This window comes from Lygodium microphyllum, chromosome 25 (assembly GCF_053477565.2).
Source record: "Lygodium microphyllum isolate KBCC chromosome 25, Lygodium_microphyllum_v1.1.10, whole genome shotgun sequence".
Classification (NCBI taxonomy): domain Eukaryota; kingdom Viridiplantae; phylum Streptophyta; class Polypodiopsida; order Schizaeales; family Lygodiaceae; genus Lygodium; species Lygodium microphyllum.
Window position 1 is genome coordinate 119,884,825 of NC_141159.1, and position 72,089 is coordinate 119,956,913.

The 72,089-nt window shown below is 41.8% G+C and overlaps 1 pseudogene; it reads right to left on the bottom strand.

Moving 5' to 3' along the window:
- Window positions 1-9,215: 9,215 nt before the first annotated feature.
- LOC148014674 (uncharacterized) lies at window positions 9,216-44,088 on the bottom strand (annotated as a pseudogene).
- Between the last annotated feature and the right edge of the window lie 28,001 nt (window positions 44,089-72,089).

Below are 72,089 nucleotides of genomic sequence, written 5' to 3' on the forward strand. Positions count from 1 at the left end.
AACACCATTCTGTGTGTTGTATATGGAAGATTAAACTTGCTTTCCTTAACTTCTGCAACTCTTCAAACAACCCATCCCTCAATTCAAAAGGCATATGCCTTACTTTCTGATGCACAGGACGACTGCCTTCTTTTACAGGAATGGTATGAATAGCCAGGCTGGGAGGGATGCCTCTCAGCTCATCATAACTCCAAGCAAAGATATCGCAGAATTCTTGAATCAAGGACACATAGTCCTCCCTTTCTGCTGAACTGAGCATAGAACCTAATTTGATTGGCCGCGAATCATTCAGCGTACCAAGGTCTAACTCAATCACATCCGCATCTCTTATCCTATCTTGCGGCTCTATCGGCTCATTTAGAGTTATCTGATATATATCCTCTGTAGTGGACCCCTCTTTAGATTCATCACTAGATGATGTCTCACTACCAGATGGATCATCTGCTGTCTCTAATTCAGTACAAGATAAATGTGCTCTCTCACTTTGAGGAGACTCAGGATAAGCATGGCGCATCATTCTGCTGCAAGTTATTTCCTTGCGCTCTATGATTCACTGGGCCTAGTTGTTTACTCCCTTGTTGGAGAGAACTAATCTTACTCCAATAAGTAGCAACTAGATGACCAGACTTCCCACAAATGTCACATTTCACATTTGGACAATTCCTAGTGCTGTCCACCACACCATTTACAACTAAATCTAGAGGGTCCACCCTCTTCAGGGCGCCGACTCCCTATCAAATTTTGTTGCTTCTTCAAGAAATTAACGTCGACGGCTATTTGTCGATACTGTTCGAAGATCATGTCAGTATAATGCTTCATCATGTCCCTGACTTCGCCAAGGACATTAGATGCACTCGACTCGTAGCCTCGATCGTCAAGCTGTCATTCCATTGGCCTAACAATCTGATTTGGCATTGGCTGTTGACCCACAGGAACAACATTTGAATTTGAAACTTGGCCTCCAACATTTGATGGGGCCAATTGACTTGCCATGGGCATAGTCACACTGGGAGGAGCCAGTAATAAAGGTACATTCGAAACCACACTCGCTCTCCCAACAGGGTTAGTCATAGGTATCCCTTGACTTCCATTCATCAATGATGGATTGCCACTAGGTACTAAACCCCCATTAACATTCATTCGAGAGGAGTAGGCCGTTTGTAATCGTGCTTCTGCCCCCTCTGCTCGCGTAATAGCGGTATCTATATCTACTAAGCCACACTGCTCAATTGTACTTGGATATTAAAGTCCAACCCATGCAAAAAATATTGCAGTTGGGCAGCTGGTGGAATGGGAATGTAAGTTTGCAACTTACGGAATACTTCCTTCAACGTTTTACATTCTCGTGAGGATCTTGACGTGTTACATTCAATACCCGCAACCAATATTGGCCACCTCTTTCAGGGGCATATTCCACTCGGAAAGTTGCATAGAATTGATCAGTGGTGGTTATGGTTCCAGACTCAATGATATGATACCAAACCGCAGCCCTTCCTTTTAACGTCATATTGAAGAACATCATGAGATGTCCCTCGTCCTGGATGCGATAATTGAACATCAATCTCTGAAATTCACAAATGTGAAATTCAGCATCCTCTTCCGCTAACCCATTAAAAATGGGCAAGGGAACTCCTAAGGCTGGTAAATCCAGCATTCCTGCAGGAATCGCAATAGGCTGTGCCATGGTGACAATCGGATTAGTAATAGGAGCTTGAAGCGGCGGATTCACATCCCCACTTGAAGTGGGTAGACTTGGTGGAGAAGATGAAGAACTTATGCTTCCTCTTGCCCCTAATAGACTATGTAGAGCGGTTGGATTACTGAGACCACTGCTTCGTATATGTACTGGACTACTCCTTTGAGGAGAATAACTGCTTACGATCTCTAACTGCCATCTAGCCCTCTCAGCACGTTCGGCTTTCTAGATTTCGGCTTGACGGTCCTTGTCAGAGGACATAAACCAACTTCCTTTTGGTCCCTAGAAACCCTAAATCCGAAAACCACCACTTTTAAGTGGCTCCCGGCAGACGCACCACTGATGGGACCTAAAACGGGCTGGCACTAGCTCATACACTAGCCGGACCTCTATCATGCGCTCAACAACCCCACAGCCTCGCGGCCAGGAGCGTGGATGATACATACATCATACACTGCCTAAACATCTTGCGTTTGTATCACGTCTCGTAGTCCAACTCTAACCCAATTAACACTCCTCAGAGGGAGTCCCAACACATTGCCAAATAGCACGAAGTCCAAACATATGAGGTCCTCCCACGGCTGACTGCCGCTACCTCACTGCGACTCTCCTACATCCTGGGGATTGGCCCCTCGATGCGTCGCAAACATATATAACACAATATCGCACATATTTCCACTCAAGGTACCAATTATTTCGTATCCAGGAATGTACCATACCTCACTTTCTTTCCCCTAGGACCCAACGCCTAGCCTATAGCTTGGATAACCTTACTCACTCAACGTTGGTCATGTTCCTCTAGAAAGCAATTGCCATGCATCCAGGAGGTATTGTCTGATACCTTTAAATTTCTTTATGATTTATGTAAGTTGTGAATGTCCACGTGCTCATCAATTAAGAAAAATCAGCATTTGTGCTAGTGCAAAACATTTCTTTCAATGAATTTGACTATCGCTCGTATGCGGCGTTGCATGAACCTAGCACCGAGAAACCCTCGTGCTACTAGGTTCTTAATTTTTAATTATCGACCAACCTAAATGGTATGCATGAAAACCAGCAAGCTTTTCATCATTTCGTTCAGCATTTAAACACCTCTTACACACTCTACCCCCTCATCCGTTTAGGTTGTGCATTATTGATCGGTTTAGGGTAATATTTTCCATGTTTTTTGTGTATAAAAAGCAATAAAAACTCACTAAAAAATAAAGGTAGGGATGAATTGAGGCTAAACCTCATACTTCAGACCCCCCATACATACACGAACACGGTTCTTATTTTTCCTTAATTTTCGACACAAAATCCATTTTCCCCCTATTTTTTCCCATTTTTCCTATTTTTCTTGTATTTTTCACAATATGAAATGACTAAAAATAAAAAATGAGTTGTGGGCTGTGGCTCTTAGGTTCATTTGTAGCAAAAACACAAATTTAGTTGGTGTGTCTTATTATATTTTCCATTTATACCTCAAAAACACCCAATTTTCCCTTATTTCACGTGTTTTACGCGTTTTACACTATTAATTTCAGTCACAACACTTATGATTTTCTGATTTTCTGAGCATAAACTGATCAAACTCATAGCAAACAACAACATAATGAATAATCATCCCATGGGAACAAATATTCATGAAGCAAATTGCATAAAACATCAATTTTCTTTGTAAAACTAAAATTACCGTTCTTTGCGGGTTGCAGGTTTTTATTTGCCATGTCTCGGGATTGATTTCCAGCAACCATTAATACTCATGACAGTCCACACTCAGTAATCTTCATTCCTCTTGAACCACGGAGCAATCCGGTCTTCATTGGACAAGCATCCGTCATTCATTCATCTTCTTCTTCTTCACCACATGAATCTGCTCTTAGAAGAGAGAGAGGGAGGAGAGAGAAAGAATGAAATCAGAGTTCTTCATAGAGACCGCCATTGGAGAAGCGAAGCACGGTGATATGATCAGCATCCAGGGGGGATTGAAGGGCAATGATCACTTGGGGTGGTTGTTTGCAGGCAGGAGATGGCCTCTCCATCCTCCAAACGCAGTTTTCGGCGTGATGCAGATGGCGCCATCTTCTCCTCTCTCTCTCCACGATTTGCTCCCAAGAGTCACTTACTCATTTTGGCCAAATTTTGTCCACCCCTTCGTATCTTCCCCAGTTTCTTGGCCATTTCCACGTCCGGACTCCGAATTGAGCTTTGAAAAATCTTGGGCGTCCGGCTCGGCATCCCACATTGGCTGATAACTCTTGACAACCCGCACGATAGTCTGAAAAATTATGAAAAATCAACAAATGTCTCTCGAGCGCCTTTAAAGCACTTTGCCGCTTAAAATCATCCTAGGTCGAGCCGCCGCCTTCAACGTTGAATATTTTTCCCTTGATATTCGTAATTTTTAGCTATTTTTAAGCACTTCTCGGCATTAAAATTCCGCTCTCACCAACTGTAGACCAAAAGTAGAAGAATGTACCGCTACATAAGTATTTCGAACAACCAAGTATTCCAACAACTTTTGCATACATCCCTTTCCAAAATTCAAAGCAAGAGGCAATCTCATTTCTTGTGCATGGATCTTGCCATCTTTCCAAAAGATGAGTTGTCGTGCCAAGGCCTCCTGATAGACAACACAATCCTTTCTCTCATGCTGCAAATTATCACACCACATACATCTTTTTCTTGGCTTAGGGGCTGTTGTCCGGGTCCCCTTTCCTCTTGTCTTTTTTCATCCAATTTTGCAACCTTCAATTGAAGATCCCGCATGGCTTTGACAATTTCATCTAAGACATCTTCTCTAACAGAGGAAACAATAGTAGGTACAGCCATAGGGTTAGCCAACAGAAGTGGGTGGCTTACTGGATACTTCAACTGTTTTGCCCGTAACAATGGGCAAGCTAGAGACATGCGATCTTTCTCTTCTTCTATGCTTTTTCACAAGTGCAGTAACAGCTTCCTTGACATGTTTCCATTCTGTTTTCATACCTGTCTCTGTAGTCTGATCCTCTATCAAATCATCAAGCTTCTCTTGAACCTTAGGATCTGTTGCTTGTAGAAACAATTCAATTTTCTGACTTGCAAGAGCTTATTGTTCTACAAGATCCAATTGCTCAAATCAACTTTCAAATTCTCTTAATAATTATGTAGCCACAAGACCCTTATTAGGTTGTAAAACCCACTCTTGAAAAGTCTTACACGTAATCAAACTGGTATCTTCAATGTAAAATTCTTCATTGAGTGTCTTCTCGAAAGCTACCCAGTCAGCATCGTGCATGTATAATTTAGTAATTTGTGCTTTCTGTTCATGTACAGTGATCTGTACAAAATACGGTCTCCATGCAAGTTGAGCCACTCTAAAGAATTTCATCTTTTGAGCATAGGTATGTACGTATACAAATAGATTCCTACCATTGAATAACTTCATCTCATGCTCAACTGATTGTAGAGCATTCATCACAACACTTTTTGTTTGAGTAGAAGCATGCATCACCTGTTGTAGTTGTTGTATCTGCATAAGCATATTCATATTTTGCACCAACTGTTGCAAAACATCATTGGAGATTGTATTCGAAGGTTCTCACATCTTGTCTTTCCTTCTTCTGACGAAATTTCAAGTCAAGTTCACCAATGCCGGAGGGGTTTTTGTTGAAAGATCGTATCCACTGGGAATCAGAGATAGAAGGAAGTAGAGATAGGAGGTGGAAAAGAAGAAAAAGAATAGACAAGAGGTAAACACAACAAAGACAAAGCACAATGAATTGAATCAATATGTATTGATAGAACTTGAAATCCTTTGTTTGGCACTAGTCAGAAGCAATCTCCAGGCATTAGATCTCATGGAGCTCCTTCGTAGAACAAAAACATGCATCAAAATAACAGCTCCTATGCTGCTCAGAACCCAAATCTAATGGCTCTGTTGGCTTTGAAAGGGGGGTAAAACTCCAAGATGGTTGGTCATGAATCTCCTAGTTCACTCCTTCTTCTTCCAATTCCAAGTGCAGTTTTCATCCTGTCAATAGCGATCCCGATGCACGCAATTTCGCCAATCTTTATTTTTTATGAAAAATCTCATAACTGGCTGAAAAAGCAACTTGCTTTTTGCATGCCATCCTAATCTAGAAGCTTTTCTAACTCTTTTGAATTTTTACAATAAATAATATAAAAAATAGGCTAAAATTATTTAAAAATCTAGTATTTTTGGACCATTCATACAACTCATACTAGTACTAATTACTTAGATCACATTGACTGTCAAGATCAATTAGTTAGTTGGATGATGATGTACTCCAGAGTTGTTGACACTATGCCCGCGTAGTAGTGGCATGACATCCACCTCCTCTGAATCTACACATCCTCTAGTAAGTGCCACCGATGCACCACTCGGGTCAAACACCCATAGTATCAAATTTTTGCTCACCATGCATATAAGAAGGCATCTCTGGATCATAGATCAAAATACTTGGCATTTGTACAACTCTTGAGCCATACCTACAACCCCCTCTAGGGTCATAAGGCCTTGGGTGCGCATCATACACTAGAGGCTGTTGAATCTCCATATACATGCTATCAATGATCCCATCAACAAATACATAGCAACATGTCTGCTCTTTCAAAGTCGAGCGCATGGAAATCTGCTTATACTGACAATTGAACATAAACTAAGCCTCACTTGCATCCAACATATTCTCACCATCACCAAAAATAGTAAAGCCATCCATATCTTGAAGCATCTCAGAATTGTCAATCAAGGCCTTTGACAAAGCATCCGAAACATTTTCCAACTGTAAAGCATTACATCTAACATCTTGTAAATGCATATCCTCGAGCTCATAAACTATTTCAGAAACAATAACTGTATCATCTTGCAAATCATGTGCATCCAACAAGTCACCAATCTTCATTTGAGTGCATCATGTAAAACATGTTCTTCATAAACCTCTTCAAATGCATTAAGAAAATCTATAGATGCACTGGCTGACTCTTCCACTATAGGATCTTCCAAGGCATCTGTGCATGTCTTAATATCAGATTGCAGCTTATATCCAAGCTGTTTGCCCTCTTGCTTGCTATCCTGTTTCTGCTCCTATCCAATCTCTTTCATAATATACTCGGGAGATGGCTGATTTACAGCTTTAGGAAAATCCACACTTCTTTTTGTCACTTCCTTAGATATCCCTGCATTATCTTCATCTCTCTTCTATTTCTCTTCCACAAGTGCATCTGTGTTTTGTCCTTTTTCTAAATATGCATCCACTGAATATGCATCTACCGATGATTCCCAACTAGTTATGTGATGAATGTCTTGCCCTGCATGAGACATTTCACTATCAGTAGCTTTTCTCTTTTCAATTGCATGCAAAGCATGTGTCCATATTTCAACATTTGGACCAACCATCACTTGGCTAGGCATTCTATCCAACTATAGACCAACAGTAGAAGCATGTACCGCCGCATAAGCATTTCAAACAGCTAAAGTCTTCCAACAACTTCTGCATACCTCCCTTCCCAAAATTCAAAGCAAGAGGCAATCCCGTTTCTTGTGCATGGATCTTGTCATCTTTTCAAAAGATGAGTTGTTGTGCCAAGGCCTCCTGATAGGCAGCACAATCCTTTCTCTCATGCTACAAATTATCATACCACATACATCTTTTTCCTGGCTTAGGGGTTGCTGCTTGGGTTCCCTTTCCTCTTGTCCTTTTTAATCCAATTTTGCAACCTTCAATTGAAGATCCCGCATGCCTTTGACAATTTCATTTAAGACATCTTCCCTAACAGAGGGAACAATAGCATGTACAACCATAGGGTTAGCCATAGAAGTGGGTGGCTTACTAGATATTTCAACTATTTTGCCTGTAACAGTGGGCAAGCTAGAGACATGCAATCTTTCTCTTCTTCTATGCTTTTTCACAAGTGCAGTAACAAGTTCCTTGACATGTTTCCACTCTATTTTCAGACATGTTTCTGTAGTCTGATCCTCTAGAAAATCCTCAAGCTTCTCTTGAAGATTAGGATCTCCTGCTTGTAGAAACAATTCAATTTTCTAACTTGCAAGAGCTTGCTGTTTCTGCAAGATCCAACTGCTCAAATTGACTTTCAAATTCTCTTAACAATTCTGTAGCCACAAGACCCTTATTGGGTTGTAAAACCCACTCCTCAAAAGTCTTGTGCATAATCAAACTGGTATCTTCAATGTAAACTTCTTTCCTGAGTGTCTTCTTGAAAGCTACCTTGTCAGTATCCTACATGTATAATTCAGTAATCCATGCTTTCAATTCATGTATAGTGATCCGTACAAAATACCAGCTCTGTGCAAGTTAAGCCACTCCAAATAATTTCATCTTTTGAGCATAGGTATGTATATATACAATTACATTCCTGCCATTGAATAACTTCATCTCATGCTCAACTGATTGCAGAGCATTCAACACTCCACTTTCTGTTTGAGCAGAAGCTTGCATCACCTGTTGTTGTTGTACCTTCATAAGCATATTCATATTCTGCACCAATTGTTGCAAAACATAATTGGAGATTGTGTTCAAAGGTTCTCCCATCTTGTCTTTCCTTCTTATGACGACCTTTCACGTCGGGTTCACCAATGTCGAAGGGGTTTTTGTCGAAAGTATCCAGCAGGGATCAAAGATAGAAGGAAGTAGAGATAGGAGATGGAAGATAAGAAAAAGAATAGACAAGAGGTAAACATGATAAAGACAAAGCACAATGAATTGAATCAATATGTATTGATATAACTTGAAATCCTTTGTCTGGCACTACTCATCAGAAGCAATCTCCTGGCATTAGATCTTTTGGAGCTCCTTCGTAGAACAAAAACGTGTATCAAAATAATAGCTCCTTTGCTGCTCGGAACCCAAATCTAATGGCTCTGTTGGCTTTGGAAAGGGGGTAAAACTTGAAGACACCTGGTCTTAAATCTCCTAGTTCACTCCTTCTTCTTCCAATTCCAAGTGTAGTTTTCATCTTGTTAACAGCGATCGTGACGCGCTCGATTTCGCCAATCTTTCTTTTTTATGAAAAATCCCATAACTGACTGAAAAAGCAACTTGTTTTTTACATGCCATCCTAATCTAGAAGCTTTTCAAACTTTTTTGAATTTTTACAATAAATAATATAAAAATAGGCTAAAAGTGTCCAAAAATCTAGTGTTTTTTGACCATTCACGCCACTCACACTAGTACTACTAATGACTTAGATCACATTGACTCTCTAGATCAATAAGAAAGTTAGATGATGATGCACTCTAGAGTTTTTCACACTATGCCCGCGTAGTGGCATAAGAGCGGGAAAGAAGATTCAGAAAGCACAATCCTTGCAGTAGTTCGAGGCAGTCAATTGAACGAGCGAACAAAACCGAGCGAGCCCAAAAAAGCGAGCAAGAAAAGTTAATGGTATAATAAAAGTAAAGTGTAGTTCAAAACAAAGATTCATAACTAGTTTCACCATAACTACACATAAGTTCTACTGATAAAAGTGACAATAATAAAAGTTGCTTCCAAAGTATCAGAAGTTTGAATGCTCACTAATCATCATAGGGATTGTCCACAACTTGCACTTTGTAGGCATCTAGTTGTAGCTCCTCATCATCAAGACCCAAGCGCTCTCTTTGCACCTACTTCTTCTACAAGAGGTCAAACCACAACATCGACTATATCTTCACATATATCAAATGAAAAACATGGACGAGAAGATGCTTGGCATGCACGCATCAGAGGTGCAGTGCCACACCCCATCTCCAAAATCAATCCCGATGGTGGACACAAAAGATCTAATACACAGAGCAAGAATACAGGTGATCTCTGAAGACCTCCACGCCAAAGAGTCGAAGAAGATGGTCGTGCCAATCTATTTCTCTCTGGAAGGTAATGGGGCCAGCAGTCACTCGATGGATCAATTTGCAACTTGCGGAATTGAGAGCTGCTCTCTCCAAGAAAGGTGGGTGGATGACATCCACTACGACGAGCAAATACCAAAAGAGAAGATCGGCTCTACATAAAGCATAAAGGTCATATATGTTCACTACAAGAATTACAAACCAAAAGTTTAAGATCACTTACTGACACCTCAAGATCTCATTGTTCCCCATAGCCATATGGAAGCTTGTCAAGCACAAAAACTCACCTGACAACTTCGAGACCAAGCACATGTATGTACTTCTCAAGCCAAGATAATGCATCACCTATTTTATCAAAGAAAAACTTTACTTTATTGTTTAGTTAAGTACTTATGCCAACACACATTGACCAGGACAATATACCTGTCAAAGTAATCCAAGTAACTAACCATCCACTATCTCCCAAAGAGGCAGCAACAACTGTAATTCCTAGGCGAATGTGTGCCTCCGTGAGCATATTCCAAGCAGGCAAGGTGGTTTCTTTATCAATCAAACATCCAGTAGGAAAGTCAATGAAGACAACATCACAAGCCCATTTCACATGCTTCCCATTCCGTACATATGTCATATCATGTTTTGCAAGCCTAGAAAAGAACTCATGTATTGTCTTGTAAGCATCATTTTTTTCTCCCTGCAATAAAATCTTGCCCCATAGAGATGTAGTCACCCATCATGCACCCATAACTTATCACGTCATCATCTTTATTGGAATGCATATCATTTAGTGGGCAAGGCAAAAATACAAATAGAATGATCTCCTTGATGGCAACCTTTTGCCCTACAATAAACAAGAATATATGAGTATACATTGGATGCAACATGTGTTACGATCTCTAATGATATAATCTATTCCACCTCCTTGGACGCTACTCCTTTGCTCCACTTCATGTTGTTTGGGACTATTGTCTTCTCTCTCTTGCATTGGTGCAGCACAAAGCATTTGCAATGATTCGCATTTTAACAAGGGAAAAAAACTTCACAACCATTGCACCCAAAATATAATCTTACCATCACTTTCTTTCTTTGTCTCCTTTTTAGACCGTGTATTGCATCGATCCCCAAGAGGTGTATCAACATATTTTTTGGAATGCACTTTGTGCAATTCCTTCTCTCTTGCCAAAACATATCCACTTCCAAGATCCACCCACCAAGGGCAATGGTCGATCTCCCAATCAGAGAGATTATGCATGCTCTTGGGATACATGCATACTTCCTCATTATCTCTGTCAATCCATCCTTTGCAATGATCTGGAACCCTGGCTATCTTCTTCTCTCCAATCAAATGAAGTAGATACCTTTTGCATGACATATTAGCACAAGCTATTAAAATAAACAAAGAGCAACTAAAGTTAAGCTCATTATGGCAACAAATCTACCTGTAGACAACTCGATATGCAGACATTATGATTTCATTTCTCTTTCGGCGCTGAGGACCTTCCACCTTCTTTGATCCTCGTGCATCTATAGCTTGCTCTCTTGCTCTTAGCAAACATATATTTTCTAACCTCTAATTTCACACCCTCCATGTAATCTTGTAATAAGTAATCCTGTGGAAGATCCAATGGTGTACCTAAAACACACATTTTTTTCAAGTCTTCCAATGCTTGAATAGCCTCGACCTCAACATTTTCCAAAAAGCACTCCCGTGTCAACCACCTTAACAAAAAAAATCAAATCTATTAGTATCACAAGATACACATGATACTAGCAATATCAAGACTACAAAAGCTTTCAAATTGACACTTACAATCTGTACTCATTATCTGACGATGGCATACCATACATATCTTTTAATCTCTTGTTTGCATCCAAGAGAGAGAGCATCACCAATCTTTTTTCTTCCCTCATATCAGCATTTGCCAGGAATTTCAACTTGGCAATAGTAATCACTGAGTCTGGGCTATCAAACTTCAGTGTAAATATTCTATCCAACCATTGATCCCCTAGCTTGGGATCAAGCACATTAAGAACATGCAAAGTGGATAAGAAACCTATATTTAGATATTTTACTGTAATGGGGAGTATACTAAGAAGCAAAGGGGCCATACCATGCCCATCTTGTCTGCCAATCTTTTATGTATCTTGGCACATTCCTTTTTCAATGTCTCCTCTCTGTTCTCAATAGAGACTGTGTTTAATACCAAATCCTCAACCTTTTTGAGTTCTGAAGTATACTCAACCTTCACAACAAAAGAGAAGCTTTTAAATTTTACCCTAAAAAGGAAACTTATCTATTATAATCCCTCTTAATAACAACCATGACATGTATTACTTGAAATACCAATCTTGCCAAGTACCCCCTTGTCAATGGATACCATTGTTGTTTTCCCTTGACACTGCTATCTTTTGCTCTCAATGACTCCAACAGTTTTAGTTGATCCTGGGGTAAGGCACTCAAGAATGCATTGATGTCACACTTGAAGATATTGTTGTAGTTCCAAAGTACATCCTGCAAGCTAGGCTTCACAATGGCATACTCGTTCATGCTAATGAAGGAAAATTTGTAAGATTGAGTTCTATAGATAAAAATATAGACGTGAGAGCGGAATTTAGGTGGCGGGAAGTGCTTAAAAATAGCAAAAATTATGAATATCAAGGGAAAAATATTCACCGTCAAAGGCGGCGGCTCGATCTAGGACGATTTTAAGCGCCAAAGTGCTTTAAAGGCGCCCGAGCGACACTTGTTGATTTTTCATAAATTTTCAGATAGTTGTGCGGGTTGACACGAGCTACTGGCCAATGCGGGATGCTAAGCCGGACGCCCAGGATTTTTCAGAGCTCAATTCCGAGTCCGGATGGGGAAATGGCCAAGAAACCGGTCAAGATACGAAGAGGTGGACAAAATTTGGCCAAAATGGGCAAGTGACCCTTGGGAGCCCAATTTTAAATGTAGCATGAAAGTTTGATGTAGGAGATGAGGAAAAAATGTGGAGAAGAGGAGGCGCCATACTGCGCCGAAAAATGCGCTCCATGCTCGATGGTGATCTCCAGCCTGCAAACAACCCATGCCAATCATCATTGCCCCTCATTCCCTCCTGGATGCCAATCATTTCGCCGCCCTTCGCCCGTCAAATGATGCTCTCTTTGAAGATCTCTGATTTCAGTCTTTCTCTCTCCTCCCTCTCTCTCTTCTAAAGGCAAGTTCATATGGGAAGAAGACGGAAGAAGAAAGAATGATGGAGGCTTGTCCGGCATGGATCGGATTGCTCCACGGGCTGGAAATGGTGATTGGTGATCGTGCTGAGCATGAAGTGCTTCTGATTTTCAGATTTGCAGCCATGGACATGAAACCCGAAACACGCAAATAAGCGGTAATTTAAAATTTTCAAAGGAAATGTGAGATTCTATGGCTTTTGATTGATGAAATGTTGTTCATGTGGGCTAAAAATTGTTCATGTCACTGTTTTCCATGAATTCTTGCTGGTCATAATCAGAGAATCAGAAAAATATGCATCTTGTGGTTCAAAATAATACATTAAAACACGTAAAATATGAAAAATCAAGGGGAAATGACGGTTTTTGGCATAAAAATGGGAAAGTAAATAGGAACACCAACTAAACTTTCATTTTTCTGCAAGAAGGAACTAAAGGCCACAGCCCCTAATCTGTTCTTAATTTTTAGTAATAAAAAAATGGGAGAAAATGGAAAAAATGGCAAGAAAAGGGTGGAAAAACCCTAAAAAATAGGGGGAAAATATATTTTGGGCTTCGAAAAATAAGGATAAATAAGAGCAATGTTTGTGAATGTTTGTGGGGACTGAAGCATGAGGATTTGCCTTAGTTCAACCGCACCTTCTTGTTCTAGTGTGTCTTTTTCCGTTTTTTTCACATAAAATGATAGTAAAATACCCTATAAATCTATCCAACGACGCAATATTTAAACGGGGAAGGATAGAGAAGTTGAAATATGTCTAAATGCCGTTTGAGATGATGGGAATGTCACGATTGTGGGAGAGAAGGAAGGAGTCTCGCTTGAAGCTTTCTTGCTTGCACAATGGGGGAAGACACACAAGGGTGGAGGCTGAAAACAGTTTTCCTCTTCTTAGTTGTGTAAGCCAAAAGAACTCAAAATACAAAGAAAATAGAAGAACCCTCTATATGGGTCTCAAACCAAACTCAACTAACTAAGGTGGCATACTAACTGAGCCACGAACTAGAGTAGATAAGGATAGCTATCATGTAGCTATTATTCATGGGCGGTGTACCAACCGCATCTGCAACTAACACGTCGGTGACATAAATGCACAACGGTCACCCTGGCGTATCACGAGTGGAGCTCGATATCTCAACACTCCCCCTCGAGCTCAATCCCAATTCCTGCACACCAAGCAGGTCTCTGAACTTGCGCAACTTCTCTGCGCCCAATGCCTTCGTGAATATGTCAGCTACCTGATCCTCTGTGCTGACATAAACTAGATCAATAAGACCTAGTAAAACCCTCTCTCGCACATAGTGATAATGCACCTCAATGTGCTTTGTTCTAGCATGATAGACTGGGTTATTTGCCAAGTGTATACTACTCATGTTGTCACAATAAATGACAACTGGCCCATCTGTAGACTGATGCATATCATAAAGTAGCTTATGCAACCAAGCTACCTCACATGCAGCCATTGCTGCACCCCTGTACTCAGCCTCTGTGCTCGACAAGGCAACTGTAGGCTGTTTCTTGCTGCTCCAAGTGACTGCAGCACTCCCAAAAGAGAATACATATCCACTGGTAGATCGTCTATCAGAAATACTACCAGCCCAATCAGCATCAGTGTATCCATGCAACTGTATCTGAACCCCAGTCTCATAAAATAGTCCACACTGCAATGTGGACTTCACATACCTAAGTATGCGTCTAGCCGCATCCAAATGTGGTTTCCTTGGAGCCTGCATAAACTGACTTACCAATCCAACAGCATAGCTCAAATCTGGCCTGGTAATAGTCATATAAATCAAACTTCCTACTATGCGTCTGTACATAGTAGGGTCTTCTAGAAGCTCACCTGCATCTGTGCTCAGCTTCACATTTTGCTCCAAAGGAACTGAAATAGGCTTACAGCCTGTCATCCCATATTTGGACAGCATGTCCAATCCATACTGCCTCTGCAATAGCTGTATCCCACTTGGTGATCTAATCACCTCAATGCCCAAGAAATAACGCAGCTCTCCCAAATCCTTCATCTCAAACTTCTGCTTCAATAGCATTTTCACATGAAGGATATCTTCATCACTGTCACCTGTCATAATCAAATCATCAACATAAATGACAAGCAGCATAATACCTTTCTCTGTTTTTCTCACATAAAGTGAGAAATCTGCCTTGGAAATCTGAAAGCCAATAGTGACAAGATACTGTCCTATCTTGTCAGACCATGCTCTAGGTGCTTGCTTCAAGCCATACAAGGCTTTCTTCAACCTGCAAACAAACTCAGGATGAACAGCATGCACATAACCTGGTGGCTGCTCCATATAGACCTCTTCTTGCAAATCACCATGCAAGAAGGCATTCTTTACATCCATCTGATGTAAAGACCATCCCTTTGATGCAGCCATAGCAATGACTGCTCTTACGGTTGCCATCCTTGCAACCGGACTAAATGTTTCTTCATAGTCAATGCCATATGTTTGTGCATACCCCTTGACTACTAATCTTGCCTTGTATCTGTTCACAGAACCATCAGCATTGTGCTTCACCTTATAAACCCACTTACAGCCAATTGCATTCTTACCTTTAGGCAAAGGTACTAACTCCCATGTAGCATTTGCTTCCAAGGCATCCATTTCTTCATCCATGGCTTTCTCCCATTTTTCTTTTCCCATGGCTTGCTCAAAAGAAGTGGGTTCTGGTTCCTGTATCACCTTGACCATATATGCATAGTGAATGGCTGTAAATCCATCATATTTCAGCCTATCCACAGGATACCTAGCTCTCGTAGACCTGCGCAAAGTAGGTTCACTCCCAGGTGCTCTCAAAACATCCCTGGTCTTCCTTACTCCAGGTGTAACAATAGAAGGAATACCCAACTCATCATCAATGCTCTGCTCTGAGCCACTGGATTCACCATCCACATAAGAGTGACCTGCATTCACATCAAACATGGGCTGATCAACTTTCTCTTTTCCTTTTCGTGATACCTGCATACCACTATCTGCATTGCTTTGAGAAGAATCTCCTGATCTCAATCTGCCTGTCCATGGCGAAGAATGTGAACCACTGCTAGAGGACGCTCCAGGTCCACTAATATTTTGTGACTGCTGCTGTGAATTTTGTGCAGCATTACCATTTTGTGCATCTACATCATCAATCACATTTACTGGTTTATACCAGCTACTCATATCATCAAAAACAACATCTCTGCTCACTGTAAACTTACGAGTAGAAGGGTTATAGCATCTATACCCTTTTTGCTGCAGAGAGTAACCAATAAAGATGCACTTCTCAGCTTTTGGATCCAACTTGGATCTCAGCTCATCTGGCACATGTACATAGGCAATGCAACCAAAAATTTTCAAATGAGAAATATCTGGTTTCCTACCAGTATACCTCTCCTCTGGAGTCATTCCATGTATTGCTGCAGTGGGAGTCCTGTTCATTATGTAGACTGCTGTAGCAACTGCTTCAGCCCAATAAAAATCTGGCAAGTCTTTTTCATTGAGCATGGCACGAGATACCTCTCCAATATGCCTGTTTTTCCTTTCTGCAATTCCATTTTGTTGTGGGGTATAACTGCATGAATATTGCTGCTTTATGCCATGCTCCCGCAAGAACTTTGCAAACTCATTTGAGAGGTACTCTCCCCCTCCATCTGACCTTAGGCATTTTATTTGCAGACCTGTTTCTTTTTCAGCCATAGCTTTAAGGGTTTTGAAATGCCCAAAAACTTCACTTTTCTTTTTCATAAAATACACCCAAACTTTTCTGCTATAGTCATCAATAAAAGTGACAAAATAATGACAGCCTCCAAGAGATGCAGCTTTAGTAGTCCACACATCAGAGTGGATTAATTCCAATGGCTTCTCACTCTCTTGAACATGTCTAGGAAATGGTTTCCTTGCATGTTTTCCAAACTGACAGGCTTCACATACCTTATGCATTTCTGCAACCTTGAATTTGGGCAATCCTGCAACAATATTTTGGGCCTGCATTGATTTAAGTCGCTGTACATTAACATGACCAATGCGTTTATGCCAGATATCAATATCTGCAACTACACCGGTCCCATGTGCAAACATTGCTGCACTCAATTCAGACATGTCTGCATCCAATGTAAACATTCTGCCCTTCTTCTTTCCTTTTGCTATCAAGCGACCTTTATTTTTCATATCCTCAACAAAGCATCCATGAGGATTAAATCTGACCTGCAAGCCCTGTTCAACCATTTGACCAACTGAAACCAGATTCTTGGTGATATTCGGGACATGAAATACATCGGACAGGTATTTCTTTTTCCCACCCTGCATAGACAAGGGAATTTTTCCAATCTGCACAATAGGATGTGCAGTATCATCACCAGTCTCCACAAATCCTGGTTTTTCCATTTTCTTTGCATCCTCCATCCATTCTGCATGACCTGTCATGTGGTTTGATGCACCTGAGTCAACATACCATACATCATTGCTTTCTTCTGCACTTGTCATAGAATTGTTCATGTGCTGCACCATGAACAAATGCTCATTTCTGTCATCACCATGTCTACTAGAAGATGCATAATTCCCTTGTTGCAGTTTTCCATTCATGATGTCATTCTGCTTTTTATAGCAGTCTTTAGCCATATGACCCATTTTACCACAGTAGTAGCATTCAACATTACTGTTTGCATTTTGGCCTCTTTGCCATCCACCACGACCTCTTTGGCTCCCCCTGCCTCTAGAGTTACCACGTCCTCCTCCATAGGACTGGTTTTCTTGAGTTTGCTGCATATTCTGATTTCTGCCACGGCCTCCAAATCGGCCTCCTCTACCTCTGCCTCTACCTCTTCCAGCATTTGAGTAGAAGACAGCTTCTTTTGAAGTTCCTCCTGAAGAAGATGTACCACCATTTCTCTGTTTCTCAGAAATTAGAAGAGCAATCAACTCCTCAAAATCAGGAAATCTTTCACGAACTGAAATGGATGTCTGAAACTGTGCATAATCCTTTCCTAGACCATTCAAGGTCACGGAAACTAAATCATCATCTTCCACTGGCGACCCAATGGAAGCAAGTGCATCTGCAATCTTCTTCACCTTCATGTGGTAGTCGTTGATGCTCATACTTTCTCTTTGCACATTATGCAACTCTTGCTTGAGCTGCATTTTCCTGGCTTGCGTATTTGTGCTATACATTTTTGACAAAGTATCCCATGCCTCCTTTGGCGTACTTGCATCCTGAATATGCACAATCATAGAGTCTGAAATACTGATAGACAGCCAATACATAACTTTCCTGGCTCTCTCATGCCATGTTTTAAATGCCTGCATTTGTTGTTGATTGGGAACATCAGGAAGAACTGGTTCTTCTTCATTTCCTGCAACAAATTCCCAATATCCTTTTCCCATAAGGAAATTCGTCATTCTAAACTTCCATGCCTGGAAGTTGTTCTTGTCAAGCTTTTCAGTGACAATCTGTGAAAGAGAATCAGACGCCATTACAGAATACTGTAAGAAATTCTGTCACTGCAAAAAACACAGCTTCACCCTCACAAGGGCAAATCTGCAAAACTGGCGAAAGTGGTATTTGACCACACAGTCACTTCCTAGTGACGATTTTGCATAAACAGGAACCAAGGATGATTCTGAAACTCCCAATGTCTCTGCGCACAAGCACACGATGCAATTTCTACAGTAACTTTTCACCGACCTGTAGAACAGTGGTTGCACAGCATAAAACTGAGCCTTTTCTTGAGTGCGTGCAGAAAACTTCCGTCTGCAAAACAGGCCCCGAAACAGGCCCCGAAAATACAAAGAAAATAGAAGAACCCTCTATATGGGTCTCAAACCAAACTCAACTAACTAAGGTGGCATACTAACTGAGCCACGAACTAGAGTAGATAAGGATAGCTATCATGTAGCTATTATTCATGGGCGGTGTACCAACCGCATCTGCAACTAACACGTCGGTGACATAAATGCACAACGGTCACCCTGGCGTATCACGAGTGGAGCTCGATATCTCAACAGGGAAAGTTGCTGATTTCTATGCATAGCATTTAGGACGGATGATAATTAAAATTAAGAGCTTAGTAGCACGAGGATCACCTCGGTGCTAGGCCCATGCAACGAAGCACGAACGGTAGTTGGAAACCATTAAAAGAATGTTTTTGCACTTGTACACGATACTGTCTTGCTAAATGTTTGAGCACTAGGCATCCACCAAATGCATAGAGCATGAAAAGAATTTAAAAAATATCAGTGACCAGCTCCTGGACATGCATTGCAATTGGTTTATTGGAACCTGACCTACGATGAGAGGCAGTGAGGTACCCATGCTGTAGGTAGACGCGGGTCCCAAAGGGGAAAGCAAGTGAGGAAAAAATGGTACACTCCTGGACACGATTATTTGGTACCTTGAGTGACTTTTGTGCGAAATGTTTAGATGTTGAGTGACGCATCGAGGGGCCAATCCCCAAGGTGTAGGAGAGTCGCAGAGGGTTGACGGCATTTAGCCGTAGGAGGAACCCCCATGTGTATGTGATTCGAGCCTTTTGGCTATGTGAAAGGAACTCCCTCTGAGGAGTAATATTGGGTTAGGATCAGTTGGACTACAACGTATTACAAACGCAATGTTTAGGAAGGCAGAGATTTTGATAGACGCTCCTGGCCGCGAGGCCGAGGGGTTGTCTTGTGCATAGGGACGAGGCCCGGCTAGTGCATGAGCCAGTGCCGGCCCGATTTTTGGTCCATCAGTGGTGCGTTTGCCGGGAGCCGCTTAAAAGTGGCGGTTCTCGAATCCTGGTTGTTTAGGGACCAACTAGCAGTTTATGCCAAAGGATACTGAGATTGATCCGTTATTTATTGATAAGCATCGTCTAGCAGAAATCCAAAAGCAAGAAAGAGACGAAAGAGCTAGGCGACGTGCTGAAATTTTTAGGAGATATTCCCCTAAGCGTAATGGTGCTGAACCCTTACGAGGGAGTGGATCTAGTGGTCTTGGGGCCACAAGCAGTAAGTTAGGAGAAGGTGGAAGCTCTAGTGCTCCCCTTCCTTCTATAAGCCAGTCCACGTCAAGTGCGGGAGGTGTAACCCCACCGTTCCTTATTCTTAGTGAAAATCCAATCCTTGTCATGGCGCAGCCTATTGCAATTCCAGCAGGAATGACGGATTTGCCGGCTCTAGGGTACCCGCTACCCATTTTTAATGGGCTAGTTGAGGAAGATGCGGAACTCCACATTAGGGAGTTTCAAAATCTGCTGTTTAACTGTCGCATCCAAGAAGAAGGACATTTAATGATGTTCTTTAGCATGACTCTCAAAGGAAGAGCCGCTATATGGTATCATGGTTTAGAAGCCGGAACCATATTGAATATTGATTCATTTTATGGAGCTTTTCGAAGGGAGTTTGCCCCTGAAAGGGGTGGGCAATATTGGTTGCGTGTACTCAATGTGACCCGCCAAGAACCACACGAGGATATTCGTGCTTATGCGAAGAAGATAAAAGAGGTTTTCCGTAAGTTGGACACCTCTATTCCTATCCGCGCAGCTGGCCAATTGCAATATTTCCTACATGGTTTGGACTTTAATATCCAATTGCAGTTGAGCAGTGTCCCCTTGGGAGATATAGATACTGCCATTACACGAGCACAAGAGGTGGAATCCCGACTACAAGCAGCCTATGCTTCTCGAGGCAATTCGAATATGGGTTTAGGATTGGGAAATAATGTGGCAATGGCCAATGGTAGTAGTGGCCAACGGATAGCGATGGCTAACCCTAATGGGAGAGGAAACATGATGCAGAATGTCCCTTTATTACCAGCTCCCTCTAGCATGTCGATGCCTACGGGTAGTCAAATGGCTCCAAGTGGTGGAGGCCAGGCGGTCAATTCTAACACCATGCGTGTGACTCAACAACCAGTGCCTAATCGAATTGTTAGGCCGATGGAACGACATGGTAATGACCAAGGCTATGAGTCGAGTGCTTCCAATGTTGTTGGCGAGGTTAAGGACATGACGAAGCATTATACCGATATGATTACGGAGCAGTATCGACAAATAGCTGTTGATGTCAACTTCCTTAAAAAACAACAAAATTTGATAAGAAGTAGATACCCAGAGGAGGGTGCACCTTCGAGGTTTAGTTGCAAATGGTGTGGTGGGCAGCACTATCCAAGGAATTGCCCAAATGTTAAGTGCGACATCTGTGGGAAATCCGGCCATTTAGCAACTACTTGCTGGAGTAAGATCAGTTCCCTCCAGTGAGGTAGTCGGCAACCAGGGCCTGTTAATCATCGTGCCCAAGGAAGTGATTCCCAGCGAGAAGATGGGCCTAAACAAATACTTCAACAACCAAAGACTACAGTGGAGGAGCTACCAAGTGGTAGTGGGGTCAGTTTGATTGAGGCTGTACGTGTTAACGATGCTGAAACCTCTAATCTACGAGCTGTCCTTACAAGAGGTCAAAAGGGTAGAGAGGCCGACAAGGATAAGCCTGTCGACGGAAACCCTAAACAAGGCGACAAAGGAATGCAAGTTTTGGATCCTGCCATGGAAGGGGGACCTTTGAAGCCCGTAGAAAGTAAAGCCGATAAGGAACCACCAAAGAAGAAGGTGAAAGTTAAAAAGGAGGCAATAAAGCCGGTTCAACGACCTAAAGAGCGGATGGTTTGGCGTGAAAAGCGAGCTCTATCGAACTATCATGAATTCGATTTGGCGAGCTCTCTTTGCGAAGTCAAGCCGGATGTGAATATCTTACAGCTTATTAAGCTTTCCCCAGGAGTACGTAAGGAATTTAGAAAGATCCTACGTACCGGGTATATCGTAGAACCTTTGGGTATTGCGCGAGTTGGTGATGACTGGTTCGAGCATGCTGAGAAGCATTGCCCAAGGGTTGCAGCCTATGTCGATGGGATATTAGTAGATTATGCCATTGTCGACACGGGATCATCTGTTAACATTATGAGTTCTGAACTGATGGAAAGGTTGGGTCTTGCGATCCAGAAAGATACCTCCACAATTCTCAGAATGGCAGATGATAGTTTGAGATAGCCAGAAGGCTGCATTACTAAGGTCCATGTCACTGTTGCAAATGTAGAATGCTTATTGGACTTTAGGGTGATTCGTTTTGCAGGCCGTCCAAGTTACCAAGTATTACTCGGACGACCCTGGATCTTGCAAGCGGACTGCCAAGTGGATATACCCACTGGTCGACTAATATTCGGCAGAGGTGCCCAGCGTGTGGTGGTTGATGCTTATCCTGAGTCCCCGCAGAGTGAGAGAGCTCCTCTATCTTCTACAGAATTGGAGACATTAGAAGATTTATCTGTCAGTGAGACATCATCGAGTGATGAGTCCAAAGAGGGATCCACCACAGAGGACATCTATCAGATCACTTTGAACGAGCCGATAGAGGGCCAAGATCGTATAAGAGATGCAGATGTTATCGAGCTAGACCTTGGTATGTCTGATGATTCACGGCCAATCAAATTAGGTTCTATGCTCAACACAGCAGAAAGGGAGGACTATGTGGCCTTGATTCAGGAATTCCGTGATATCTTTGCCTGGAGTTATGATGAGTTGAGAGGCATTCCTCCTAGTCTTGCTGTTCATACAATTCCGTTGAAAGAGGGCAGTCGTCCTGTACGGCAGAAAGTAAGGCGTATGCCTTTCGAACTGAGGGACGGGTTGTTTGAAGAGTTACAGAAGCTTCGGAAAGCAGGTTTGATTTTTCCTGTGCAACACACGGAATGATGTTCGCCAATTGTGATTAGAAAGAAGAATAATAATCAAATCCATTTATGTGTAGACTTTAGAGAACTGAATAAGCAGACAGTTAAGGACTACTACCCATTGCCATTTATTCACCAGATTTTGGATCAATTAGCGGGTAGGGAGATATATTCGTTCATGGATTGCTTTGCAGGATATAACCAGATGGCAATTGCAGAAGAGGACAAGTTGAAAACAACTTTTATTACTCTATTTGGAACTTTTGCATACCATGTGATGGCCTTTGGTTTATGCAATGCGTCGGGTTTGTGGCAACGAACAGCAGATAAGACATTCGGTGACATATCCCCCGAAGAGTTGAAGGTGTTTATTGATGACTTAGGGGCCGCCACCATGAGAGGAAGGCAGTTGCTCATTTTAAGAAAATGCTTTGAGCACTGTAGACAATTTTGCATCGCCCTAAACCCACGGAAGTGTGTTTTTGGAGTACCTTATGGGCTGTTGCTGGGTCATGTAGTCAGTTCGGTGGGAATTGCGACAGACCCCGAGAAGGTCAAAGTTATAGTTGCCATGGGTCCACCACGCACTCCGAAGGAAGTTCATAGCTTTCTGTCTTCGGTTGGTTACTACCGTAGATTCATCAACGCCTTAGCAGAAAGAACGTTGCCGCTTACAAATTTATTGTCCTTTAGCTGTTCGTTTGTATGGGGTGACCCTTGTAAGGTAGCATTCGAGGATGTGAAACAAGAGCTAGCAAGAGCACCCGTTTTAAAAGCACCTAAAAGAGGTGAGGTGTTTTATATATTCTCAGCAGCCACCATGTATAGTACCAGCTGCTGTTTAGCCCAAATTTGGGAAGAGAAGTGGTACCACCCGATTGCTTTTGCTAGTCGGAAGCTAGGGGTATCCGAAATCAATTATACTTACATGGAGAAATTGTGTCTAGCGATGGTCTTTGGGACTAAGAAATTCAGGCATTACATTCTCTATGAGAAAGTCGTGCTTGATACGAAGGCGGAGGGACTTCGACTATTGATGAATAAGTTACACTCGCCTGATCGTCTAGCAAAGTGGTCGATCACTTTGCAGGAATTTGATTATGAAATCAAGAGTAAGCCACCAAGGTTGCAAGGCATCGTGGAATGTCTAGTGGACTTTGGGGAGCCGAAAGAATCTGTGGCTGAAGGTAGTGATATGGAGTTGTTATTTAAAATAGATACGGCATCTATTCCCTCCTGGTATGCTGCAATAACACATTATTTATCAACAGGAGAGGCGGGATCCGAATTATCTAAAGCTGAGAGAAGGAAAATTAAGCAGCAAGCGTTAAAGTTTGCTTTGATCGTAGGTACATTATATCGGCAAGGGGTTGATGACATCTATCGCCGATGTGTGATGCTTGATGAGGTGCCATTCATTTTGGAAGAGTGCCATGATTCTGCTTGCGGTGGCCATTTTGTTGGACGACTTACAGCACAAAAGGCTTTAAGAGCAGGTTATTGGTGGCCTGCCATTTTCCAGGATGCGTTTGCGTATGTTAAGAGATGCGATATTTGCCAACGACATGATAGTCGAGAGAATAGGAAATGACCACTCACCCCTATTATGGCGATACTTCCATTTGAGAAGTGGGGAATAGACTTTGTGGGTCCTATTACTCCGTCGTCAACTACGCAAAAGAGGTACATCATTGTCGCAACTGACTACTTCACAAAGTGGTCAGAAGCACGTGCAACAAGGAAAGATGATGCTAAAGAAACTGCTAGTTTCCTTTTAGAGCAGATAATATGCCGGTTTGGTCCACCGAAAGAATTAGTGTCGGACCGCGGAACCCATTTCCTAAATAAGGTGATCAAAGGTTTGACAGAGTTGTGGCACATCAAGCATAACAAGACAACCCCATATAATCCGCAAGCCAATGGGCAGGTTGAAAGTACCAACAAGCAGCTTGTGGGCATCCTGTCCAAAATTGTGTCGGAAAAGAAACGGGATTGGGATAAAAAGTTATACGTGGCAGTGTGGGCCTATAATACGACCTTCAAATGCGCCACTGGCCATACCCCGTTCAAGTTAGTATATGGGGAGGAGTGTGTCTTGCCTTTAGAGATTGAGCTGCCGACTATTCGGTTTGCCATCAATCATTCTTTGAGCGATGAAGATGCACTTTTTGAGCGCTTGACGACACTGGCACATTTAGATGAGCTTAAGTTGCAGAGCTTATTGCACCAAGAAGTGGCGAAGTGCTGAATGAAGCAGCTACACGACCTCAAAGCCAAGAAGTACACCTTCAAGAAAGGATAGCTTGTTCTGTATTATGATGCACGACGTGAGTTATTTCCAGGCAAGCTAGAGCCCAAATGGGATGGGCCCTATAGGATCGTTAGGATAGGAAAGAATAAATCCACAGTCTTGTTAGCTGACCTTGAGGGGATAGAGTTTAAAAATAAGGTTAATCTTAATAAGATTAAACCTTATTATTTCTGATTGCACTAAAGCTATGATTGCCTTGCATGTCTAGGCGAGATCGATCAAACATCTGCAAGGAAATCGTGATAGAGGTTGATGGGTCGTCTGATCCCTTATTTAGAACACCCATATTTAGAACAGAGGTATCATCAGGGAAAGCTCATTTGGTGGAGCAAAGGATACAAGGTGATTGAGCAAGAAGGCGGGACATTTATTTGGGAGATCAAGGTCTTCTGCCATCACTACCTACAAATTTTGACGAGCATCCCTGTTGAATTCAATGATGATGGAGGGATGGAGCCTACAGTCCACCCGTTGAATATGCTGAATTTCGATTACCATAATTACGAGTAGAGTTCCGGATGGCGGGATATGTAAACCCTTTATGGACGTACACCTTGTACTTTGATGGGGCGTCCAGGGGTCCATGCAAAAAAGGAAGTGTAGAAGTTGTTATCCGAGACCCCCGCCGACGCATTGTCATGAAGTTAGCTGCTTATCTCGGGGTGAATTTTACCAATAATATGGCAGAATACAAAGCCCTGATTATGGGTTTGAATATTGCGAAGAAGGGTGGTATCCGCCAGTTGTTGGTGAAAGGGGACTCTCAGTTGGTTTTAAATCAACTCAATGGGACATACATGGTACGGAACCCCATCCTTTGTATGTACCATCATACTGCCATAGCCCTGCTAGACGAATTCGATAGAGTGTCTTTTCAGCTGATTCCACGGAATTGGAATCAGTTTGCCGATTCATTGGCTAATTTTGCGTATGAAGAAGACGTCTTCTTTAATTGTGGCCCTTGTCCCGATATATCTATTGACAATGAGACAGGACCTGGTCGGTTGTGGGTTATGCTTTCTGAACATGCCCTCTTTGGCAGACGATGGTTGATTTGGGTGATGCAGAGGGTAAGCGAGACTCATCTGCCTTTATTATCTTGGACCCACAGACTGGTTAGACGACATGTGATGCGAACCCCTCTTGCGATATACGCAGGAGGGATAGGTCATAATCTAATGCACCTAGTCTAGGGGCTACGAGCCTTTGTTCCCCTGGGAATAGTATGCTTTGATGTCTATCATAGTTGTTTCCAGGAGGATATTAGGTAGTATTGTTTTATTTCATTAGGCCAAGAGGGCCGATTCAGTTTTATAGTGAAGTGTTTGATTTCATTAGGCCAAGAGGGCCATTTCCCTATCTAGTGCGGGTGCGTTTAATCGGGTTTTTGTTTTAAGTGTTGTGCTGGACAGGTTCGTGTTTCGTGGAATTTGGTGGAGCCTGGAGGAGCCTTTGCTGCGATGGAAGCTTCTTGTGGCCAATCCAGGTGATATTTCTCCTTTACGAGTACTTTTCTTTCCTGTTATATGTGTATTTGTACTTGTCGAGGGGATACATTTTTGTTGGGGACCGGCAACCAAGGCATGAAGTCCCAGGTTTAGGCTAAGTATGTTTGAGGGAGGTCGGAGTAGTGATTGCCTCCTGTAAAGACATTGTCAGGCATCGAAAGACCTGCTTTAGAAGGAAGTCTTAGTGGCCCTGCTCTGCTAACCTGCTAGGCAGCTGTTCTAGGAGTTCTTGTTAGTAGTGAGGCAGTTAGAGAAGCCTGCCAGAAGATAATAATGATGATGCCAAGAAACCCTGAACATCCTGCAAGATGAATATAAATACGAAGGTGTGTAAAAAGGGGTTCTAACCCCTATCAAAGAAAAGAAAAGAAATGGAAATGAATAGGCAGTTGCTCATTGCCTTGCGAAGGCCTGGTAGGTTCCTGGGGACGAGTCAGACCCGGGGCCGATACCTTGTCTTCCTAGGGGTGGCTTCTTGCTGGAAAAAAAATTGACAAAACAAGGACGGTTTGAGCGAAAATAAAAGTGAGCGGTAGAAAAGGATTAAGTGTCGCCTTGCGAGGGCTTGGTAGGTTCTTGGGTGCCGAGACAGGTCCTGAGACCGATGCCTTGTTCTCCTTGGGTCACTACGCTCAGCTCCCTCCTTTTTACATGCCTAAGTATGTTCATCCAATAAAAACCCTAAAAGAAGAAATGTACTAGAAGAAAATACTCCTTGATCAGGCTATAGGAGTCCTCGCCTAGCAGGAGCTCCTAGTGGTGTTGTTTTTAGTTGGTACGTAGCGCAGACTACCACTTAGGGCAACCTCTTTGGTAGGTTTTTTAGTTTGGCTGTGTTGGAGCAGTTGGTTAGTGACTCACTTTGGATCTTCTATTAAATGATGCTAGGCCTACTCCTTGTGGATGTCATGCCTTGGTTCTGTCCAGGGGTAGGGGAAGCATTGTGCTGAGTTTTAGTATATAATTGTTTTGTATCAGCTTGATGCTTCTTTGGTTGTTTATGTGCAGATATGTTCGTGGATTCGACGGGCTGAGTCGCCCTATCCCGTGGTCGCCAATGAGAGCGGAATTTAGGTGACGGGAAGTGCTTAAAAATAGTAAAAAATTATGAATATCAAGGGAAAAATATTCACCGTCAAAGGCGGCGGCTCGATCTAGGACGATTTTAAGCGCCAAAGTGCTTTAAAGGCGCCCGAGTGACACTTGTTGATTTTTCATAAATTTTCAGATAGTCGTGCGGGTTGACACGAGCTATTGGCCAATGCGGGATGCTAAGCCGGACGCCCAGGATTTTTCAGAGCTCAATTCCGAGTCCGGATGGGGAAATGGCCAAGAAACCGGTCAAGATACGAAGAGGTGGACAAAATTTGGCCAAAATGGGCAAGTGACCCTTGGGAGCCCAATTTTAAATGTAGCATGAAAGTTTGATGTAGGAGATGAGGAAAAAACGTGGAGAAGAGGAGGCGCCATACTGCGCCGAAAAATGCGCTCCATGCTCTTGATGGTGATCTCCAGCCTGCAAACAACCCATGCCAATCATCATTGCCCCTCATTCCCTCCTGGATGCCAATCATTTCGCCGCCCTTCGCCCGTCAAATGATGCTCTCTTTGAAGATCTCTGATTTCAGTCTTTCTCTCTCCTCCCTCTCTCTCTTCTAAAGGCAAGTTCATGTGGGAAGAAGACGGAAGAAGAAAGAATGATGGAGGCTTGTCCGGCATGGATCGGATTGCTCCACGGGCTGGAAATGGTGATTGGTGATCGTGCTGAGCATGAAGTGCTACTGATTTTCAGATTTGCAGCCATGGACATGAAACCCGAAACACGCAAATAAGCGGTAATTTAAAATTTTCAAAGGAAATGTGAGATTCTATGGCTTTTGATTGATGAAATGTTGTTCATGTGGGCTAAAAATTGTTCATGTCACTGTTTTCCATGAATTCTTGCTGGTCATAATCAGAGAATCAGAAAAATATGCATCTTGTGGTTCAAAATAATACATTAAAACACGTAAAATATGAAAAATCAAGGGGAAATGACGGTTTTTTGGCATAAAAATGGGAAAGTAAATAGGAACACCAACTAAACTTTCATTTTTCTGCAAGAAGGAACTAAGGGCCACAGCCCTAATCTGTTCTTAATTTTCAGTAATTAAAAAATGGGAGAAAATGGGAAAAATGGCAAGAAAAGGGTGGAAAAACCCTAAAAAATAGGGGAAAAATATATTTTGGGCTTCGAAAAATAAGGATAAATAAGAGCAATGTTTGTGAATGTCTGTGGGGACTGAAGCATGAGGATTTGCCTCAGTTCAACCCCACCTTCTTGTTCTAGTGTGTCTTTTTCCGTTTTTTTCACATAAAATGATAGTAAAATACCCTATAAATCTATCCAACGACGCAATATTTAAACGGGGAAGGGTAGAGAAGTTGAAATATGTCTAAATGCCGTGTGAGATGATGGGAAAGTTGCTGATTTCTATGCATAGCATTTAGGACGGATGATAATTAAAATTAAGAGCTTAGTAGCACGAGAATCACCTCGGTGCTAGGCCCATGCAACGAAGCACGAACGGTAGTTGGAAACCATTAAAAGAATGTTTTTGCACTTGTGCACGATACTGTTTTGCTAAATGTTTGAGCACTAGGCATCCACCAAATGCATAGAGCATGAAAAGAATTTAAAAAATATCAGTGACCAGCTCTTGGACATGCATTGCAATTGGTTTATTGGAACCTGACCTACGATGAGAGGCAGTGAGGTACCCATGCTGTAGGTAGACGCGGGTCCCAAAGGGGAAAGCAAGTGAGGAAAAAATGGTACACTCCTGGGCACACTTATTTGGTACCTTGGGCGACTTTTGTGCGAAATGTTTAGATGTTGAGCGACGCATCGAGGGGCCAATCCCCAAGGTGTAGGAGAGTCGCAGAGGGTTGATGACATTTAGCCGTAGGAGGAACCCCCATGTGTATGTGATTCGAGCCTTTTGGCTATGTGAAAGGGACTCCCTCTGAGGAGTAATATTGGGTTAGGATCAGTTGGACTACAACGTATTACAAACACAATGTTTAGGAAGGCAGAGATTTTGATAGAAGCTCCTGGCCGCGAGCCGAGGGGTTGTCTTGTGCATAGGGACGAGGCCCGACTAGTGCATGAGCCAGTGCCGGCCCGGTTTTTGGTCCATCAAGACGTCAATTCATTGTAACAAATATTGATACACTCACCTATTGACTCTTTGGAGTCCAGCGAGAAGAGCAATCTCTGAAATCCGTGTGGGATCAATAACAGAACAAACAACCCTGACATGGCAAGCTCTATTCTCTTTGTACATTTGTGAGATCAACTCCATCCAAGCAGTCAACCGATGATTTCCTTCCCATACGTAAAACATTTTACCAGACAAGAACCTGAACTCCGTTTTAGCCAAGACCTCCTTCTCAAATTCTGCATCCACTTCACACCATAGAGGAGACCAAGTTGACACTATGGCAGGGGTCACTAGTGTTTCTTCTCCTTTATACTTACATACAGACACAACAAATGAGCCCTTCTCTGGTAAATAACCCTCATATTGAAATGCACTTTTTAAAGAGGACATGTGTGTACGAATCTCTCTAACAATAGCATGTACAATCATACGACACAAGGGGATATGAGGGCAAACTTCTTGAGATAGAAGTCTACATTGACTTATTACATCTCCACATCCTACCATTTGCATATCAATATCGAAAACCTGGCTTGTTGCTTCCTCGTCTTCCTCCTGTACCAGTTGAGACCCGTGCCCCACCACTGTGTCATCTCCTTCTTCACTTTCTTCTTGCAGTTGAGGATCTGAAGTCCCCACTACAACACTTGAAGTCTTTTCACTTTCTATAGTTGGTATACCCTCCTCTAGAACTGTAGAGAGGGATGATCCACGAGTTCTTTTTTGTGGAGTGGCTAAATTATCTTTGGATGATCTTGCACGACCTTTGCCTCTGGCCTTTCGTGGAGACATGACTGAAATACCACATAAAAGAATCAGTACATGTGTAGCGCTTGAATATATATCTATTTGTATTACTTGAATATGCACAAAGACTACCTGAGATTGGCCTTTCAAAATACCAGCAATATCTCTGTCGAGATGCTCAACACAAGTAGATACATGTGAGAGACTGGATCGTTTGACCTGCAACATTCGAGAAACAAAAGTCTCATCTCACTATGGCTAAAAAATGCAAGCATTTTAAAACGTTGTTACAAAATGCAAACAAAGTATAAAACATTGTTACAAAATACAAAGCACTGAGCTTCTAGAGAGTAATCCATTATTAAACGGCCAAACATTGCAAGTATAATGGCAGATAATGTCTTAAACTAAGAAAATAATGTCTCAAACTCTATTCTTGGAGTACTTGGCAACTGCCCTGTAGCTGAAATGTAACATTTTAGTTTGAAGAGCAAGTCTAATTACTATACTGGCTTTAAACGTTGTCTGCCCAATCATAGACAAAAGCCTCATCCATTTTTTACTGCGTTTTAAAACGCACCCTAATCTAGGTGCAGTCCATGTAACATCCATGCAACTTCACTTGCTTGCATCATGACTTTTGCTTGCATCATCTGGGCTATATCATTACTTACAATGGCATACAATGGGATCATCCAATTTCACTGTGTTTTCTCTGCATACAATGGCATCATCCAACACTTTGTGCTCCACATAAAATGGCATCAATAGCTCTGCATACATTAGCATCATCCAATTTCATTGCGTTTTAAAATGCAGCCCTTTTCTCTGCTTGTAACAGATCATGAGCTATCCAGTCATACTGCAGAAGTTGGAATCCTTAATAGATGTGACATTACATTATGGGTTTCGCATGTTACTGCAATCCAAGCTCAAGAACTGCGTTTTAAAACGCACCACTTAATCACCCAATTCTCTGGCCTCTGCAGTTCCATTTCCTACTGTATGTCAACACAAGCTCGAGCTCCATGGTAGCAACTTCAACATAACCCAGAACCAGCCCTTTCCTGTACATAACCTGGAGTGCTGCCTGACCTGGAGCGACGTGCCAATAGAGCATTGATGGCCAACAGAGTGGCCCAACCAAAAGGCAACCCTTGGGAATTTTTTCACCCAAGGCAGTGTACTTGTCAGGGTTATCAAGAAAGTCCAAAACTTCTTGCAATTTATGGAAGGCATAGAGGAGCAAATAGGGAAGGGGCTCTATTGCGGCAAATGCAGATAAAAATAGCTTCTGAAGCTGCCAGAAGTGTGGAGTATCACAGTTATGTTGCACCTCCCATCATACATAGGCGTATCAAGAGCTCAAATTGACTTGGATAGTGGATGGACTGTCAGGGTTTTTGATTTCAAGATTTCACACTTGGTCTTGGTGAGGATTTGCATGTCTTTGATGGCTGAAAACACACTACAGTATCAGCTTCAGCACCATACTATCACAAGAAATGTGTATAGATTTCGTGTTGTATTGCTGAGTTTACCACAGGGGAGCAGGCTATTCATAAAGCAACCCATGGGCCTGTCAACAAAGTATGCAGTACCCAGATAGGGGAAGAGAAATTGGTAACTGTTTGACTTGATCAGCACCGGCTACATCTTGAATCATAACACCAGTCTCAGGTACAGAGATGTCGTTTGTAAGCGTGACACTAGCGCGATGGCCATCGACAACAGTGAGCTGCAGGGTAGAACCATCCTTGTTGAAGCGGACCCTCTCCACTTTGCCTTTCTTGACAGCGTTCAGAAACTCGCTGTAGCGCCATTGGGTGCCCTCAGGAATTGAACCATGATGTGCTTCTGTGAGTCGAATTGGCCATCATAATAGCAGGAATTGGCCATCATAATAGGACATCATAAGTGCCAGAGAGAAGCACATCTTTGTACAGTGGAGCTTTCTTGAGCAAACTTCATACTTCTTGAAAAGCATTGGTGGCTATTAGAGCTGTTAGAGGGCCACCTTGCAGGACTCAAAGAGGAAGCCCCATTATGACTACGACTGCGTTTTGAAATGCACTTGAAACAAGCCATACATATGGAGCTTTCTTGAGCAAGTCTTCATACTTCTCTCCCGCCTACACGGACTACCTCTTGCAAAGTTTAGAGGGCCGCCTTACTGGCCTTGCATCATGTTGAGTGTTGAAATGACTTATTTTTTGGCTGATTTTTGTTGTTTTTGAGAGCTGAATGATTGATTTTATGAGATGATTGATTGATTTGGAAGTGGTTTGAGAGTGTTTTGGATGATAATGATTGTGTTTTGGAAGATCATGATGTTTGTTGGTGGTTCTATGATGTTCTGATAGGTTCTGATGGGTTCTGTTTTATTCTGTTTTGGTCTGTTTTGTTCTGATTGTCTTCTGTAAAGAGGGATGCAGTATTGATTGATGAAGATTGAGATCTTGTGAAAGCTTATTGAATGGTTTGTGAAAGTTTGGAATGGTTTGAGAATGAGTTATGTGGTTTTGATGATCTTCTGTAACCTTCTGTAGGTCTTCTGTAGAGCTTCTGCTTCTGTTCTGTCTCTGTTCTGTTCTGTACTATAGCTGTTCTGGTACTGTTCTGTAGACTGTTCTGTATGCTTCTGTATGTGTTCTGTGGAATGTATGTGTGACTTTGGGAAAGTTTTCTAGCCTTGGAAAGAGGTGAATACAAGTGCAAAAGAGCTGAAAGAAGTGGAAGATGTAGCTGCCAAAGACTCAAGTGAGGACTAGAGTGAAGTGACAGTAGTGAGCTATGAAAAGACACTGTAGTGGCTCTGGTAACCCTTCATATCAGACATACCTCTTGGGAGGGGTATCCACGACCTAGAGTGATTATTGAGAGTGATTTTTGAGAGATTGTAGTGAGGATATGATGTATTATTGATGGAGTGAGAGAGAGAGAGTCAGAGATAGCTAATTCTACTCAAACAGAGTGATTGTATATGAGAGATTGAGAGAGAAGACTATGAAGATATTAAAGATGAATACTATGTGATGTATTTCCATTCAAAGATGGTGTATTCCTTTGCTTTCTTTGTTCTATTGATGGATTTTGTGAAGATATTGAAGAATATGGTTGATTCTATTAAATCCGTGGGAGGTCTACATGATGCTGCATGAAGATTTGTTGTGCCTGGTGTTCTTTTCTTCATTGTGATCATATGAAACATGATAAACAAGCTTGTTGATGTTACAAGATAGATTTTCTTGCAAGAGAATTCCCTTTTCCTTGGTGTTCCTCTCGGGGCTCCATGTTTTTGGTGCGCAGTCGGGGAAACTTGCCATCAACAAGCACCAAAAGAGGCTGAAAATGAAGGAAATAACATTGCCAAGAAGAGAAGAATTCAATGGATGTTTGTAAAGTTCCTTCTTCCACTGAAGAGTTGGAATTTCTCATAATCAAAGCCACTTTCCACAAGAAGTTCATCCCACAATGGCGGAAACACATCACCATCATGATGCATGCTCTATGTGGTGGACAGTTTCCTCTTCCTGTTGAAGCAGCAGAAACTTGCATCTTGGTGGCAAACTGTTTGGGAACAACTTGAAGAGCAGAAACAGAGAGAATGACCATCCATGGAAGATTTGGCATTCATTGAGAAGTTTCCAGACAACATCAAGTGGGAGATTGTGAAGAAGCTTCAGGAGTCTTGGTCTGTAGAGGTTCACAGGGACAAGAAGGAAAAGAGTTGGAATTTGTTCGTGGACGCTCAACAGCAAGATACATGGGATGCTTGGTGTACTGATAACCTTCTGTTTATTCAATTAGCAACCCACTGGAAGTTGGTAGACAGAGTGTTTTTCACAACATACACTGTTGAAACCATCAGAAGCTGGCATTACTATGATGATGGCACCACCACAATGCTCAGACGTATGCATTTTGACACCTTCAGAACCGAATACCTTCCTCTGTGCAGTGGCATGAAAGCCGAATTCAGAGACGTTGAAAAGAAAGAAGTAGAAGAAATGTTGGCAAGAGAGTCCTACAGAGACTGACGTCTTCTGCTAACCCTCTGTGGAGCACTAACAACATAGTGGAGCCAACCCCCTGATGAATGACGCAATAAAGAGGCAAGCGTTAGAACGAGTCCAGAGGTACGTGAGAAGAGAGAAAGCAAAAATCAAGGCTGAGAACGAGCTTGCAGCAGAAGCCGCCTTTGACGCCCTTGCGGAACTCTTTACAGAGGTCCCAATGGCACATCAAGCCCTTCCTCCTCCTGCTGGAGGTCCACTTCCAAGCCAGATCCGTCCTGGAAATATTGATGACAGGCCAGCGAATGTAGTTCCATTGCCAGTTTTTAAGGGAGAGTACAATGAAGACCCCGATCTTCATGTAGCAGAGTTTATGGTAGCGTGTGTGGCTAACAATGCCAGAACCCCTGAGCATTGGTTAGCGATATTCCCCGCCACTTTCAAGGGTGCGGCGTTTCAGTGGTATAAGAGACAAGCAGCAGGAACTTTTGGCACATGGGACGACCTGAAGTTGGCCTTCCTCACTAAATTCAGGTGTGAAGGTTTTGAAGAGCGGATGAGAGAGGAATTTATGAACCTAAGTCAGTCCTCTAGAGAAAGAGTGGAAGCTTATGTCTCAAGAACGGAATCCATCCTGAAGAGATGGACTAACCATAATCTAGATGATGGCATTCAGAAGGGGGTGTTTCTTAGAGGATTACAACCAGAAGTCCGTAAGTTTGTGGAGCTGCAAAGACCAGCCACCCTACAAGCTGCAACAGAAGGAGCAAGACTGTACGATGAAGTGGAAGCTAGATTGGCGATGAATACAGGAAGAGGAGTCCTACCTCCTCTGATGCCAGGAATGATGTATCCACCAAATGCAGTCCCAGGGACTGTTCCCTACCCCTACCAACAGATGCCCCCGGTATCACAGTACAGTGCACCAAATCCACAGTGGCCACAATCCATGCCTCAAATGATGGCTCAACCACAACAACAATGGTCCCAACCAATTTCCTCAATGCAAAATCAGCAGCAGCAGTGGAACCCTACCAACTGGAGTCAACAGCCAACAGTTCAAACAGGAGCTCTGAATCAGAACCAGAACAGAGACCCCTCTGTACCAGCCCAACCAGTTTATGCAGTGATTACAGAGACTCCTCAAAACCCTCCTGCCAGTACGTCCGGAGGAGAAAGCTTGAAGGATTATTTATCCAACTCAGTTGCAAACATCAAAAAGGAGTTGATGGATGTGATTACAGAACAACTACAGACGCTGAAGGTGAATACCGCTAGCATATCCAATGTTGCAGGAGCAGGAAGAGATGTGATGCGGTCAAACACTTGGTGTGGTAAGTGTCATCAAGCAGGCCATTTAGCCACTGAATGTACACGAAAACCAACCATCCCTGGAGCCTTCTATTCCTACTATTTACGGAAGAACCATACAGAGGACATTTGCTCTCTAAAGGAGATGCATGATAGGAGAAGGAAGGAAGAAGACGCAAGATTCAACCTGCTGGAATCCAAAATGACAACACAGGATATTGGACCCAAGCCTAGAGAGTTTGGTCCTAATTTCGGACCCAAAAGATTTCCCTCTCAAAGTTACAGAGGAAGACAGTCTGGCGGTGGTCAGAGATCAGAAGTGGAGTGTTACAAATGCGGAGAAAAGGGACACATTTCACCAAATTGTCCAAATCCTCGAAGGTCAGTGGATTATAAGCCCTTATGCAGTCGATGCAAAGGAGAAGGCCACACTGCAAAAGACTGTCCAAGCCCAGCCCTAGTGAAAAACAGTGCTACTGATAGTCCAGCCAAGGCCCAAGAGCCTACCTCCAATTTAGTGGAATTGGAAGTTGCTGCCATCACTCGTGCAAAGCAGAAGGAACCACCTGTCCAGAAAGAAAATAACCCTCCTGCCAGAACAGTGAAGTTTAATCTTCCACCAGAAGAACAGAACAGAACAGAGCCTAACAGTGCCGTACAGAGCACTGCAGTGGCATAGAGAGTTACAGAGACAGTTACAGAGACAGGACCAGAGGTCCAGGATACAGAAGAGGAGGAAGCGCCTCAAGTAGCAGAAGAAGTTCCCATGATTCCCCTGTTGGAAGAAAGAGGGAAAATGAAAATGGGTGTTGCCCCATTCCCTAATCGGTTAGAGAAGCCAATGGATCCTATTAAGGAATATGATCTGGTCAGAGATCTAGATACCTTTAAACCAAACCTCACATTCCGACAATTATTGATGTTGTCCCCCAGTTGCCGGAAAAGGTTCAAAAGTATACTGACAAGAAGACGTGGTTTAAGGATTGCTCCCTTAATAGCAGCAAAGTCCAACAAGGCTCCAGAGCCTGTAAAAGAAGTGGATGTAGCTAATGCTTTCCTAGATCTGGGTACTCCAGAGACTGGCGCGTGGATAGAAGGCTGCTTCATTGCAAATGCACTAATTGATGGTGGCTCATCAGTGAACATTATGACGGATGTGACAATGAAGGATCTAGGCCTACAAGGTGTGCAACCCACCCAATGGCTCATCAGATTGGCGGATCAGAGTAGAATCAAGCCTTTGGGCATTCTTCCATATGTGAAGACTACAGTGGCTGGAAAAGATTATTGGCTAACCTATCTGGTGGTGAAGCCAAACTCTTATGGTACATCCTATCCTTTGTTACTGGGCAGACCATGGTTTTTTGAAGCCAGAGCACGGACGGATTGGTTCAAAGGAACCTTGACCTTGGGTAGAGGGCCCAACAAAGTGGTGCTGAAACTGTATGGTTCTCAAAAAGGACATGGATCTACCTCCTTGGAATAATCTTCTGACTCTCCTAATGAGGTTGCGGATGGAACATCAGTAGACGAAGATGCTGTCAAACAAATCCTTCCCAAGAAAACAGTGGCACATTCCTTAACAGTGGATACTGTAAGCCGACTTCCAAAAGAGGCAAAGCCATTATCAATGGGTGAATACTTCCTGCCTGAACCAGGAATGACTTCTGAAATCACTTCTGACAGTGAGATAGAAGCATGGATGTACTGTTCTCCCTGTTACATGGCCATAGCAGAAACAGAGACAGAGACATGAGAGGAAACAGAGAATCTATTCTTCTGTTACAGAGCTCCTACAGAGACAGAAGCAGAAGCAGAAGCAGAAGCAGAAGTAGAAGCAGACGCAGAGACAGAGACAGAGACAGAAGAGGATGGATATGATATGGACGAAGACGATTATGAAAGTGAAATGGAAGGGTCTATCCCACCTGAAGAGAATACATTTGAAGAAGAAGTTCCAGAAGCATCAGAAACAGACGACCTCATGCTACGGGACAGAATGGTGATGGTACCATTTGGTCTAGTAAATGGATCTTCTCATATGCAAAACTTTTATAAGGGATGGATTCAGAAGAACAAGCCGTCTTTCAACAGTAGCTCATGCCGTCCTAACCCATCCTTGCCAAAGAAAGATGATGATGATGCACCATGCCAACAAGCACTAGTCCCACAAACCCAACAGGCATCAGAGGGTCCCTGTTATGTGACGTTCTTGGATGTGTCATCTTCAGAAGAGGAGTCTTCAAGCCAAGAGGTAATTAATTTTGACACCAAACCCAAAACGGCGCTTATCCCATTCCAACGTCTTAAGGAGCAACCTAAGTCTCCACCAAAAGAAGAAGTTGGTTCTAGTGGGACATCAGAAGAGGACACCACTCCCTTGAAGGAGTCGGATCTCTACCCAGAAGCAGTCCACGGGACCTTTATTCGTGAAGTAGAAGGTGAAAGGCAGTTAACCTTTGTGGATGCAGAAGGCACTGAACGCCACTTGAAGGTGGGTAGCAGTCTCCCAGAAGAGGAGTTGTCAACCTTGTACAACTTGTTGAAAGAAAATTTGGACGTGTTTGCATGGTCTTACAAAGACCTAAAGGGGATTGATCCCACAATATGTCAACATCATATTGACTTGGAGCTGGATGCCAAGCCAGTACGGCAACGACAGAGGCGAATGAACCCGAATTATTCCACATTGGTGAAAGCGGAGCTGCTCAAGCTTTTGGAAGCCGAGTTCATCTATCCAGTGGTGAATAGTGAATGGGTCTCACCCATCGTGGTTGTACCCAAGAAGAATGGCAAATTGCGAATATGTGTGGATTTTCGAAAGCTTAATTCCAAGACAAAGAAGGATCACTTTCCTATCCCTTTCACAGACCAACTGTTGGACACAGTGGCAGGACATGAGCTTTATTCTCTTCTGGATGGATTCAGTGGATACAACCAAGTCCAAATCGCGGAAGAAGACCAATCCAAAACAACCTTCACCACAGAATGGGGGACCTACGCTTACCGAGTGATGCCATTTGGGCTCTGCAATGCCCCTGCTACTTTCCAACGAGTCATGATGGCCGCATTTCAAAATCATCTGCACGACTTTATTGAGGTATATTTGGATGACTTATGTGTCTATAGTTTGATCCATGAACACTGGGAACACCTGGAACAATGCTTTGACCGATGCCGGGAGTATGGGATTTCCCTCAACCCCGACAAATGCATCTTTGGTGTCTCTTCTGGAGTTCTGTTGGGCCACATTGTCTCTGCACAAGGGATATCAACAGACCCTACAAAGATTGAAAAGATCGCAGCTCTGGCAGCACCCACCAACCTCAAACAGTTGAGGGGATTCCTAGGCCATGTGGGTTACTACAGAAGGTTCATAGCCCATTTTGCGACAAAGGCAACCTCCTTGCACAAGCTCCTGAGGAAAGATGCAGAGTTTACTTGGACGGAAGAATGTGACAAAGCCTTCCACACTCTAAAGCAGTGTCTGATTGAGGCACCCATTCTGCAACCTCCTGATTGGACGAAAGAGTTCCATGTACACACTGATGCATCTATTGAAGGCTTAGGTGCTGTCCTCTTCCAAAAGGGCTCCTCGAAGTTGGATCAACCGATCTATTATGCAAGCCGAAAAGTCACTGATAGGGAACGGAACTATACAGTGACAGAGCTGGAGTGCTTGGCAATGGTGTTTGCCCTAGAGAAGTTTCGCCATTACCTCCTATCTACCCACTTTAAATTTTATGTGGATCATGAGGCACTGTCCTTCTTGATGAACAAAGCAGATGTGAAAGGATGAATGATGAGATAACTCCTTCTATTCCAGGAGTTCGACTTTGAGGTGATTACTAAGCCTGGTCGTTCCCATGTTCTGGCTGATCATCTGTCGCGTATCCCACAAACTGTAGACGAGGAGCAGGATGATCCAGACCTCCCTGATGCTTCCCTGTTCTTGGTAGAAACTGACACTCCCTGGTATGCAGACATTGCCAATCTGCTGGCAACCCAACAGTACCCTCCTGGTATTTCTAGTCGGGAAAGGAAGAAGCTCATGCTAGAATCAGCCCCATACATCCTGCTAGGTGGTGCACTGTACAAGAAAGGCAAAGATGAAGTGCTCCGAAGATGTGTTGCAGGAGAAGAGATTGGGATTGTTCTGAAGGCTTGCCATGACGAGCCATGTGGAGGTCACTTTGCAGGAGAAGCTACAGCCAGGAAGGCTCTGCTAGCCGGATATTGGTAGCCTACAATTTACAAAGATGCCTATGATTACTGTAAAAGATGTGATGCTTGTCAAAGAATGGGGAAACCCACGAAGACAAGTGCCATGCCATTGCAACCTATCCTTCCCCTAAAGCCGTTTGAGAAGTGGGGCATTGACTTCGTAGGTCCAATCGACCCTCCCACTAGAAGGAAACAGAACAGATACATCCTCGTATGTACGGATTATGTTACAAAGTGGTGTGAAACTAAAGCCCTAAAGCGGGACGATGGTAACAGCGTGGCCCTGTTCATGTACAAGAATATCATCACCCGTTTTGGCAGTCCCTTAGAGCTGGTAAGTGATAGAGGCACTCATTTCCTCAACAAAGTCATGGAAGCGTTGACAGAGTTGTATAAGATCCGCCATCGCAAGTCCACTCCTTATTACCCTAGAGCCAACGGCCAAGTCGAAGTCACCAATCGCATCCTCTGCTCGATCCTGACAAGAACGATTGCCGCACATCGTCGTGATTGGGATGATCGACTTACAGAGGCCCTCTGGGCATACAGAACCTCCTATAAAGCCGCAACAGGACAGACACCTTTCCAGTTGGTGTATGGAACAGAAGCTGTTTTTCCTGTTGAACTAGAACTACCCTCTTTGAGAGTGGCTATCAAAGAGCGTTTGGGGGATGATGATTCACTGCAACGCCGTCTCCTGCACTTGGAATGTTTGGATGAAATTCGTAGGATGGCTCTACAATGCATGGAAGCTACGCAAGCTCGACGCAAGGCTTACCATGACAGCTTCATCAAGCACAAGGAGTTCAAAGAAGGTGATTTGGTCCTAGCCTATGATTCACGCTTTGGCAAGTTTCCTGGCAAGCTCCAACAGTGGTGGATGGGTCCCTATAAGGTACTTGCCGTCAACCCTAATGGCTCTGTCCAAGTACAGACCGTTGATGCCTCTGATGATCCCTTTCTGATCAATGGATATCGCCTGAAGAAGTACTTCCCTCCTTGGGGATCTTGACAATTACGGACACTTGATCCTTTCCCTCATTGGCGCGGCACTGTACTTCTTATGATGCTATTTTTGATAGCCATTCTTCAGTCAGTCCTGATGAAGTGGACGCAACCCTCTGTTCCCTCAAATCCCCCTTCCAGCCTTGATCTCTTATCCTCTATTTTCCATCAGCGACAGTGGCGAGGTTGGTCTTGACACATGGTTTTTCTACCATTCCCTTGCTCAATTTGCAGAAAAAAAAAAGAGAAAAAAAAACAAAACAAAATATATCGGTCATGGGAGAAAAGGACTTAGGTCCCTGTCATGCCGACCTATTCTTCGAGAAAAGGTGGAAACACCCTCGGGAATAGGAGAAAATAAGAAAAATAGAAAAAAAACAAAGCAGAAAAAAAAACAAGAAAAACAAATCTGTTATGAGAGAAAAGGAAGCAATTCCCTGTCATAGCAGGCCTCGTTCCAAGAAAAGGTGATAAACACCCTTGGGCGAGAAGCTGGCTGTGGAAAAGGTGGTAACACCCAGTAGTCCAGAAAGTGATTCATTAATTGATATTTCCAGGATCCAATTCTGAAGCTGCCTCCCTTGGTACGCTGCGTCCTGGGTCTCTCTGCAAAGTATCTAACTGTCCTCTAGCAGATGACATGTCCTATTCAACACAATGTTCGATTTGATGGCTACCTCCCTGGGTACGCCTCTTTAACAATTGATGACGTGATCTTCATCGACAAACAATAGAGTGATGTGAGCTTTCATCCTAACCGGATGGGGAAGTGAGTATGGTTGCCCTCTCTAATTATCAACAACGAGTGAGACAGAGGGTGGGGAGAGAGACCAGTCTTTTCCCTTCAAATCAAATGAGAGGTGCGAAGTGTGAATGGAGTGTTGCACGCACGGGATGGGCCTCTCAATGCACAAAGCACAATTTGTTTCTGTGCACTGCACCATAAGGCTCCCTGGCCTTCCTTCTCGCACCGTATGCCGGCACAGGGCGGATGCACAGTTGCACCATCAAATGCGCACAAGGCATACAATCTTTGCACAAGTGACTGTGAGGATTATATCAATGGGTTTCAGGAAAAGGCTGCCCTCCTGTATCTATCAACAGAGAGTGAGACAGAGGGTGGGTTGAGTGTGACTGGAGTTTCTTCAATCACTTACCGAGAGGTGCGTTTGAGGGACGTTACGACACTTGGAGTCAGGTATGTTCCAGTTTCCCTGTGCACCCATGGGATGGGTCTTTGCCGTCATCACAAGACACGTCACCCTGTTCTGTACACTGCACTGTAAGGCTCCCTTGCCTTCCACCTTGCACTTATGCCAGACGGGTTGGACGCACTAATGCACCATCAAATGTGCACCCTGGCATACTCCTTCTGCACCATTCCCCTGTCAATTCCTCAACTGGGTATGAGATATGGGTTTCAATCATTCTTCCTCGAGTGATATTAGTCATGGGGCGAGTGACTGTTCTTTCATTTCAATTGAGTGATTGTGAGTTGAGTGTAGTATCCCTCATCATCGACAACGCATTTCCTGCGATTCCTTCGACCAGCTACCTCCCTGGGTACTGCCGCGTGGTCCCTGCCATGACGAACGTGTGCCGAAAAGTTGCCTTGGTCCCTCCAGCGCCGACAACCACCCTGGACGTGCCGTCGACACTCAACTTTGATCCTCAACAAAATGGGCCAAGTTTTTCTAACCCTACAACTTTTGTTTCTTAGTGATGTTCATGTTTTAAGTGTGGGGAAGTTAGTGGATGGTCTATGGCGTGGTCCTAGGTCCCTGTTGCTCGGTTAACCCTATCCGTTAAGGTCTTAAGTGTGGGGACGCGTCCCTGCGCGTCTACCGTGCATACCTTTCTGCATATGCCTCAACCTGCTCATGCATGTATGCCATGACTTGCTTTTACCCTGCTGGGGTCCCTTCCCACCCACCCGGTTATGTTCCACCCACCCTTGGGACTGTTCCCTTGCAGTTTTTCTTCATTCCCTGATTTTGAGGTCCTTCCATATGAATGCATCCTACGTTCACCAAAGTCCCAATCCCACCTTATAGCCCTGTTCCCCCCATTGAATTGACCATTTTTCCTTTTTACCTACCTTTGTTCCGGTGCACGGTTTTTGAGTTATTAATTTTTGAAGCATTTTGCGTAATTTAGCCGGTTTTCCATGTGAACGCACTTTTCTTGCTTTGGAACCGTGATCTGCCATCATAGCCCTGACAACCACTTTCCCCCTGACATTTTTCCTTTTTATTCCGCATCCTTCCGATACACGGTTTGTCCATTATTAATTTTTCGGGTTTTTACGACTTTTTCATGCGTATTTTTGACATTTTTCCATGTGAACTTGCCCTGTTTACATCGGAATTCCAATTTGATTTGACAACTGTGTCCCCTGTGCCTTCCCCCACCTTTTTCCTTTTTCCTCCACCCTTTTTCGACTTCCGAATTTTTACTTATTAATTTTTAAATGAGTTTTCGGGCGTATTTTTGGAGTTTTTCGCATGTGAACCCTTCCTACCCCCACCAGAACTGCGGTTTAACGTGATCACCCTGTGCCACTCTTTTTTTCGGACATTTTTCCTTCTTCCTGCATGTCTTTCCGGTGAACGGTTTGTCCGATATTAATTTTCGATCCCATTTTCGGGTTTTTTTTTGGGTTTTTCCCATGTGAACGCATCTTATCTCAGTCAGAATTATGTTTTGATGTGATAGGATTGTTGGACATATCTTTCTGCACAGTTTTCCTTTTTTTTGCACCTCATTCCGATGCACGGATTTTTCGATATTAATTTTTAATTGCGTTTTTTGGTTCGTTTTTTGTGTTTTTTACACGTGATCGCCCTTTCCCCCCCGGAACCTCCGCCTTTTTGGACCCTGCCCACCCTTTGTCCCTGCCCACCCCTTGGACCCTGCCCACCCCTTCCCCCCAACCACCTCCCTCCCCATCTCCCCCTATGTGTGCCCTTCTCCCTCCCTCTCCCTTCCTTCTCTCTCCATCTCCCTTCTCCTCCCCTCCATTTCCCTCCCCTTCTTCCTGCGTTCCTCCATTTCCCTCCCCTTCTTCCTGCGTTCCTCCTCCTCCCTCTCCTCCTGCTCCTTTCCTCTCCTCCTCCTACTCCTCCTTCCCCTTCTTCTTCCCCTTATTCCTCCCTCTCCCGCCTCCTCCCACCTTCTTCTTCATTCTCCTTCCTCTCCCCTCCTCCTCCTGCCCGCCTGCCTCCCCCTCCTCTACCTCCTTTTTCCGCCCGTCGCCGCCCGCCCTGTACCCTCCGCCCTTCTGCCCAGCGGCTGCCCTCCACCCGCAGGCGCTGCCCAGGAGCCGCCATGCCGTCCTCGCTGCCCTCCACCCGCAGGCGCCGCCTCCAGACCGCCTCGCCGCCGTCCCCGCCTGGCGCCCGCCCTCCTCCCGCAGCACTGTCCCCTTCCCCGTGAAGTCGCCCGCCGCCGCGTGAAGCCGTCGCCGCTGCGTGGAGTCACCGCCTGCGTCGACGCCGCCGCCACCGTCCTCTTCTCCGTCTCTCCTTCTTCCCCACCACTCACCCGCCACCACCTATCTCCTCCTCTCTAACCCCTCTCTAACCCTCATTAGGTTAGTTCAACTAACCCTAATTCAGTTCAACTAACCCTAATTCAGTTCAACTAACCCTAATTAAGTTAATCTAACCCTAGTTAACTAACCTAACCCCACCCCCTAACCCTAACTTAACCTTAGTTAGGTTAACTAACCTAACCCCACCCCCTAACCCTAACTTAACCTTAGTTAGGTTAACTAACCTAACCCCACCCCCTAACCCTAACTTAACCTTAGTTAGGTTAACTAACCTAACCCCACCCCCTAACCCTAACTTAACCTTAGTTAGGTTAACTAACCTAATCCCACCCACTAACCCTAAACTAACCTTAGTTAGGTTAACTAACCTAACCCCACCCACTAACCACTTAACCCTAGTTAGATTAGTCTACTAACCCTAGTTAGTTCCCACTAACCTTAGGTAGGTTAACTAACCTAACCCCACCCCTAGTTGACTAATCTAGTTGACTAACCTAGCTGACTAACTTAACCTGACTTGATTTAGGTAGACTAATATGACTTACCCAGACTCCCCAGACTTAACTGACTTATTTCTAACTGACTTATTTGATTAACATGATTTATGTGATTTAATTAAATTTTAAATTAATTTTTCCATACAAAAAATTCAAAAAAATTTCTAAAAATTCCTTTTGTTTTTTGCCAATTTTTGGGAGTTTGTCCGCTGGAAATTACTCACCCTAAAATTTCTGCAAATTCAATATTTCCTCATTTAACCCCTAAATTGCCAATAAATGTACAAAATTCATTTAAAAATCGTAAAAAAATTCTAAAAAAATTCTCCAAAATTCCCCTCACCTCCTTTGCTCATTTTCCATTTATTCAACCATAAATACTCCCAAATTAACACAACAAAAAAAATAAAAAATAAACAATAAACATAAGAATCAAAATAATAATAAAAAACCCACAAAAACCAAATTAACCCATCCGCTAAGGTGTTGTCGTTGTTGTTTCATCAGTGATCTTTACTTTTCCTTTACTAGATTCACTTCTTTTGGGGGACTCTTCCGTGCGCATTTCTGCATTACATACACACCCCTTCCAGGTATTTATTTTATGTGCTTTATTTATTTTCATTTCCCCCTTAATCACAAATTAATTGTTAAAATGAACCCTTTAATTCACCCACAGTTTCCACGCGCATTCACGCTCAACACACATACTTTTTAATTAAAATAAACCCGCCGTTCACTTAGCACGCGCTACATGCGCTAAAGAGGCACTTTAAAATTTTTTAATTAAAAGGAATCAGCCGTCATATGAGCACACGCTGGCAAAAAAGCGCTCCACATCACCTTAATTTGTAATAAATGAACTTGCATTTAGAGACCCAGTCGGGTATCGAAGTCCGGGAATCGCATAACTGCACCGCTTCACCTAATAATTGGTATTTAAATTTCTAATAAGGAACCGCCGTTTTCTTGCTAAGGTTTATCACCTAATAAAAATTCACCCATTTTTAATAATTGATTAAAATCAACCCTTCATTAAATTAATCCCCCCTCACTGCACTTAATTCCCCTGTTTAATGAATCGTTTCGTGGGATGGGTATGCGCAGTCATTAGTGTTATTTTCCATGGTCCAGTCTTGGTTTATCACAGATATAGTTTTGATATGTGTCGGATGTGGTCTTATTTTAGTATCCTGTCTTAGTTACGGTTACGGGTACGGTATGCAGTTTTTTTTTTCTTTTGTTGCCTGATACGGGGTTCTGGGTGTTTGTCTGATGCATTGCATGAAGCTTTCGGTCGCATTTGTCTCAAGGTCATGTCAAATTTTTTCTAGGATGTGGTTTGCTTGGGGTTAGTAGGTCGTGTCACGTTTTATTGGTTATTCTCTTATCCTTGGTTTTTGTCTGTTGCTTTGCAGGCATTCTCCTTGATTGTCTGTGTTTGTGGTGTGTGTGTAACCATCTGAATGGCGCCTTCTCATGCTCCTCCCCCTATCCAGTACGTCCCACTAGTTGGTAGGGATTACTCTTCCCTACTTACTTTTGAGCCCCTCACGAAGGCGGGACTTGCTGTTTTTGTGGCCATTCCTTTTCCATTGCTTCCAGAGGATCCGTCCTTATGTGATGAGTTCTTGGCCTCTTACAGCAAGAAGACAGGCGTAGTCCAGGGCATGTCTATGACGTTGACATCTCGAGGCCTAAGGAAGGCTCTGTCTTTACCCTTCAAAGGAGAACCTTTTGTAACCACTCGTCAGCTCTTCTCTAATGAAGAGATTCTCAAGCTGTTGCAGAAGCAGACAAGGGAAATCCTCGATGTTAAGAAGGTGATAAACTCTTCAGGAGTTTCCTTTTCTATGATCACTGATCCCGTATGGAAGACGCTGTGTCAGTTCCTTCAGGATAGGTTTATGCCTGCCAAAACGCCATCCCACTATTTGTCCAAAGAGCTTTTTACAGCTTCCAGGATGGTGCTGAAAGGAGTTGCTATTGATTGGAGCACATACCTCCTCACTAAAATGGATCAGCATTTTGTTAAAGTCACCAGGGGTAATGTTACCAATGTTACATACGGATCATATTTGTCTGCCTTCTTGACCTATTCAGGTTTACAGAAGACTGTGCCTCCACCTCCTCCATCAGATCCAGTACCTCCTCCTCCACCTTCAGAAGAGTCAGAACCCATTGACATAGAGGATGATGATTCTCCGCCTCCCCTGGTCATCCAGCGCAAACGCTTGAAGAGGGTAGCGGATAAAGCCCCTTCTGTACTTCCCTCAGTGCCTATCCCTGCTACCTCTGGCAGTGAACTCCCTGGGTATCTCACTTGTAATAACCTGTTCCGAGCACATCGAGAAGGATCCTTGGAGATCTCAGTTCCTTCCCTGAACAGTCTCGTCTCAGGAGATGCCATTCCTTTCCTCTGCAAGGATATTCAAAGTTCCATTGAGTTGTCAGTGTGACAGCCTGTGTTCAACAGCTGTACGCATCTTTCTATGAAGAGCTCATGCAGTCCAAAGACCAGTTGCATAAGGCAACATCTGAGTTAGCTTCTGCTAAGGATACCCTAGCAGATTTATTTAAGCAAATGGAACAGCAAACCCAACTGGTTGCCACCCAAAGCGATGAGATTTCTTCATTGAAGACCCAGTTACTCGAGGCTCAATCCCAGGTTACTAGCCTTTCAGCAGAGAAGAAGAGGATGTCCAGGGAAGCGACGGAATTCCAAGCTATCTTAGATGATAAGCTTTCAGCTTTACAGACTGCTAATGACACAGTGGCCAACCAAGCCTCCCAAATCCAGCAGTTGCAAGATCAGCTTGCAAAGTCCCGCTCTGTTCCTCCAAGCCCTCCTGTTCCATTGATTCCTTCTCTTTCACATCAGGACTTGGCTGCTCTTCAGAGACAGGCTACTTTGTGTCCTCTATTCCAAGATAAAGTGGAAAGATTGCAGTCCCGAATGGACTTGTTATGGTCTACCTTTGAGCAGTTTCAGGAATATGTCTTACCAGACCATTCTTTCTTTGTCCACTACCACTTACAGAAGTTGGTCTTCTATATGAAGCTTTCCACGATGGATTTACCTTTTCCAGAGGATGGCTGGAGTGGGGCTTGGTCTGCTGAGTTGTTGACAGAGGTAGTCAGAATGGTCTTTGAAGATTCTATCACACCAGATACCATGTTGATGTCATACATGTATCTCCGAGGAGATTTGTTAATTCCAGATGAGGTAGATATGGCATGGTATGTGGGGGATGTGGTCTTACAAGCTGTTTTGTATGTCAATCATTTGGAGTTGCGCATAGCTGACATGTTTCAAAGTTATTCCTCCAAAGTAGCTGATTGTCATGATAATTCGTGGCATCCCATGATTGATTCGGTGGTCCTAAATCAAAGACAAAACACAGCTCCTACCTTTGCCCAGAGTACTAATCAACTGAGGATGGATCTCTTAACCTATCTTTCCAAAAATAATCCATTTGATGCTACCTTCTTTGATGCCTATCATAGACGATCTCTCTTAGGACCTTCTGTTCCTACCCTCCTCTATTACCAACAATTGGCTCACCGCTATGCTATACATCTTTCCCTTTGTCAATCTAATTCCACAATTATTTTACCACTTCTTTTCCAACCTTCATCTTTCCCTCAAATTCCTATTTTCACTTACTGTTCCTTTATTGAGGATAGGGTATTTTCCCCTTCTCCACCCTGTCCTTCTCCCTCCATTAATGTACCCTCCACATTTCCTATTTATCAGTTAACACCGTTCCTTAGTGATTCCTTACAAATTTCTGCCACTCCTTCTTTAACCTTTTCTTCCTTTTATGATTTTTCCTATCCTTCCCTTCATCCACTTTCCCTTATTCCACTATCCTCTCCTAACACTTCCATATCTCAACCACCTCAGTTGGTTAGTGACTGTGACGGGTTTGATAATCAGATTTCCAGAAGAAGGGGATGGAGTTCGGATGATTGCCTTACAGGACCGCAAATTAATTGGCCAGTAATTCCAGGAGAATGGACAGCTTCTAGTCAAGCTTATCAGAATTATGTTCATTTTGCCCAACAGTATTCACAGTCTGCAGATCCCTCAGTGAGATTAACTGCTCACTTTGCTTGGTACCTGGCATATATGCATAGGCACTCTCATAATGATTCAAAGCCTATTCCAAAGTTGTGCATGAATGTCAATGTTAGCATTGATTCCCAACAGCTGGAGATACTGTATTTTCATGCCCTCTATTTGCCTAGCAGATACTTGGTCCTGTTGGAAAGTATGTGCTATCTCCAATTTTTTCAAAATCCTCCTAAAAACTTTGTAGATGAATCCTTATCTATGGATCGTTTCCGACAACATCAATCTTTTAAGAGGGATCATCTTCATTGATACCTTTCCAATGTATAATGGAAGCTTTTTAATGCAAAACTCTCTTTTTTGACGGAGTCATTCAGATGGTTGTGTTGTGTATTAGTGTTTGTGTTGTGAGTTCATTTATGTAAAACGAACATGGTGGTTTCCTATGGGATTTCGTGTACGAGCTACGTTTTGGAGATTTGTGGTGATGGGGTCGTGGATGGAGAATTGAAGCAGATGCAGATGAAGAAGAAGAAAACTCTTATATCCTTTATAAATTTGTTGTGATTTTAGTTTGATAAGAGGTATTAATGTATAAAGAGTTTTCCTTTCTTTGTATTTTTATATTCGAAACAGGTTATAAGTTGGGGTCGTGGTGGATGGATTCTTTGTGAAAAGCTATGGAATATCAAAGTTGAGATTTTAAACTGAACTTGTATTCCCTTTTTCTTGGGTCGCGAGGACGCTTCCTTATTAAGTGTGGGGATATGTTGAGTGTTGAAATGACTTGTTTTTTGGCTGATTTTTGTTGTTTTTGAGAGCTGAATGGTTGATTTTATGAGATGATTGATTGATTTGGAAGTGGTTTGAGAGTGTTTTGGATGATAATGATTGTGTTTTGGAAGATCATGATGTTTGTTGGTGGTTCTATGATGTTCTGATAGGTTCTGATGGGTTCTGTTTTGTTCTGTTTTGGTCTGTTTTGTTCTAATTGTCTTCTGTAAAGAGGGATGGAGTATTGATTGATGAAGATTGAGATCTTGTGAAAGATTATTGAATGGTTTGTGAAAGTTTGGAATGGTTTGAGAATGAGTTATGTGGTTTTGATGATCTTTTGTAACCTTCTGTAGGTCTTCTGTAGAGCTTCTGCTTCTGTTCTGTCTCTGTTCTGTTCTGTACTGTAGCTGTTCTGGTACTGTTCTGTAGATTGTTCTGTATGCTTATGTATGTGTTCTGTGGAATGTATGTGTGACTTTGGGAAAGTTTTCTAGCCTTGGAAAGAGGTGAATACAAGTGGAAAAGAGCTGAAAGAAGTGGAAGAAGTAGCTGCTAAAGACTCAAGTGAGGATTAGAGTGAACTGACAGTAGTGAGCTATGAAAAGACACTGTAGTGGCTCTGGTGACCCTTCATATCAGACATACCCCTTGGGAGGGGTATCCACGACCTAGAGTGATTATTGAGAGTGATTTTTGAGAGATTGTAGTGAGGATATGATGTATTATTGATGGAGTGAGAGAGAGAGAGTCAGAGATAGCTAATTCTACTCAAACAGAGTGATTGTATATGAGAGATTGAGAGAGAAGACTATGAAGATATTAAAGATGAATACTATGTGATGTATTTCCATTCAAAGATGGTGTATTCCTTTGCTTTCTTTGTTCTATTGATGGATTTTGTGAAGATATTGAAGAATATGGTTGATTCTATTAAATCCGTGGGAGGTCTACATGATGCTGCATGAAGATTTGTTGTGCCTGGTGTTCTTTTCTTCATTGTGATCATATGAAACATGATAAACAAGCTTGTTGATGTTACAAGATAGATTTTCTTGCAAGAGAATTCCCTTTTCCTTGGTGTTCCTCTCGGGGCTCCACATCACTCGCAGATCCCCTGCTTTGCGAGCTACAGAAGGTACATCAGCACTCTCTGATTGCCCACTGTGTGGTTATGAATTGCGTTTTAAAACGCACTAGTAAACCTTGTTGGAGCCAGAGCGGGCCTTGTGGAAGCCCCAACGTGACTGAGAGTGCGTTTTGAAATGCAGCTGAAACACACACTCTAACCTCAAACACACCCAAGAGAGGAGAAGCACCTACCTTGTGGCTTTGATCGATGCAAGCTACAAGCCTTTGGCTCTTCACAGTCGACTCACAGAAGCAGCACCCTTGTTGTACCTGCGTTTTGAAATGCACCCATATTGACACACAAAAAATTTGCTCTTGCTTGCTTGATCGGTCCGCCTTCTCCTCTGTGCAAGGTTGTTTTGGTCCTCCTTCTGCTTGCTTGTTTGGGGGGAGAGAGAGAGAGAGAGAGAGAGAGAGAGAGAGAGAGAGAGAGAGAGAGAGAGAGAGAGAGAGAGAGAGAGATCGCAGATTCTATTTAGAGGTGTCTTCTTCTCTGTCATGTGAGAGAGAGTGTGTGTGCCCGTGCGTGTGTGAAAGGACCATTAGTGTGAGAGAGTATTTGTGTGTTAGTAAATAAATAACACTAGAAGAGAGTGTGTGTGTAATGATTGTCATTGAGAGAGAGAGAGAGAGGTGGAGTTAATGACCATCAGATGTGTTTGTGGCCATTACTATGAATATTTAGTGCAGAGGGGGACTACAGTTCCTAATTAGAGGTGTCATTTTTTTGTTGCAAGAGAGGGAGAGAGAAAGAGAGAGAGTGTGTGTAACGACCATCAATGTGAGAAAGTGTTTGTGTGTGCTAGTAAATAAAAACACCAAAAGAGAGTGCGTGTAATGATTGAGTGTGTGTGTGAGAGAGAGAGAGACAGAGGTGGAGTTAAAGATCACTAGAGGTGCTAGTGACCATTAGGTGTGTATATTTAGTACACACATATCATTATGAAAAAAGTAAAGGTTATTATTAACATGACTGTTTAACCTTGACAATTACTATTTTCATATTGAGATCTATTTTCATATCGCCATCTTATTACAGTTACTTGAAGAACATCTATTCTCTTGTTCCCTTTGCATAGATTGTTCTTCAACTTTATTGAGGTTCTAACTGTGTCTATTGGCTTCTTAAGAAGACATTCACACAGACAGGACTATTTACCTATTTAGCAACAATGCCAAACACTGTGCAAATCAAATATGGTAGTTTCAGTACCTTGTCAATAAGGTATGACTCATGTTTCTGTGAGGTGGCATTGGAAGAGCTTAAGAGTCACTTTGATATTGGTGATGATATTGATGTGGAAGTGCAGCATGCAACAAGCCAGCCGGGTGTGTACACGACCATGCCATTGATGAGACTAGAAGATGGTAGCAAGGGATTCATACTAGATGGTGGACAAAGTAGTGTCTATAGTCTCCAAGTTAAGCATATCCCTCTTATAAAGCAAATGACTGACTCAATGAGTGTGCAAGTTCTACTGGATAGGCTTCCCTTATCTAGTTCTCTTCATGTTGCATACTCATTTGTCAAAGAGATACAAAAGGTGGATGAGCTACCAATTACATACAATGGCTACATTATGTTTGAGTTGCCACCTGCCGATCGAGGGCATCTCAATGCATGGAATGGACCAAAAGAATGATGGGCACACATGCGCAGAGTTCTCAAGATTTCTTCAATGGCACCATGAGGATGAGCAGATGTTGTGGTTATCTTAGATGCTTCTCCTTGGAATGTCCATATCTAGAGAGGACTGGTATTGCTAATGAGACCTAGTGGAAAGGTATGTTGAAGAGGCCTCCTTCATCAACTGGCCCTCTGCAGCCTGAGGTTGGGACCTTGAGGTGTACACATTATGGAATGTCTCCTGAGTGTGTAAAGGCTCGGGTTGCATATATATACTATTGTATTCCCTTTGACAAAGTGAATACCACAAGATGTGCTATTCATGATCACCCTGTGCAAGATGGCTCATGTCGACAAAAGCAAAAGTAGATTGAAGACATGGTGCAAACTCGTGCACAAATAAATCCTTCCGTGTCATGTAAAAGCATTGAAGTGTCTGTTGGTCAAGATATTGTGATGGAAATGTTGATTTCAAAAGAAGATTGCTCCGAGGATTTCAATGAAGCCAAGTTGCATGAGGTGCTGGAGAACCTTACCCCATTGTCTCAGAGAAGAAGGATGCAAAGGTCAGTAAACATTGCTAGAAGAGACAAGCGACATGCTGAATTGTTAATAGAATGCAACCTGGTGGATCTTTGGGAGATCAATGGATCCACTTTGACCATGTGCATAGGGTGAAAGGTTGGAACACAATGGGAGCTCATGTTTATGATCCCCATATTCGAGAAATAATGACCATTGCAACCTGCGAGTTCAAAGTGGAGGATGAGCATGCACAAGTATCATTTTGGCAAATGTTAAATAATGTTATGATAGCAAATGGATTCTCTATCCCAAAATTTCGAGGTTTTATGGCAGATGCAGCACAAGCAAATTGGCTAGCAATTAGAATAGTCTACAATGGAGGACCAAGCAACATCATGCATGGCAGGGAAAGGACTTGCTCGTTTCATTGGGAGATGAGCATGGTCATGCATGCAAAGAGATGTGTCAAGGCCCCATATCTAGAGGAGCACAAACTTCTTTGTAGAAAATGGAAGGTTGCAAGGACAGAGCAAGAAGCCGAACAGTGCAAAGAGGCACTCTTAAAGTTTTGGTCTCCTGTCCATGTAAAGGATGGAGAGCTCCCTGGATTGATGGCTTGGTTCCACTAGTGGGATGTCAGGGTTTCCCAATGGGGAGGGATGTTCATGGAGCAGCATGAAAATGCAGGGTTTGTGCCAACAACAAATTTATCGGAATGTAAGCACTCGAGCATGCGAGCAACTTATGGGCAATCTAAGTATGTCTCACTCTATGAGGCATGTAGTGCTGATTTGGCATTAGCTGTGTTGCAAAGTGCACACTACAAAGCATTTATGGAAGGAAAGCACATTGGTAGTGGACCAACCTTGCAAAGATTCAAAGAAAAAAATTTGTGTGGAGAATCAAGTGGTTCTAGTCAAAAGCTGATTGATCTGACACATGCAGTGCTCTCAGAGGCAGGTGTGCAATCACCAGAGATGTTTAAACCACAACAAGAGACAAGAAGTGTTAGAAGGAAAAGGGGTAACGTAGACCCAAGAGTGATCTTGCCAATAGATAGCCATAGACCTGAATATTCAATAGTGACTGTTGGCAAAACAATGGGGTTTAGAGGTGATGGAATGGAGCAGAATTTGCAAAAGGAGACAGAAATTGCCTTGAAGATATGCAAAGAGAGCACAGTCCACCCTATGCATTGGGCCATCAGAAGAACAGAAGCACATAGTCTTGTGACTTGTTTTGGCTTCTTGGAGTCTAAGAAGGCTAGATGTGGGAAACTAATTAACCCTCTTGGTAAGAATGCAACTATAGGTGTGCCTGCACCATGTTTCAAAGGAAGGAGACGTTATAGTTCTGATGGTACAGTGGGACAATTCATATGGTTTTGTGGAAATGATGTTCTCCATACGTGGAAGGTGGATAGCTCAGTGATGGGAATACCAGGAGATGCTCCAGCGACATGGAAGATTGCTCAAAGCACCATGGTGACAGAGACAGAGAAAGCAAACTTGCAAAGAGCTGGATTTGTTCTTGCAGAGAATGATGAGGTTGTGGATAGCTTCACAGTTCCACGTGATAGGCCATCTTCAAGCCATGAGCGGCCACTGTGGAGAAATGGAAAGCCTGTGAAGTGGAGAAGCAAGTTATCTAAACAATTTCAAGAACAAATAAATAGGGCAAAGTCAATGGTTGCAGAGGTTGTGAAAGAGAGTATTGTTACTCTTGGTGAAGCTCATGTTTACTTTCTAAAGACAGAAGGCTCAATAGCAGATGGGTTGACCTATTCTATCACTATGTCACAATATCCAAGATGCTCATGTGAGGACTTTACTCAGCGAGACCACCTTCTTTGTGAGATGAACATGGATTACACTTTTTTGTGTCATTATTGGGATGAGTTATGTGAGCTCTATGTGTGTGTCTTCATTATATTTAATTTTAATCTACAATTTTTATATGTATACGTCAGTGATGCTCTAGGGGTAGGTATGTTAGAAGGTAGCTTGTTGCTCGAATTTTCATGCTCGATTTTCTAGCCTTGCTTGATTTCCATTGCTCGCTTTTCTAGCCTTGCTCGGTTTTCATCACTCGCTCTTTGGTTTTCCTCCAGTAGTTCCACCAAAAACCAAAGAATCAAATAAGATGAATAACAAGGCACTAGGAATTATTGCTTGGGGAATAAGTAATGATGTGCTACATCATATCTCTAACATCAGAGATGCTAGAATTGCTTGGGAGGAACTTAACAAGATCTTTGGTACCCAAGCAAAGAATTCAAAGGTAAAATTACTCATGCAGTTTAATAAACTAGATATAAAAGATAGTATTTCCATGATCATACACATTAACAAGTTCAAGATCCTTAAAACCCAGCTTGCAACTCTTAAGAAGAATATTGATGAGGATAAAGCAATAGCTGTACTGCTTGTAAGTGTAAATAAGGGTCCATATAAGAATCTTGTGTCCACCCTAAGTAATGTTCCAAGTCTCTCACTTAAAGATATTGAGTACTCACTACTTGATGGAGAAAGCAAAGTTAAAAGCAAGGATGCAAAGGAACACACCATCAACAATAGTCTCTTGTACACTAAGGGCACTTATGGAGCAACATGCCGTGGTCGAGGACTTAGCACCAACAACACAAGGATCGGATTATATGTTATTATTGTGGCAAGACTGGCCATATAGCCAGTGAATGTTTCCACAAGAAAAGAGCACAACAAATGTATAATGATCACCACTAGAACCAGTTCATAAATGAACAAGAAGAAGAAGAAGATGCTTCCACTCTTATCAACAACTCTGACAGATTGTTCTAAAGAATTTTTATTGTATCTTTCATATGTTTTTCCCATAGTGGATCTCTATTTTTCATGTAGTGGATTTGCTTTGTTTAAAAAACCCTTGCCAAAGATGCAAAGTTTCAAGCTTTAACTTGACTAGGCTACCTATGAGCTAGTCTCTTGGGCCATGTCACCATGTGGGGGGAAAAAAGTGTAGGGACTCATCATTTGAGGGGGGGGGGGGGGGATAAGAGAGTGTTAGTGATGAGTTTTACCAACATCAATGGGGGGTGGGATGGATAAGCCTCACCTAGCAATTTTTGTGTGTTTGCACTAGCTATACCTTTGTGCAAAGGAAGAGTATTAGTTGAATCAAATAATCAAAAGTCTTTTTTCTATGTGTGCATTCTTTTGTCTTTTCATTTATGTCTAATGGAAAGCATTAGCATTGCCTTCGTGCTATAAACACTGTCGTTTTCTCTATTTTAGTTGGGCTTCCAACGTTTTATGAAACCCTACTCCTTGGGAATGCACCTAACATGACCTAGGTTTAGTAGAGGAAGTGGGGTTCCACTCGTTCTAGTGATCGTGGGTCCCCCAGCTCTTAGAATCTCACTTTGAGTTTATAGGGTAGCCAATAAAGAGCCAAACCATGCCCAAGTAAATCTTACTTGAACAAGATTACATAGTCAAGTTTAATAGCATGTGGTTGGTTTATTTGACCACTCTCAACTTTGTGTCAAAACGTCAAGGTTGCACCATGCCTAAGTCCTTAAACTTAGGTGAGTGAAAATGAGAGTGAAAGCATTATTGTCACCCCTAATTTGACTAGGTTAGGACCCCACCTATGCCAACAAAGAGAGGTAGGGTGTTTGAGGTGAGAGATATCCATAGGAAAGAGAGAGAGAGAGAGAGAGAGAGGTGAGGGAAAAAGGGGTCTTCAAGAAAGACAAACGCGATTTCCACTGATCAATGATTGACAAGTCTTTGGACTTCAACAAGTTCATGGAGTACCACCATTTTTAGAGGGTAGTCCATGAACTCCCTAAATATTAGACTCAAAGTTAAGAGTGACGCTATTGAAGTTGACTATGCGACCATCTCTCTCCATGTTGACAAAGGTGAGGTCCTCACATAGCCAATGTGCAGGTGGCCTTGTGCTTTCACTCTCTTTTACTTGCTTAAGTATTTTGACCTAGACATGTTTTAGTCCTAAAAGGCTTGCTATGGTTTAGTCCCTTTAATCATGGAAAAAAGAGCAAGATAATGTGAGAAGCATGGGAGAATAGTCCTGAGGGGGTTGGGCTCATTCAATCATGACATTAAGTTAAGACATCGTGTAGTATATATAGTATCATCAAATGATAGATTGCACTCACTCAATCATGATTCATCATGGGTTATCTGTGGCTTTTGTGCTTTTGATCGTCATATTTGATGAGAGAGAGAGAAAGAAAGAAAGAAAGAAAGTTATATTAACGTCTTCTAAAGACCAAAACTGGCCTATGAGACAAACTGTGATACAACTGATGAGGTCCAGCTATCCAAAATAAAAGTGCTGAATGAAAAGCTAAAAACTGGAAATTGAAAATACGGTGCTATGAGTGTGATAAGTGTCGTGTATGTGTATGTGCGTATGTAGCTCTGGTACTCCAGATAATGGCTACAAAAGGGGAACAAATGTCGGCTGTGATAGGGAAACAACTGTCGGCTGTGATAAAGTGGTGCGATGTGTATATGTAACAGATGCAGGGAGATATACTATCCTGGGATGTAGTAGCAGTCGTCGAAGTCGCTAATAGCAGGTGATCCCTCCTGGATACAGGATGTGGTACATCGACGGTGGAGAAAGAGCAAACTGGAGATCTGAGATCCAATGTGTTGAGTGTCGTCGGATCTCAATCTGCTGTCGATGTAGATCAAGAATCCTCCGGATCTCCCGTCGGTGTGGCTGAGAGAGAGAGAGAGAGAGAGAGAGAGAGAGAGAGAGAGAGAGAGAGAGAGAGAGAGAGAGAGAGAGAGAGAGAGAGAGAGAGAGAGAGAGAGAGAGAGAGAGAGAGAGAGAGAGAGAGAGAGAGAGAGAGAGAGTGTGTGTGTGTGTGTGTGAGCGAGCTTGCACATGAAAAAGCATGAGAAATATGTGCATTTGGCACGCCCTCTTATGGGTGGGTGTAGACCCTCCCCTTTATCTTTATCTTTCTTTTTTTTATGGAGAAAGGCTTGAAATTTGGAAGATGCCAGCCAACCACTAAACTCCATGGAATATGGCATGTATCTTGTTAAACACACAACATATTGTTTGATAGGTGAAAATTTTGAAAACTTGTTTTGATAGGCAAAAATGCCAAAAATAGGTAAAACAACTGTTAAATTTAGGCCTTGGTTCAATCATGAATGTTAGGATTCAAGATCGCCCTTATACTAATCAAAATGGACTACCCCTTAATTCTCAGTGGCTTGATTTGACTCTCAAACAAAACCATTTACTATGTATTGAGTCCATTAGACTCATAGATTTGTTTTGATAAGGTCTATGACACATGGAAGTTGTATAGAAACTTTTTTCTAGCTTTCAAATCAAAGAGGCACATGAAAAGAAATGTATTGTGTAGAAACAAAAAATGGTGGGGGTTTTTAGCTTTCAAATCAAAGACGATGTGAAAATAAAGAAGAACCAAAAGCAACTAGTGGTGAGTGTGATGAGTAGAGAGATTCCCTTCCACAATTATGCTTTTACCCCTTCAATTATTGTTGCATCCCAATCTTTTGCCAATGGTTTTGATTCTCATGATTCCATTCTCTCTCTCTCTCTCTCTCTCTCTCTCTCTCTCTCTCTCTCTCTCTCTCTCCAAATTTTCTCCTCTATCTTTCCCCCCATAATATTTTTCCCTCTCTTCTTTTTTTACTCTCTGTCTCTCTTTCTCTCTTTCTCTCTCTCTAATAGTATTAATCTTTCCCTAATTTATTCCTCTCAGTTTTACTCTTCGATTTTTTAAAATCTCTCTCCAATATTTTCCTCTCTCTCTCTCTCCAATGTATATTCTCTCTCCAAATTTTGAATTCTCTCTTTCTCTTTACATTTTAAAATTCTCCCTCTCTCCCCAATTTTTTTCTCCCTATGTGTGTGTGTTTCTCTCCAAAATTTTAAATTCTCTTTCACTCCAAATGTTTATATTCTCTCTCTCTCTCTCTCTCCAAATTTTAAATTCTCTCCAAATTTTTTTAATTCTCTCTCCTCCACACATGCACACACTCTCTAAATTTTTAATTCCCTCTCTCTCCAAAAATGTTCAATTCTTTCTCCCCCAATCTCTCTCTCTCTCTCTCTTTCTCCATTTTCATACATACATACATACATACATACATACATACATATATATATATATATATATATATATATATATATATATATATATATATATATATGTATGTATATGTATATGTATGTATACATATATATACATATATATACATATATATACATATATATACATATATATACATATACATACATATACATATACATATACATACATACATACATACATATATATATATATACATACATATATATATATATATATAACCTAGACCTTCATCTGAGGCCAAGTTGCATACAATCTATCCTCTACTACCCTCCTCAAAGTGAATCTTGGCCCTAAAAATAAACATATCTTTGGTCCATGTATTGATCATAGAATCCATTGGGAGGAAGTATTGAACACCATAACCTCGGTTTCAAAGGTTCACTATGAGATCTTTGTCCTAATAAAAGGCTTGTAGTGCATCTAGGTGGCATTGCAATCCATTGGTGTGTTGGAGATGAGGACTATGTCATCAACATATAATAGTATGGGTATCAATGTTCCCCTAGGCCAACTCCCTCCCCTCCAAGTCTATCAATGTAATATGATATCTCATCAATATAAATGTTGAATAGAGTAGGTGAGAGTGGGCTTCCATGTTTCACTCTAATGGTGCTAGTTATCTCCTCTGACAACCCTCCTAGTGCTCGGACCCATCGTGTGAGACATACTCATATAGTGCTAGTAACCCCCATCTCAAATTTGAAGATCTCTAGGTCTATTTGTGCATGACTTTGGCATGTGGCACTATGTCAAAGGCCTTATGAAAATCCACAAAGTAATAGTATATCTGCCTCCCGTGTGCTCTACTCTCCTCGTTGATGGCTCGAAGTGTGAGGATATGATCACGGGTGGAGTATCCCCTCCTAAACCTTGCTTGTCCAAGTGCTCAATGTTGGTGCTTCTTTGCCCATTTTCTCAAATCATGCTCTAGTATAAATCCATAAAGGTTGTCTAGCACGTGGCCAACCATGACTATTCTATAGTTGGTAGGAACCATGGGGTCTCTAGCTTGTGGCAAACCATGATTGTTCTACAATTGGTAGGAACCATGAGGTCTCTAGCTTGTGGCCACTACCAACCACCACTAGATGAGAGAGAGAGAGAGAGAGAGAGAGAGAGAGAGAGAGAGAGAGAGAGAGAGAGAGAGAGAGAGAGAGAGAGAGAGAGAGAGAGAGAGAGAGAGAGAGAGAGAGAGAGAGAGAGAACACCGTTAGGCCACTAGTTTCCACTATTGTGTGAGAGAGATTGACTCTTTGCATGACATTTCACATGCTATGTGAGAGACAAAGAGGGAGATGTGTGTTATTTGCACAACTGTATGGAGAGAGAGAGAGAGAGAGAGAGAGTGATGAAATTCAAATTTAGATTTGGAAAACATGTGTAGATTCGCGATCATTGTCGAGGTTTGCGGATCACTGAACCAATATCTAGAATAAAGATATAGTAGAGATATATTTACCAAGTAGACCTAGTTAAAAATGAAGGGTTCAAAAAAGTAATAATGAGGGATCAATAGAGTAACACTCAAGCATGCATTGTTTTAAGGTTTTACAAAATCCAAAGTATAAAAAATTAGATGGCTTTAGTTCTTTAACTCATGTTAAGCTTGTATGGGCTACATTTGAATTTGAATCATCATTTTAAGTGGGCAAAAGTGATGTATATTTTTTGAAAGACTATCAATCCTTGTTTTTTGTTTGAGGGCATAGAGAAGGGGGACTAGTTTTGGGCAAGGGGTTGCATTTCATTTTTGGTGAGAAATCACATTACTAGTCCCTTTATGGTACTGTCATCAAGCCTAGAAGTTAGAGGTGTTACAAATTGGCACCATTTGACATGTGTTCAACAATTAGCAAGTAGTCTTTGCACCAAAGTTAGGATTTGGCATATGCCTTCTACCTCTACCATACATGCATTCCCATAACATGGACAAGGAAAAATCTTACATTGATACTATTTGATGACATGCATAACATATGTCTTCAAACTCTACCATGTATGCATTCCCATAACATATGTCTTTAGCCTCTACCATACATGCATTTCCATAACATGTCCAAGGCAAAATCTTACTATGACTCTACATGTTTTTTCAAGAAAAAGGAAGCATATTTAATGGCATGAAACTAAGAGTTGGGTCATGCCAACACTAGTAGGCACAAGAGAGTCATAAGGAAGTGTTGCATTTCATTTTGAACGCACGAAGAGCAAAACATCAATACTGTTGCTCACATTAAAAGTCAACTATTAGAGTAATAATCATTTGTCGCTCATTTTTCGTTGATAGGCTATGAAGCTTTCTTGCTGGTACTTTTCATTTCATTAGCACTACTAGCCAGCTACTTAACTCACCTTTTTTCTTAGCATATGTAGGGGCTTTGAGGGGTTTGGCAAACCCTATTGCCCCCACTCCCTCAATGTGTGATTAGGTGGGAGTGGGGTTGTTTTAGCCCCACTACCCCCACTCCCCCTTGGTGTGACACAACCTTAAAAGCCAAACCCAATGCCATTTGTTCCACAACTTCTTTTCAATAAACCAATAATACTATTCATTTAACAAATTGAATATACCACTGAATGATAATACCTAAGCATATTGAATGCACAACAATTGACAATATTTAACCACTAGAAAAGGCAACCTAAAAGTATAGGGGGTGCAGGAGAAGACACATTGATTTAAAGTTCACCATATCAACATTGCATTGTAAACATTCTTAAATATTTCAAGCTTTAAATATATAGAGAGTTATAAGTAATAATCAAGGAAGAAAATAAAGGACTAGTGTGAACATATTGTAAACTTCACACATTATAATTGATAATATGTAATCCATCTATACTTCTATACTCTATACTATAGTCATATTTATATTACAATAGACAATGTTACCAAAGCAAACACGTAACCTATGTGGGAAGACATTGAACCTAAAAAGGATCATTACAATTTACAAATAAAATAAAAAAATTTCAAACCTAAAAATGCCCATGTGGCCCCTTTATGGTAGTATCACCAAGCCTAGAAGTTAGAGGTGTTACAAATTGGCACCAAGCACTTTTGGCATATAGTGAATATTTCAAGCCTAAAAATGTTTTTTGGTGCGAAGTGTTTAAAGTGCAAGGTGCATGACATTCTAAAGCTAAAGGCATAGGGAGTGCAAAATCATATTTACAAGGAGTGAAGAAAGTGTCCAACCATGATATTTCTGTAACGTCCTCGTGTTTGGATATCAAATGCATGTTAAATTATCTTATTTTGAGGGAAAAAGGGTGGGGTTCAATTTATGGTCAATAAGTGGCCAATTTTGGAAGGGTTATATGTCCAAATATCAATAGACATAGTCTTTAAAAGCCAAAAAAGTAAAAAAAATGTGAGAGGGAATGAAAGTAGATGAACGCCATCATGGCACCCTCTATGTTGATCTCCAATCTTGCAATCAACATTATCTAGTACTTTTGAACACATAATCAAAGCCTACTCACTTAGCTCTATGTGATGATACTAATCTTGTGCCATGATTCAAAGGATCAAGATTTTTGAATTTTTAATCTTTCTCTCTTCTTACAAGAATTCAGTCTTTCTTTCTCCTCCTTCTCTACATGTAAAATGATTGTTATGAGGTGGGAGGGGAGAGTGAGCATCAATGGCTTGGAACAGCATTTATGGCCTTAATTCTAGTACGAGGCAATATGTGCATTACAGGGTGGAAATGGCTTATAAGTGAGTTAATTTTTATAGTAAATGAAAGTGAAATGAAAATATGTTCTAGAGGGAGGAAAATCTCTTAATTTTTAGTACACAAAATTTTTAGTTTACTATTTTTTATATTTTTAATAAATAAATATAAAAATAGAAAAAATAAAGAATCTTAAAATTCGCAAAAATACCAATAATTAGCAAAATGCTAGGAATGGCATACATCTTTAGAATATATAACCATGGTCCATTTATAACTTCAAAATCCATAAAAACTAGGGTTTTAGACTCAAAATAAGCACTTTGCACGGGGGTGGCCTCGATGTCGTTTGTTTCATTCGCATCATGCATTCAATCATTCTTTTGCACACACCGACATATGGCAATTATGTTTCCTTGACTACATTTGTGAGTTTCAACCAAGCTCTTAAGATTCATGTGTCATTAGGGTTTGAGGTAAGAAAGAGTGGAGTACATGTAGCAATCTATGAAACAAGATGAGGACTAGTGGAGTATGAGCTAGATTATGTACACTTATGTCTAGAGGCCACAACATTGATTAGTTGCAGAGAAGCATGTGATTTGTATATGTGGTGCACTGGGCACCTTTATGTTGGGTACTCTAGCTCGAAGTTTGGGACATGCAATTAGATAGGTGGTAGACTTGGTGTTGGGGATAAAGGTGCCAGTGTCTAGGCACCTGTGTATTCCTACACTGACAGTACCTTCACACTTGTACATTGCAAGTGTGTGGCACGCACCCACCACTGTCACTTCATTTTTATTTTTTCAGTGACATTTGAATAAAGGGAAGTCCAATCACACATTGTGATTGTTGGAGCTCCCACATCTTGTGTGTATCTCTCTCTTTTGCTCTTATTCCTTCCACCATAGCCCTTCCTTCTGCTCACATGCTTCCACTCTTGACTCACTACCTTTTATTGGTATCAGAGCCAACCATTCGAGGACCTTCTTCATCCGTGCTTTAGCCCAGTTTCAAAGATTCAACTCAAGGTTTCATGGCAGCCATTGTTTCTTTATCTCAAGGTATGCATTGAGTCTTTCCTTGTTTTGGCTTGTTCCAACTTGCAAGGATGCTGAGGAGCTTTCCAAGGCTTAGGTGAGTGTGAGGAGTAGCCGTCTTATCCATTTTTTAGTGGATATAGAGCATGTTGTACTGAGTTATGGACAGCTATGACAACTTGATAACATTGTCATATTTTGGCCATAACTTTTGCATATGGTATCATATTTAGACGTTCTATAGCTAGAAACAAATATCACAATGAGATCTACAAATTTGGCACTCATAGAGTTGATTCTATGCAATTTTCTATCTCTATTTCACATAGAATAAAATTGTTTTGGTTTGGAGAGCAAACAATAAATTCTATAATGCATGTTCAATGCTTTAGGGATGCTATTTTGGTACCCGAATGGTATGGCTATGCTTTTGGGATGATTTGACCACACATTTGGCTCAATTTTCTCAAAGATTTCATTGATGTAATAACATGATTGAATGCCATTTATCTAGAAAAAGCATATGTCTCTCGTCACTTGATGCTTCGGGGGCTTGGTATTGATGCTCAAATGTTTGCTTGATACATAGGGATGTTTGACACATGTCTTAGAATGATTTTGGGATTTTTTTGAGCTCACATTCACTCATCTTTGACTATCATATCCCTCCTATTCATAGTGAATAACAAGCAATTTTTTGATGAAGATTATGTTGATTATGCTTTGAAGCTACTCGGATACCACATATTGGATGTATTGGCACTTTACTTGCCACGTATGCCTATGGATATGTTTATGACATGCTCATAAGCTTAGATTGGAGCTTGGATGCTTTGACATTGGCTCTCATTCCTATCCTTGGATACTACTTGGATGTTATAGTCAGAGTCTTACAGACTACTTGGGTACAATGCTTTCAAATTTATGCTCTATGGATCTTGGATACTCGGATGTCATTCACATGATGTTTTAAGCTTTGCTTGCTGACTGGCTCTCACCCAACACACAAAGAAGCACTAAACTAGGGTACCGAGTAGCAAAGTATATGCTTGGAGCTTTGCTCCTCACCATGAAACCTGCAAGCATACCTCACCCAACACACAAAGAAGCACTAAACTAGGGTACCGAGTAGCAAAGTATATGCTTGGAGCTTTGCTCCTCACCATGAAACCTGCAAGCATACCTCTCTTGCACTAAAAATGCACACACACAAAAGAGCCAAGACACATCCACACTGATCAAGAAACAAGATTAGGTGGCTCCTTTTTCAAGTTCACACACCAAGAACCCATAGTTGTAGCACAAAGTATGAGATAGAATAGAGAATAGACAAAGAGAGTTTGGAAAAGAGGAAAGAGGGAAGTTAAAGAGACACCACAATCTGCTATGCTCCAACCTCCTCACCCACTTTTTCCCAAGAACCCCAATTGCACCCTTTTGAACCTTTATTAAATTAAATATTTGACCATACAAAAGCAAAGGTTGAAGGCCTTATGTGCTATATGCATTTTTGTGGCAAGTTTCCTAAGATTTTTTAAAACAAAGGAACACATGCAATGGCTTTTATAGATCCAATCCAAGCATTTACAATACACCATAAGATATGAAATAAAGTACAAAGAACATGCATATAGCATATAATTTTGGATAGCATAAAAGATTTGTCAATGTTGAGCCACATTCTTTTTGCCTTTTTGGTGACGAAATTGGAGGCTATCACTTGCTCATTTGGCATTCGACTTTTGATCTAATGGGAGTTACTCAGCTTTATGTACTGAGCCACATTGGCAGTTGGATGCACTATAGAGCATTTGGTTTATGCAGTTAAGCTTGAACTTTGAGCTTATTACACTGAGATAGTGGGACTCATTATGACATGTACATGCTCTCTTGATATTTATTAGATGCAGTTACCCTATCATGGGCTGATTTGATCTTTTGGCTTGGACTTGGTAGTTATGTTTGTTAGGGTATTATCAGTGGTATTTATGTGCTTTTGGGATATGTATTTAGCTTTGCTCACTGGGTTATGCATCTGGCCATTCTCTTTATTTACCTTTGAGACCTACCCTATGCATGATGTCTATGTCTATTGCATATATAGTTTCTGACACACTGCACATCTTTAGTGCCTCTTGTTATTGGCTTCTTTTTTATTGGTTACTCACAGTTGGTTGTTGGCATGTTGCTGCAATTTATTATAGCAACTTGTCATTTCAGCTCTATGCATTCTATTTGAGGGTAGCCACCTAGACTTGATAGTCTTTGCCCTACAATTTGTGGACAACTCATTACTTTAGCAATATCTCTTGTCTCCTACTTGATCTAGCAATTGTTTTGGGGCTAATTTGCAAGATATTATAACAGCTTGTCTTGCCCTTCTATGTACTTACTTGGTCTCATTATGGATAGTGATTCTCACAACATTGCTATCTTCAACATTGAGAAATTTGATGGGACTAATTATAGCTATTGGAAGACCTAGATATGATAAGTTTTAGTGCAAAAATTGTAGGTTAGACCACTCAAAAATAGGAGTGCCAAACCCAAAAATGTTACAGTTGAGGATTGCGATGAACTAGATGAGCTATGTAAGTCCACAATCATTTTATAACTCTCTAAGCAGGCTCACTACAATGTTGTAACTGAAAATAAGATTGCATATGAGCTTTGGACACAAATTAAGAATCTTTATGACAAGCATAGTCCTATGTCTCAAATGTATTGGTTGAAACAGCTGATAGACCTTCGCATGAAGGGACTTCTATGTTTGCACACTTGAATGAGTTTCACTCCCTCATCATCCATTTATCTTTGTAAGGGATTGAGTTCATGGATACTTTGTATCTTTTATTTTTGCTCGGTACTCTATTTAAGTCATGGGATACTTTCTGTACGGTTCTTTATGCTAAGGATGGGTGGAAATTATAGGATGTTGAGAGTGCCCTATTGATAGAAGAGGTGAACAAAAAGAATATGGATGCTTCCTATACATCACATGCATTGATTGTGAGAGATTGACAAGATGGAAATGGCCATGGCAGAGACTCTAATAGGTCTCATTCTAGGATAGGTGGATTGTCTCGTAGTAATTCATGTGACCATAAGTCTAGCCTTACTTATCATTATTGCAGAAAAGAAGGTCATGTTCTATCACAATGCCATAAAATACATGAAGACAAGTGCAAGGAAAAGTAAAATGGTAAAGTATAGGACAAGAATGATGATTACAACATTGTGTCTGGAAAGTCTAGTGTTAAGATTGAGGAGATTAATGTGGTGTAGCCTAATGTATCTAATAATCTTATCTTGGTAGCTTATTCTTTGGATGCTTCACATTCTTGGTCAAGATATACATAGTCTTGGTTGATAGATTCAGGGGATTCCTTTCATGTGACCCCTCATAGAGAGTAGTTTCACTCCTCTTGCAATATGATTGGATCTATTTGTTTAGGTAATGACCTATCATTGGAGATTATTGGTGTTGGTGATGTCTAGCTACATTTTGGTTCAAGCAGCATGTTCACTCTTCATGATGTACATCATGTACCGGTTCTCATCAAGAGCCTTATCTCTGCTCTGGCACCTTGGATGATGTGGGTTATGTTATCTCTTTTAGTGATTCCTCATGGAAGTTTTCCTATGGAAATCTTGTCATTGCACGTGGTGCTAAGTGTAGTAACATCTATCCTTTGCTTGTATGACCATGTTTTGATTGCGGTTGCAATTCCACATATATCTCTTTGGCATTGTCGCCTTGGGCACACATCTTTCAAAGGAGTAAAAATGCTTGCAATATCTTCTGTCCCCACACTATAAGTGCTTTGAGTCTTGTGATCATTGTTTATATGGCAAGTAGACGCGTAATATGCATAAGAATCTGGTATGAAGCGCATAAATGAGACATTGGTTCTTATTGATTCAGATGTATGTGGTCCCATGCCCTGTTAATCACTAGATGGCACAAAGTACTTTGTCACCTTCATTGATGATTACTCGCATAAGGTCTAGGCTTACCCTATTAAGTAAAAATTAGATGTCTTGTCTATCTTTCAAAGTTAGCTTACTCTTGTTGAGAATCAGTCTAGGTATAGACTAAAATACCGAAGGTTAAATAATGGAGGTGAGTATGTCTTAAAAGCTTTTGATCAGTTTTATGATGATGAGCGGGATATTAAGTGTCAGTTGACCATTCCCTACACCCTCCCCAGAAAGGTATTGTTGAGCACATGAGCAGGACGATTTAGGAGAGAGTTCACAATATGCTTAGATAAGCAGGCTTACCCCAACACCTTTAGATTGAGGTAGTTACTATTGACATACACTTGATTAACATATCTCCTTGTACTGCTATTGATTGCTAGGTTGAAAAGGAGATATGGACTAGAAAACCTCCATCATATACTCATTTGCGTGTCTTTAGTTGTGAGGCATTCTACCATGTTCCCAAGAACAAGCGCAATAAGATGGATCCTAAGTCTGTGAAATGCATCTTTCTTGATTATAGGGATGTAAGTGAAATGGGCTATTGCCTATGGGATCCGTAGGCTCACAAGGTTATTTGCAACCATGGTGTCTTTTTCCATGAGAAAAATATGCATCAACAATATGAGCAAGTGGTTGAGATACATAGCTGATCTTTTAGGAGGACCCTCCTACTCCCATACAACCAACTGGATAGCCTGCAATAGTAGCTGATGATCTAGTGGCCAAGGCCTTGCCTATTATGTAGGATTAGCCTACTTTGAGACACTCTACTAGAGCTAGCTTGAGCACATTACACCCTCCATGGATTATGTTATGGTGATAGATGCAAGTGAGCCTCTCTCTTATGATAATGCCACGCATAGAGATGATAGTCACTCATGGGATAGGGCTATGCAATTGGAGTTTGACTCCTTACAGATTAATAATACATGGGATTTGATTCCTTTGTCTAGTAGCAAGAAGACACTTCCATGCAAGTGGGTATACAGGCAAAAAAGTATCCATGGACGTCTTGAGCCCACTTATAAGACCAGATTAGTAGCTAAGGATTTCAAGTAGGAATATGTTATTAACTTTTGATGAAGTCTTCTCTCCTATGGTCAAAATGACAACCCTATATTTGGTACTAGCATTGGTTACTGGATCTTTATTAAATGGATGTAAATATGAATTTTTTACATGGGGACTTGCATGATGAGATCTATATGTAGCAGCCTAAGGGATTTGAAGAAAAAGGCAAGAAATACCTAGTATATAGGTTAAGAAAGAACCTTTATGGCCTTAAGCATACACTTAGAGAATTGTACCACAAGTTTGATGCTTTTATACACTCATAGGGATATATCAGTAGTGCTATGGATCCATGTTTAATATGAAGAAGAATCATGATGGTGGTAGCCTTATGATTTTGGTAGTCTATATGGACCATATGCTTATTGTTTGAAGAGCTCATGATGAACTGGATGCCTTGAAAACTTAGCTCAAGAAGAGCTTTGAAATGAAGGATATGGGATAGGCCTCGCATATTAGGACGTGCATCATGCATGATTGCTCTAAGGGGCTCCTTTATCTATCACAGAAGGAGTATATCTTGAAAGTCCTCGAGCAATTTCATATGTAGGATGGTAAGCCTATTGGATGTCCTCTACCTTCTCATGTGAATGTTAGTTAGGCCGATTGTCCATAGTTTGATGAACAAAAGGTTGAGATGGCCAAGATCCCTTATGCATGTACTGTGGATAGTTTGATGTATGCCATGATACCCACTCATCATGACATAGAATTTGGAAGCTGTGGCATGCTATATGGCTACACTTGGCAAAAAAAGTTGGGATGCCATCAGGGGTATCATGAGGTATCTGAAGGGCACAACAACTATATGCATATCTTATGGTAGCCAAGATACAGGAGTTGTGGGATACACTGATTCTAATTATATAGACATGCAAAAAGTAGGAAGTCCACCTTTGGATATGTCTTTAGCTTTGCTAAAGGTGTTGTTTCTTGGATGTCCATGGTGCAAAAATGCATGGCCCTCTCTACTACCAAGGTTGAGTATGTTGTATCCATTGAGGCTTATAACAAGGAGGCTCCCTGGTTATAGGCCTAGTGGTAGACCTTGGTAATACTTATGTGGTCCCTACATTACATTTAGATTCTATGAATTATATCTAGTTAGCCAAGAATTCCATCTTCCATGCGAAAACAAAGCACATTGAGGTGCATTACCACTTCATCAGAGAGGTCATTGAGAACAAGTCTGTTGACCTTGTTAAGATCTTAACTAACCAAAATCAAGTAGATTTGTTGATGAAAAGTATCTTAGTAGAGCATTTTGCCTTCCTTAGGAAGTTGATGGGCATTGGATGAGATGTCATCTTTCCTTATATTATTGGACTTGGATACATTTGTACTTTGTCACTTTTTTAATTCTCTCCTTACTAGGGACACATTTTCCTTTAAGTGGGAGGTTATTGGGGGGTAAAGGCTCTTGTGTCTATCTATCCATGTATTATTATATTAACAATACCCATACACGTGTACACTACAGATGGTGGGTGGATACCCATCACTATCACTTATTTTTTATTCTTTTAATGACATTTGAATAAAGGGAAGGCTGGTCATATATTGTAATTATTGGAGTTCCCACATCCTCTCTCTCTCTCTCTCTCTCTCTCTCTCTCTCTCTCTCTCTCTCTCTCTCTCTCTCTCTCTCTCTCTCTCTCTCTCTCTCTCTCTCTCTCTCTCACCATAGCTCTTGCTTCCACTTGTGTGCTTCCACTTCGAGCTCACTCCCTTCACTTGGACTACAAAAAGGTAGTGTGTTAGTATAATGAGAGATTTTCTAGTTTGTTTCTAGTCACTCATGGCCACATGGTCATGGGGTTTGATTGTGTGAGGTTTGATAGTGAGCTTTGAGAGTAAGAGAGCCAATATTAGGCCCATTTTAGATCCCAATAGGTGGTGCATTTGTTACGAGTCTTTAAGATTTTTACTAAGGGCCTAAGACCCATGGTTCACATTTACATCTTTCTATTTGAAAGCAGGAGCAGAAAAAGAGGTTATTCCTAGTGGTTTCAAGTTTGTATCATGGCTTTTAGGATGAGAAGTTCAATAAGTGCTAAAGATGGCATATCAATCCTTTGTGGATTATCAAGGGCTATTGTTGGCCACCAATGGGCCATGTTATTAAATTTTTATCCCACAAATGACCTCATGTTTTAATTTGAAACATTGTGGGTTAAGTCTTCTTGTACATGTCATGCAAATCAAGTTAGTGAAGTACCTAAGGTTTATTTTTAGTTTAAGGATGGTCAAAGTATTATACAACATACAACTCAAGCTAAGAGCACATTTAGACCTAATGTGCATGATATCACCATTCTTGACTTGCTTCCACATCATGACACTATTCTAAATTATATGTTAGGCCTTGGATGATTTGCAAGTGCAAGGGAGAACCCCCCCCTAAGGAAGGAGGAATTATCAAGCCTTAAGGCTAAGCATTCCTTAAGTGGTAAGTGTATAGCCTCTTGTGAGTTGGCCACCCTTCCCACCCTATCTAGCAATATTATAAGCAAGGAAGGGTTTGCGATACATATAGTTAGTAAGGATGAACAGAATGGTCCCCATACCAATGTGCAAATCACTGCAAATGGAGTTATTTATAAGGACTTAGATGAGTGTGTGCTAGTCCCAAAGATTAGATCCAAGTATCCTCCTCTTGAATTTCAAGATCTTCCCATATTTCATGGTATTTCTAATGAGGTCCTTATGGTACATATCAAAGAATTTGACCTAATGTGCTATGCTAGTGGGTTTGATAATACCCATTGACTCTTGTGGTTCTCTAGTACCCTTAAAGGAAAAGCACAAAAGTGATATAAAAGTCTACTTGGAAAACCATAAGCTCAATCCAAGATCTCTATTACTTGTTTTTAGATCAGTTCCAAAAGATTTTTCATGTCCATCAAGTTCTTAGGAAGCTCTTGGCTATTTAGAGGCATGCTTATAGTGACATTAAGTCTTATATAGTTGCCTTTGATGATTGTCTCAGGCTTGGCCAAGGAGGTTTAATCCATTACCTAATGATGAACTAAGAGAACTATTTATTAATGGGCTAGACCTCAATGCCAATAAAAATGCTATACTAAGTAACCCAAAAACCCTAGTTGAGGCTAAAGAACAAGCAATGTAGTATGAACACAATGTTCTATCTACTTGGGAGAACTTTTGGAGTTTTCCCCATACAATACATATGCATAAAGACTCTCAACACATTTT